The 71,855-nt window shown below is 43.1% G+C and overlaps 5 protein-coding genes across 7 annotated transcripts; 3 read left to right on the top strand and 2 right to left on the bottom strand.

Moving 5' to 3' along the window:
- Positions 4,888–11,948, top strand: LOC8074246 (disease resistance protein RPM1). Its single transcript, XM_021466280.1, has 2 exons — positions 4,888–6,068; positions 9,647–11,948. Exons 1-2 carry the CDS (start codon positions 5,266–5,268, stop codon positions 11,598–11,600), a joined length of 2,757 nt encoding a protein of 918 aa, XP_021321955.1. The 5' UTR covers positions 4,888–5,265; the 3' UTR covers positions 11,601–11,948.
- LOC110429627 lies at positions 37,311–38,917 on the top strand. The gene is made up of 2 exons (XM_021445836.1): positions 37,311–38,106; positions 38,254–38,917. Exons 1-2 carry the CDS (start codon positions 37,381–37,383, stop codon positions 38,275–38,277), a joined length of 750 nt encoding a protein of 249 aa, XP_021301511.1. The 5' UTR covers positions 37,311–37,380; the 3' UTR covers positions 38,278–38,917.
- LOC8068115 (scarecrow-like protein 34) lies at positions 44,513–47,468 on the bottom strand. The gene has a single exon (XM_002442323.2). It carries the CDS (start codon positions 47,241–47,243, stop codon positions 45,051–45,053), a length of 2,193 nt encoding a protein of 730 aa, XP_002442368.1. The 5' UTR covers positions 47,244–47,468; the 3' UTR covers positions 44,513–45,050.
- On the bottom strand, positions 56,636–63,051 carry LOC8074244. Of its 3 annotated transcripts, none has more exons than XM_002442322.2 (8): positions 62,911–63,051; positions 61,324–61,629; positions 61,145–61,238; positions 60,535–60,653; positions 60,360–60,464; positions 59,264–59,323; positions 58,704–58,788; positions 56,636–57,045 (listed from the first exon to the last, which is right to left on the bottom strand). In XM_002442322.2, the coding sequence occupies exons 2-7, from the start codon at positions 61,627–61,629 to the stop codon at positions 58,729–58,731; spliced, it is 744 nt and encodes a 247-aa protein (XP_002442367.1). In that variant the 5' UTR covers positions 62,911–63,051; the 3' UTR covers positions 56,636–57,045; positions 58,704–58,728. The 3 variants fall into 3 exon arrangements, with proteins under 3 accessions (XP_002442367.1, XP_021301258.1, XP_021301259.1); XM_021445583.1 differs by lacking the exon at positions 56,636–57,045 and adding an exon at positions 58,284–58,561; XM_021445584.1 differs by lacking the exons at positions 56,636–57,045; positions 58,704–58,788 and having other exon boundaries at positions 59,287–59,337.
- LOC8074243 lies at positions 64,292–65,656 on the top strand. Its single transcript, XM_021466109.1, has 3 exons — positions 64,292–64,533; positions 64,615–64,938; positions 65,152–65,656. Exons 1-3 carry the CDS (start codon positions 64,292–64,294, stop codon positions 65,654–65,656), a joined length of 1,071 nt encoding a protein of 356 aa, XP_021321784.1.

Below are 71,855 nucleotides of genomic sequence, written 5' to 3'. Positions count from 1 at the left end.
ACCAAAGTCATCTTCATAGTAGCATGAACAATATGAATAATATAAGAACGAATATATAAAATAGGAGAGATCGCAAGGATTTACCGAGCAATACTCTTAATAGATCAAGACATTGAGTAGATGCCCGCCTCCTTACCGGCTGGCTCAGTCCTTCGGAGGTGCTCATAGGGGTAGGATTTGCGTACATGTGTTTATAGGGGTGATTGTGGCTACGTTGTTATACTATACAATTCTAAAAAAAGTTTCTGCCAAACTTCAAAATGAATGCTTCAATTTCATGCTATACCATGTGATTTTGACAAAGATTGCTGCTGCATTGATCATGTTGTCATCTATTGACCGATCCACTCTTTTATCATAGTGGAGCAAGAGAACCAACATGTCATCTTTAGAAAAGGGAATATGTTAATATCCCAACTTCTATATCAACGATAAATATAGTTATTCCTTATTACACCACAACACTTCAAAACCATGCAAACTCAATTACAAGGCACACACACCATGGTTTTCGAACCTAGTTGCCCCATCAAAGATAAAAGTGCCACACACACATCCTTTAGCTGCTAGTCAAATCGAACGCCTCCTCATGTTGAAAATAGCCACCACAATACGAGATCGTCAGCCGCCATATATTACGCATGGATACCAATTTCGATAACTAGGTGACCTATGAATGTACAGGTCAGATGTTCTACTTTTGTGTGTGTGCGTTCTCTTAATCCTTATCGATTTTCATTTATAGCTTATATCCATAGTAACATTGCTATGATTCTCATTCGGCCTCTCATATAGCTACAAAATATGATTGATCAAGGACTAAAATCGTGAAAGTAAAAAGCTACTATAAAATTCTTGAAGTTCCCAGCTATATATAGAGTTGTACATGATCATCCAATGCTATTCTAGTTTTGGATTAGGGTTGTACCAAGTTTGTAAAGAATTTGGCTAAATGAATGAGACATGTTGTATCTAAATTTCTTTACATTTTGTCAATTACTAAAGTTAATTTACTAATATCCTAATCTTGTTCTTTTTGTTGAGTAGGTGAACAAATTTTGAGTGGTGGGAGGCTGAGCTCCCGTACTTTTTCTACTAACGAACAGGCTCAGAATCAAGCAAAGACACAGAAGAGATCATGATAGGATGTACTGCTAGGAAGCCTGCAAGTGTTGCATAGATGTTATGAAGTCTTGTGTTGCTGCAAGTTTTAAAAAGTTGTGAAATAATAAGTGAGCTATACACTGGTTTATGATTTTAGCTACTATATATTTGAATGGTTTGTCAATTCATTGAATGATTGATTATAATTAATGATGTTTTATTAAGCCATAAATCAAATACTACTAGGGTTGCAATACAAAAATGTGATCTATGGCAATGAATTCACTTGGGTGGCAATACGCATTATGGCAACAAATAAAATTGTGTGGGAAATGGTACTATTGCCATGGCCTAGTGGTCGTGGAAATAACACCTTTGGCAATTAAAATCTAGCGTGACAATAAATATTGCAACGATGTTGTTCATGACAAATGTCTCTATTGCTACGCTATCAATCATTGCATGTATCACCTCTCTTGCTACGAAGATGGGCGTGGCAAGTGCTTATATTGTCACGACCGTGAATGTTGCGATAACGTCCTATTGGCATGCTTGGGAACAGACAACTATGGTTGCAAGAAGCCCAAACAGTTGCAACACTAAATTAGCAATGGTGGTAATACCTTATTGTAATGTGACTTTTTGTAATTATTGGCAACGAACGCGATTTGGTTGTAGCATCATCTACCTTATGCTACCAAATTAGACCTATTGCAATGTTTTCTCGTCGTTGTGCAATGGTTAGAAGTTAATCTACGTACATATATGTACCTAAATTAACAAACAATGGATGAACATGCACACATGTGAGGCGCACTGTCTTGACATTGTAAACATCTCGAGTATCACTTAATTGATCCTGAGGATAAAATATATAGTACAAATCCTGATCCGTAGTAGGCAATTAGACAAATCGCACCACCTGTAATTAAATTAACAAACAGTGGTTGAACATGCACAAATGCATGTGAGACGCACTGTACTTTATTTGCGTAGTAGACGATAAAGGAAAAGCATACAGCGTGTCTCGAGTATATCACTTAATTAACCCACCGAGGATATAAATAATAAAATAAAGTAGAACAAACCTTGATCCACACTAGGCAATTAGACAAATCGCGCCACCTCTAGACAGCAAGAATCACGCCACGCAAGTAGAGGATTATGTTAGCACAAAAGAGCTGTACTGGTAACAGTATTATATTATTATGTCCAAGTGGTCATCCGTCTGGGCTGGAAGCAAATTGAAGCCGGGTGTGGGTCACTACTAGAAACTCGTATATTTCTGTGTATGCAAAAACCCACAAACCCGTCAGAAAAATACTTATTGTTCTGTGTGTACCAAAAAAATACACAAAAAAATCAGCAGACATAGAAGTATTCGAGTTTCCAATAGTGGGTGTGAAATGGTAAAAAATAAACAATTTTCAAGGGTACATTCCCCAGTGAATGAATTAATCTTAAATTATCCATGTGAACAATATCCTTGATGAGTCGACGCAGCTGGTCATCTACCAAACAAAAAAAAAAGGACAGTGCGTCTCACATGCAACCTTCCTACCAAATACCATGCAAGTGAACGCACTAGAGAGGAGGCAGCAGCACTGCAGTTGACTCCAGCTAGGTTTCCAAAGGGGGCCATTGCTAGTTTTGCTCCCCTCCCACTACTCTCCTCACTCAAATTGTAGGCGGGGCGGGTTGTTAATATAACCCGTCCGCTCGCCCCGCAAAATTTGGCTTCGTGGCTATTGCGGACGGGCTGTAATTTTTTCGTCGCCTAGTGACTCCAACCCGTTAAGCCTGTTGGGCGAACGATCAATCTCACAAGAACCCGCAAGAGTGAAGAGTAAATATATACGTTATGTCTTTATTTAGTAATAATAACTTTTGTCACAGGATATGTGTCCTTGTTTTTATATATGTATTTCTTGATGTTGTTATATTTGAGAATGTACAATATATAGATAGCCGGGATATGAAAATTAAAATGATTAGTGCAAAGTTGTATCATCTGTGCGTTGATTAACTGGATATAAATGTTTAACTTATAGATTCTAAATTCTTACAATATATAATGTAGAGAGAGACAGTATCCACATAGTCTCCATGTAATATAGCGGGTCTTGCGGGTTTAGCAGCCTAATCTGTTATGTCCGCGAAAAATTTACCCGCGAAGTTTATAGCTTAGCGGCTGACCGCAAGCCCGCAAATAAACTTTGCGGCAAGCGATGCGGGTTAGCGGACAGCAGCGAATGAGCCTGCCTGCAACCTGACTCCTCACTCCTCAGCCTCACCTTTAATTAAGTCCTCAGCCTCACCTTATCTCACACTACTCGCGAAGCATATTTGGAGTTTCGATTGGGTAAATTATTTATGAAAGGATCAAGATGCTCAATAAAGGTGCGGATTGGTTGAGCTAATCTAAAATTCTCACCGAAAAAATAAGCCTATCATTTAGCCCACTTCACCTATATAGATTTTGCACATAGTTCCAATCCCTATAACAGCTGGCAATTCTATGAATATAAATTACAAAAAAACAAATGTATCATGTCACTCGTAACGTACATACGTAGCTAAATTAACAAATAGTAGTTGAACATGCACACATGTGAGACACCCTGTGTCGACGTTGTAAACGACAAGGTATCTCATTTATAATTTACCCACGAATAAAGTAGTACAAACCTCATGGCTCAGTGTCGACGTTGCAACGCCCGGCTGACCAAGTTGGGCTCAGTGTCTCCCTCCGAGGTTGGTCGGAGTTCGAGTCTTGAGGGACTCACTCTCATGGCTTCGGCCATAGCGACTAAAAGGGAAAAAACTTCTTCGTCTAGTCTATCCCACATCCAAAGTACAAGTTTATAGTCATTTCATCTCACAGAGTTGCGGTGCCATGTAAGGCTAGGGTGGAGTAGAGGTTCAGGCAATTTACTCGATCTACATGAGAAGAGCTTCTTCTAAACTAGAACATCATGGGACCAGGTTGTTTTTTTAGTAGTACAAACTTGATCCACACTAGGCAATTAGACAAATAAATCCCATGTGAGACGAAGCATGGCATGCAAGTAGAGGATTATGTTACACACCTATAAGACCTCTTGTCTCGCACGTAGCTTCCTTTTCAACCCATATGTACACCACATATAACAAAGTCCTGGACGCTTTCCTTTTGAATTCACCCCTGGGGGTCTTTAGTCCTGGGTGGGATACCTTTAGTCCGGTTAGACTAAAAGGTGACCCTTTAAAGATTAGAGGACCTTTAGTTCAGGTTGGTGTTAAAGATTGGAGGAACTAAAGATTGGAGGATCTTTGGTCACCAACCGGGACTAAAGGGTAGCTTTATCCCCACCGGGATAAAAGGGCCTTTGGTGTGTGCCAAATTTAGACCCCAGGATTAAAAGAGCCTTTAGTCCTAAACCTAACACAACCGAGAATAAAGGTGCGAATTGAAAGTCTTTTCTTCGTATACTTCTCTACTACTAGTGTTGTATACTATGTGGGGAGTGTGGGTGTGAAATGCTAAAAAAATGTCAAGCGTTCCTCCAATGAATTAATCTTAAAAAAATAGCTCCTTCCGAGCTATCCTCAACTGAAGCCAGTAAGAGATTTGTTAGCTGCAATGCGTGGGCTAGTAGTTCAAGAGTAATTTCAGTCTGGAGCGCGAGTCGACGCAGCTGCTGGTCATCTACCAAACAAAAAAGAAGGACAGTGCGTCTCACATGCAACCTTCCTACCAAATACCATGCAAGTGAACGCACTAATAAACTAGAGAGGAGGCAACAGCACTGCAGCTGGCTCCAGCTAGGTTTTCAAAGGGGCCATCGCTATCTTGCTCCCCTTCCACGAAGCTCCTCACTTTCCTCAATCCTCACCTTCTCTCCCACTATCTCACACCGTACCAGATCCACCGCTGCCAGCAGGCCACGATTAGCTTCTCCTCTCTTTCCCTTCCCCATAGCCAGAATCATCGAGTCTTCTCCAGCCAGATCGAGCTCCTGTAGTTAGAGAACACGGAACATCATGCCTCTCCGTTGGCCGCTCCTAATGGAGGCGACCTGAACTTCGGGTATGTAGCTCTAGATCTGGAGGTGCGCGCGCGCACACACACACACACAAAGAGATAGAGAGAGAGAGAGAGAGAGAGAGAGAGAGAGCAATATGGCTGGTGCTATAGTGAGTGCTTCAACGGGTGTGATAAGTGCCCTGCTTCCCAAGCTCTCCATGTTCATAGAGCAGGAGTACAAGCTTCAGAAAGGAGTGAAGAGCAACATCGCCTTTCTAGTGGCTGAGCTGAGCAGCATGCACACCCTGCTTGTCAAGCTGGCCAGCAACGAGGAGAGGCTGGATGTGCAGCTCAAGGATTGGAGGAACAAGGTGCGTGAGCTCAGCTATGATATCGAAGACTGCATCGACCGCTTCATGCACAAGATGAGCAAAGAAGATGCTGGAGTCAACCTTCTAAAGAAGACAATAAGTATGATTGAAAAGATATGGGCACGCCACAAGATTGCTAACCTAATTGATGAACTCAAGGCTCGAGTTAAGGAAGAAGGTCATCGCCGCAAGAGGTACAAGTATGATGACCAGGCTGCTAATTTTAGCCAGGTCATTCAAATTGATCCTCGGCTGCCAGCACTGTATGTGGAAGCACGTAGACTTGTTGGGATTGATGGTCCAAGGGAGAAGATCATCGAGTTTATGGAGAATGATGACAATGGACATCAACTCAAAGTTGTATCTATCGTGGGTTTTGGAGGTCTTGGCAAGACAACTCTTGCGAACCAAGTTTACCACAAAACCAAAGGTCAATTTGATTGTTCATGTTTTGTACCGGTCTCACGGAATCCTAATGTTGCCAAGATACTGGCTAATATGCTCAAAGACCTAGAGAGTCCTTTCGACCCATCACATGATGAGCGCCAACTCATAGACAAGCTTAGAGCGTTCTTACAAGATAAGAGGTATGTGTAAAAAAATAACATTTTATATTTCTTTTGTCGTTTGCCCTTATTTGTGTATATTTATGTATATGCTTATGTTTAGTTGATCAAAAATTCTTTATGATATACTAGTAGTCACCATTTTTAAGACAGTAGAAATATATGTCTTGAGCTTATAAATCTTCCTATTCACACGTCAGTTTAGTCAGTTCATACAAGATAATAACATCCAGTACAACCTGGGGCTTGCATGCTACAATTTACTGTAGTAGTTCTTGTGTTTTTTAGGAGGGGTAATTCTAATACACTCTCTGGTCAATAGATATATGATATATGTCTTTACTTGTGTTTTTTCGAGACCTGATTTTTACCATAGTTTTTCAATAATATAACTATAATGTTATTATGTGATTTTTAAATAGTTGTTCAAGACAAATATATTCATATCATTTTTATGTCTCCAAACTAAATATTTTGAGAGGTATCAAGGCACTCCGAATGCTATTACTAGGATAATCTCCATGCCATTTTATATGGTGCCATGTAGGATATTTTGCTAGTGTGGCAACAACATTAAATAGAAGAGAAATGAAAGATGATTGGGGAGAGAGACAGAGAGGACAAATTAAGATGATCAGAGGAGTTTATTTTGTATCCATAATTAGACATTGTGCATCGGGGAGAGATGGCATATTTGAGGTATAGTTTGTTAGGTGGTCTAACAAGCATGGCACAGGGGTGCCTTGGGGGCGACGGCTATAATGGAACAAGGCGGCGGCGTGCTAAGGTAGGGGATGGGCGTTGACGGTGTGGGGAGGGAGAGGGGAAGGGGCGGTGGCACTTGAGAGAGAGAGAGAGAGAGAGAGAGAGAGCAGACCTTTCAACTATTCTATTCTTGATCTAAACGGTTACATTTCATCCTCCTGGTATTTATAGTCCCACGGAGACTGGGCCCCTAATCAATCTCAAGAGATCCTCATAGGATTTGGATTCCCCTTTCCTAACAATCTTAAACATGATTCCTTAACTAATCAACTCTTTATAAATTAGGGCTTGGGGTAAGGAGCGCTCGACACCTCTTGGGCCGTCGTTGGCCCATTTATTCCACCATGAGAATTAGCATGTGTTGGACGTGTAACATCACTATCCCTTCTCCGATCAGTATGTCCTCGCATTGAAACATTCGCCATGTGCTCGAGTTGGTCATCAGTTGTCTGGTGCCCTAGGGTATCTCCATTAGTTGGACAATTACTTGTCCAAGTGCACCGTAGTCCTGCCCACTGTCGTTGTGCTTGGTAGCAAAGATGAAGGAGTAGTGGCAGAAATCGAAGTAGCTCGAGATGATGTAGTCGTAAGTCGTTCCTGTCAAGGGCCATGTGCGTAGAATGCATCGGCCATGGCAGTGCGAGGTAGAAACTCTATGAAGTGAAGCGTTTGCATGACCCAAGGAGGTCGTGGAAATGAGTTTGCATATGCCACTTTAATAGTGCCTTGGAGACACCTACACACTGTAGTTGGCACTTGAGATGTCAGAATTGTGTCGTAGTTTCACATGGAACCAAAGAGTGTATCCCCTGTGGTGTCATATTCCAGAGATATGAGTGGGCAACCACTCTCCTAGTGTATGGTGATGTTGTCGTCATGGATGTGGAGATGAATAGCTAGCCATTGTTGTTAGAGAACACAACCATCACTAACGGTAAAGGATGTGTTGGCCATGTTTCCAGTAGCAGGATGCTTAATGTAAACACTTGTATTGTCGAGTCAAAGGTTGCTGAATGAAAGCCAATTGCAAGGAGGTTTGAAGTTATCATACCAAGGGACTCCTAGGCGTCCTAAAGTAGTGGTGATGAAGCCAAGACATAGAGGCAGTTGACTTAGTAGATGACGCCATCTCTAAGCTTCCAAGCTAGGTCTGCTACTTGACCCACGATGGTGCCATAGATGATCTGGAAGCTCACATTCGTCCCCACTAGCCATGTAGAGCTAAACGAGGATGTCGCTAATGTTGATGGAGTGTGGAGCATACTTGGATGTGCTTGTTGCCTTAGAGTGGGGAACTTGTGGACGGGTTGATGATGCTGGTTGGGTTTGTTGTATCCGACCATTCATGAGGTTGGCAAAGGAGGTGTAGCCGTGCTGGGGCATGTGTGCCTAAGGTGTGGTGTCAGTGTAGATTGAAGGGGTTTGGGTTCCCTTTCTTCCTAGATTTCTCGGTGGTGTTGCTGGGGTGGAACCAGAGTCAGTGTAGCGATAACGTGGATAACTACTATGTCATCTAGGCCATGGGCGAGGTCGATGGCTGTCTCTATAGAGCATGGGTGATAGCATGCCACTGCTTCCTATAGCTAGGGTTGTAGGCTGTGGATGAAGAGGCTGACTTGATGTTGTTTGCTATCGAGGTTGATGCTATGGACGAAGAGGCTGAATTGGTGTTGTTTTCTATCGAGGTTGGTGTGCGAACGTAGGAGATGAAGTTGTTGATGTAGTCATTCATGTGGCTGGTATGACAAGGTGGTGCTAAGTCACTGTCGATGTCACGGTTGGGGCTGAAGTTGCATGTGATGTTGTTAGTGAAACACGTGCATTCGGTCATGGGTGCCTCTGCTGTGACATGCATATACCAACGTTTTGCATTGCATGTCAAATGAAAAGCCATGAACCAAGTTTGTTGTTCTTCTGTTAGATGTCATAGGTTTGCAAGCTACTCCATGCATGCCAGCCATAGTGTTTGATACCCCAAGCTATGATATGTTGGAGCGGTGAGTCTAGTCATGACAGGGGGATGTTGTGTAGATGTCGGTGGTGCAGATGGAGGTACAAGTTGAATGGCGTGTGGAACCTGTCGCTAGGTGGTCGGTTGTTGTTGTAGTGGCGCCTCCAATGGTAGGGTAGCCATTGGTCCTGGTACCTCTAACGTGACCATCGGTGAACCTATAGGTGCAGGTCGGGTCACCTGTGATGTCCGTGAAGTCATTAGTGGAGTAGCAAAGTGAAGCTCCTGAGATGGGGATCCTTGCACCGGTTGTACGACCGTTGCCAGGAATAAGGTGTTGGCGGCCTTGTTTGTGATCTATGGAGTGTAGGGAGAGTTGGGTTCCTCGAGTTTGCTCTAGAGGTAGGATTTATTAGCGGCAATCATGGCACGCTTTGTCTTAGCAGCGAGCTCCTCCATGGCTGCCTCATGGTTGACCCGTGTCTGTTCATCGATGATGTTTGCTCTCTAGATCTGAACTTGTTCGATGTCATGGAGGCAGGTGTTAAGGTCAATGACCTATTGATAAATATCATCAAACTTGACATGGAGATTGGCGGAGAACTCCTCAAAGAACTTCTTCATGGTGATGTTGGTGGAGGCCATGGATTCCCGAAGGATCTAGTTTGTATTCGGATACTAGTGTAACAAGCGTGACACGGGGAGAGGGGTGGCAGCTATGGTGGAGGAAGGCAGCGGCGGCGTGCTAGGGTAGGGGCTGGGTGGTGGCGCAGTGAGGGAGAGGGGAAGGAGGAGCAGCACTAGAAGAGATAAGGGCCTTTTGGCTATTCTATTCTTGATATAAACGGTTACATCCTCCTAATATCTTCCAAAATATGTGTAGGTACTTTGTCGTCGTCGATGATATTTGGAGCACCCAAGCATGGGAACTTGTCAAATCTGCCCTACCTGAGAACAATCTAAACAGCAGAATAATTACAACCACAAGAATTACCGATGTCGCCACATCATGTTGCTCAAGTTTAGCAGGATATGTCCACAACATTCAACCTCTAAGCGACCAGCAATCCCAGCAACTATTTTCCAAGAGGGTTTTTGGCGATACATCTGAATGCCCTCCTTACTTGCAGGAAATTTCTCATAGAATCCTTGAGAAGTGCCATGGTTTGCCACTAGCTATTATCACTATTGCAAGCCTACTGGCTGGTAAATCCAACAAGGATCAGTGGGAGCAAGTGTACAATTCTATCAACTCTGCTTTTAGTCACCAAGGGATGAGAGACATACTTCTTCTTAGCTATTATGATCTCCCATGTAATCTGAAGACTTGCTTGCTATATCTTAGTATGTATCCAGAGGATCACAGGATTGATAGAGAGGAGCTAACATGGAGATGGATAGCTGAAGGGTTCATCACAGAAGTCAGGGGTCAATCAGTGGAGCAAACTGCTGAGAGTTACTTCAATGAGCTTGTAAACAGAAGCTTGATCCAACCAATAAACATTCAGTATGACGGAAAGGCTGAAGCTTGTCGAGTGCATGATATAGTACTTGAGCTTATCGTATCTCTGTCAGCCGAGGAGAATTTTGCCTGCATAGTGGAAGAGAAGAGCTATAGTGGTAGTGGTCACAAGATTCGTAGGCTCTCAGTACAAACCGAACATGTGGGAGATGAAGTGATGAAGAAGATTATGGATAAGTTATCTCAGGTTCGTTCGATTAGCTTTTATGGATTGCAAGAGCAGCCAATTTCTCATCTGCAAGAGTTGCATCATCTGAGAGTACTGTATTTTTATTATGATGTCGGCTGTAACCAACACATTAAATGTATAGGAAGCCTTTTCCAGCTAAAATGTTTGATCATCAGTTCTTACGATGTTACTGAGCTTCCAGAGGACATTGGAAACATGCGGAACCTGCAGACACTAGATATACGTGGCAGTGGTGTTGAAAAGTTGCCACCGTCCATAGGCCATTTGCAAAAATTGGTTCGTCTGCTTGTAGAACCTGAAGTAGAATTGCCCGATGAGATTGGAGATCTACTAGCCTTGCAGGAGTTGTTGTGTGCAGGTATTTTCTCCACAAATTTGTTGGAAGCGCTTAGACAATTGACTAAGCTGAAGACGCTTGACATGGACGTGCCTAACAGAGAACAACTCGGTCGTGATAGGGGAAGGTATGAGGAAGCTTTGAAGTTATCTGTCACTGTTATGGGTAATCATGGGCTCCAATCAGTAAAGATTTATGACTATAATGATTTGCTGAGAGAAGAACATGTTGATTTATTGTGCTCCACTTCTCCATGTCTCCGGAAGCTTGACGTAAAAGGAGACGGTATCGCTCGCTTTCCAAAGCAGGTGGGGTCTCTTGTTAATCTTACCTATCTTGAACTCAAGTTTCTCAGGATTCAACAGGAAGATCTCTGCATCATCGGGGGCATACCTGCTCTACTCATTTGCAAGTTATACGTACTGGATGCCCCTGATGAACGGCTTACCATCAGGAGTCAATTATTCCAGTGCCTTAAAGAGTTTGATTACATCAATATTTGTTACGGAGGTGGCCTGGAGATGCTGTTCTTACAGGAAGCGATGCCCAAGCTCCAAAGGTTATTTCTTAAATTTAGAGCGCAGGAAACAGGGTCCAATATGGGGTTTGAGTTCAGCTTCGAGCACCTTGCAAGCCTCGAGCACATCCAAGTAATAATCTGGCGTGAAGATGCCACCAGGAGCAGGGTGGAGGCTGCAGAAGCTGCCATCAGGGGCGCGGTCAGCAGTCACCCTGGACGTCCCACACTTAACCTGGGGTACGAGAGACAAGGACTAGAGGGACCATAGTAGACGCTCGACAGGTCTGAAATACAGAGTGGATGAGTTGGATTTTCTCACACCAGAATATTAAGTGCAGGAGTTGCAAGGTTTTTGCCATCTCTCATGGTTTGCTAATTTTGTGGCACACTAAATACAACAGTACCGCGATGGTGACAACATCAAGTTTTCCGGCTGGCTGCGTCTTTTTTTGAGTTGGCTATTTCGTCCCTGTTATCCATGGTAGAGTTTTTGTTGAACTTACCATACAAGTGTAATGTTTCTGGCCTGTATTTTCTTTATAAAATGGATTGACTTCTTTATCCTAGTTATTAAAAGGCGGAGTTCATGTCTGTCACTCATGAAACTCGTCCCAAAGGTCATTTGCAAGATCACTCTCTCCCTGTTTTGAAATGTTTTCACCCTGTATGAAGTTTATCAGGGATGGAAGAACTGAATGTGCCAACCCCACCCCACCCCACCCCTGTAAAGAATAGGCAATTATGCTAGAACGGGATAACCCTCTAGGCTCCCGATGCTTTCATTATATAGGGGTACAGGGTTACATCGTGTTACAATAGGAGACATACAACATCTACTCGTATTACAACTCCAACATCTACTCGTATACAACTCATATTCTAACATCCCCCCTCAATCTCAGCCACTAACAAGGTTGAGATTGAACCTAAATTCTTTAAGCTTGGCTGCTGAAATTGGCTTAGTAAAACCATCTGCTATTTGATCATTGGTACTGACAAACTGAATGTCAAGAAGTTTTTGAGCAACTCTCTCTCGAACAAAATGAAAATCAATCTCTATATGTTTCGTCCTTGCATGAAACACAGGATTGGCAGATAGATACTTAGCTCCAATGTTATCGCACCAAAGTCTCGCAACAGGAGAGTGAGGAACACCAATTTCTGTTAGCAGCCTTTGAATCCACATCATCTCTGCAGTAGCATTAGCTAATGACTTATATTCCGCCTCAGTACTAGAGCGAGAAACTGTGGGTTGTTTTCTGGCACTCCAAGACACAAGATTTGGTCCAAAGAAAACAGCAAAACCCCCAGTCGAACGTCTGTCACCAATGTAGACTGAGAACGCCTCAATTTCAAACCCATAGTCAATGTTCCTTTAACATACCGAAGGATCCGTTTTACCGCACTCCAATGAAGAGTTGTGGGCTTATGAAGGAACTGACAGACCTTATTTACAGCAAAAGAAATATCAGGTCTGGTGAGTGTCAAATATTGCAAAGCCCCAACAATACTGCGATACTTAGTAGAATCTTCTTCACCAAGACTAGCCCCTTCGGTGATGCTTAGCTTCTCAGTAACTGAGATGGGAGTATCAACGGCCTAGCAAGTCCACATATTTGCACGCTTAATAACATCAGCAGCATATCTTTGTTGAGAAATAACCAAACTATCAGGGTTGTGGGTGACTTCAATACCAAGAAAATAATGCAAATTGCCAAGATCTTTTAAAGCAAAATCAGACTCAAGATCACGCAGAAGCGCCTTGGTGGCATTAAGAGAGGAGCTAGCAACAATGATGTCGTCGACATAGACAAGAACAAACATAATGACTGAGCCCTTGCTGTAGAAGAACAAAGATGAGTCACCCTTGGATGGTTTGAAGCCAAGCTGAATGAGCTTCCCACAAAGCCGAGCATACCACGCACGAGGTGCTTGTTTAAGACCATAGAGAGCCTTATCCAGTCGACAAACGTAGTGAGGGTGTTGTGAATCTTCATAGCCAGGAGGTTGGCGCATATAGACTTCCTCCTCAAGTACACCATGGAGAAAAGCATTCTGAACATCAAGTTGTCGCAGTGACCATCCATTTGAGACTGCAATCGAAAGAATGAGACGAATCGTAGCGGCTTTAACTACTGGGCTGAAGGTGTCCTCATAATCAATGCCATATCGTTGCTTATATCCCTTAACAACAAGACGAGCCTTATATCTGTCAATCGTGCCATCAGCTCGTCGCTTGACTTTGTAAACCCATTTACTGCCAATGATCTTCTTACCACGAGGAGGAGGAACAAGGTGCCAAGTTTGATTCTTGAGCAAAGCGGTGTACTCGTTGTCCATGGCTGCAACCCAACGTGAATCACCAAGTGCAGCTTTAACAGTAGCAGGTTCAGCTGCATCAATAGTGCTGAGAAGACACCACCGAATTGTTCCATCGGTGTATTGCTTAGGCTTCACAATCCCTCGCTGAAGACGTGTGTCATGCCGGTGCGGAGGATCGGGGACCGGGGGCACATCGACAGACACAGAAGACCCAGGAGACAGATCCCCTGGTGGTGGCGTTGGCGTTCCCAAGTTGACAGCATCAGGTTCATGATCAGCTGCGGCGCGAGGAGAGGAAGGCGCTGCTGCAGCATCATGCGACGAAGTAGCAGCTGCGGGTGTTTGCGCAGATGATTCGGGCTCAGGTGTCGGCGCAGACGATCCGGGCGCAGCCGCAGAGGATCCAGCGCTCCCCGGTGGTGCAGTAGAAGCTGACATGGTGTCGGTGACGGGTGCAGAGGAGGAAGGATCCGGCACCGATCCCAGAGGAGATCCTGTCGCCGACGTAGTACGAGGAGCAGGCGAATCAACACCGATTCCTGCGCCGTTGTTGTCGTGTAGCGCAGAGCCGGAGGAACACATGAAATATGGCCTGTTCTGCGCAATTTCTGTACCATTTGGTGCCGTTTTTTTCCTGGAGACAAGGAACCACCAGAAGAACTCAAGGCAACATTAGCAGGGTCAGTATTAATCAAGCATTGATCATGTACAATAGCATCCCCAAAATCATGAGACAGATTCTTAAGAATATCATGAAGAAGATCAAGTTCCGCACGAAGACGGGCACCAGCATTTTGATGTAATTGCGCAAAGGGATAAACAGATTCATCAAACACAACATCACGAGACACATAGATGCGCTCTGTTTTGGGATCTAGACACTTAAACCCTTTATGAATATTGCTGTACCCTAGAAAAACACATCGTAAGGACCGAAACTGGAGCTTCTTTGTGTTGTAGGGCCTTAAGTTAGGCCAAACAGCACACCCAAAGGTGCGCAGATAGGAATAATCAGGGGAAGAACCTAAAAGTCGGTCATGAGGCGTGTCATCAGAAAGGACTTTAGAAGGGAGCCGGTTTATAAGAAAAACTGCTGTGAAAAAGGCTTGATCCCAATACTTGAGAGGCATGGATGCATGAGCTAAGAGAGAAAGACCGACTTCAACTATGTGACGATGTTTTCTTTCAGCGGATCCATTCTGTTGGTGAGCATGTGGACAGGAAACATGGTGAGAAATACCAAGACGCACAAAGAAGGAATTTAACGACTGGTACTCCCCTCCCCAATCAGATTGAACAGCTAGAATTTTATGATTGAATTGACGTTCAACCATATTCTGAAAATCACGAAAGCATTGGAATACCTCAGATTTATGCTTGAGTAAATAGATCCACGTGAATTTGCTAAAATCATCAATAAAACTCACATAGTAAGAGTACCGGCCTACAGAAGTTGGAGCCGGTCCCCAAACATCACTAAAAACAAGCTCAAAAGGTTTTGATGACACACTATTTGACTTAGGATAAGGTAACTGATGGCTCTTGCCCATCTGACACGCATCACAAACCACACTCGTACTGGACTCTTTAGAGAACAAAAGATTATGACGACTAAGAACTTTTTGGACAACAGGTGACGACGCATGACCTAGACGACTGTGCCATAGAGATGTAGATGGCTTGAGGACACCGAGGACTTGTTTAGCAGAGGCAGGCCGACGTGGATGAGGCTTCAAAGGATAAAGGCCTCCTTCACATCTACCTTCGAGGAGTGTCTTCTTCGTCACCTGTTCCTTAAGAGAGAAGTGTCGTGGGTGAAGTTCAAGAAAAGCATTATTATCTTTGACAAGACGATGGGCAGAAACAAGACTTTTAGTGGCACGAGGAACATGAAGAATATTGTTTAGATGAACATCACGAATTGGGGATATTAAAGTACTATGACCAATGTGATTAATATCCATACCTGCCCCGTTGGCCGTGAGAACTTGTTCTCCACCACGGTACTTGTCACGGAAGGAGAGCTTCTCCAAATCACCAGTTATGTGGTCGGTGGCGCCTGAATCAATGTACCAATTTGAATCTACCCCATAGGATGAGGTGTTAGCTGATGAAGCGCTCTTCTGCGGTGGTCCAGTGAAGTTGGGGTCGAAGCGCTTGAAGCAGCGCACCACGGGGTGCCCTTCCTTACCACAAAGTTGGCAGAAGACACCAGCTTGAAAGTTGCGGCCACCACCGCCTCCACCTTGAGCACTATTGCCACGGCCACCGCCATTGCCGCGACCGCCACTGCCACGACGAAAACCGTCACGGCCACCATCATTGCGCCCATCAGTGCGAGCACGGTTTTGATTTGAGGAACTCCCTCCACGACCGCCCTTGGCGGCCAGATTAGTAGAGGATGGAGATCCTCCACCATGGATCTCCCTGCGTTGCTCAAAAACAACAAGCTGAGCGTATAGCTCATTAACTGAAATTGGCTCCACCCGAGACGTCACGGCAGAGATGACAGATTCAAACTCTTCGCCGAGGCCGGTGATGATGAAGGTTACAAGCTCTTCATCCTCTAACTTGCGACCCGCCGAGGCCATATCATCGGCGAGCCCTTTCATCTTCACGAAGAACTCAGCCACTATCGTCGCCCTTGGTCGCCGTGGCTAGGGCAATGCGCGTGGACATAATACGCGCTCTGGACTGGGAAGCATGAAGCTCTTGGATGGCCTTCCACAGATCCTTGGCAGAGGTTTTAGTAGCAACCTGGCCAAAAATCTCCTTCAAAAGCGAGGAGAAAAGATAGCTCAGCACGATCTGATCTTCAGCAATCCACTTCTCATAAGCTGGATTTGGTACAGGATCGGTCTTCTTGCCATCTGGTGTGGTGACAGGATCCAAGAACTCCGCCGGTGGAGCAGCAGTGTCAAGGATATATCCGCCGAGACGAGCCCCCTTGAGAGCCGAAGCAACCGTGGCGTACCACATGTTATAATTGCCCCGAGTAAGTTTCTCAGAGACAACCGGAAGAAGCCCGAAGGCGAGCGGCATGGATGCAGAGGACGATGATTCCCCCATGGAAGTAGGAGGAGCAGCGCGCGAGTTGGTCGTGGGCTAACTTAGATTGGATCGAATTATGCCGGTAGGCGGACCAGGCTTTGATACCATGTAAAGAATAGGCAATTATGCTGGAACGGGATAACCCTCTAGGCTCCCGATGCTTTCATTATATAGGGGTATAGGGTTACATCGTGTTACAATAGGAGACATACAACTCCAACATCTACTCGTATACAACTCATATTCTAACACCCCCCCCCCCTCTCCCCAGTGCGACGTGATATCCTCATAGTCTGGTTCTGCATTTTCATCTATTGAGCCTATTTGTTTGTCTGAAAAGTTATTTGTGAAAGTACGATGATTCGTTGATCTATTATGAGAGAAAAACACTGCTAAATGGTTAGCATATTTGACAAATAAATTCAAGCGAACAGAGCTGTACTCAGCTACTCTTGTTATGGCTACAACTAAGAGAATTATTTTTGTCCTCTAGAAATGTATAATATTGTTATGTAGACATGTAGTATAACAAACCTGAGACCGGACTGCTTTGACGAATTCTTACTTGTGACCTGTACGTGCATGGCCAGCCCGATATTACAGTACACTGCTGCCAACAGACTTGTTTAGTTCGCACCACAACTCATGTGCGTAACCTGATGCCATGATCTGCACATCACAAAATCTCCTAAATAAATCTGAAAAAAAAGCTTGTGTGCTGGACAGTGAACATTGAAACATCTGCGAGTGTAGGGGACACGCACGATCTCAGCCACAGAAAATGGCAGCCTCCTATTTGCTGAACTCAGAACAGACGAAGACAATTGGGGTACATGATCAGTCCTAGATAGCCACAGAAAATGGCAATCTCCTATATCATAGACTAATTAGGCTTAAAAGATTCGTCTCATAAATTACATGTAAACTATGTAATTAGTTATTTTTTATCTATATTTAATACTTTATATATGTATCCAAACATTTAATGTGATAAAAGTTTTTAAAGTTTACCGATGCAAACCAAACAAGACCTTAATACGCAGAGCACATGCCCATCAGGGAAGAGCTACCATGCATGTATACAATACCATACACAGCGTACTTCATTGCCTCACCAACTTGAATTAGGCCAAGCTAGCTCTGTTAAGTGTCAACTTCTAGAACGCATAACTTTTGCATAACAAGCCTGGTTGAACCTATACCTATACTATACAAGTACAACCCCACAAAAGCCATTTATCCTCACCAGGTCAGGGTCTCCCGGGTGTAAAGTTGTCATATGGAGTGTTTGGATATTAATAGAAAACAAATTACAGAATCCGTTAGTAAAACACAAGATAAATTTATTAAGCCTAATTAATTTGTCATTAGCATATGTGTTACTAACTTACTATAGTATTTTATTGTCAAATTATGAACTAATTAGGCTTTCACAAAATAGCCGCAACATGTACAATTAGTTATTTCTTAGTCTATATTTAATACTCATATGTCCAAACACTCAATGAGATAGGACATAAAATTTTGAGGAAGGAACTAAGGCTTTGTTTAGTTCCCAGAAAATTTTTAGATTCCCCGTCATATCAAAATCTTACGCCACATGCACGGAGCACTAAATATAGATTTAAAAATAACTAATTGCATAATTTGTCTGTAATTTGTGAAACGAATCTTTTAAGCCTGGTTAGTCCATGATTGGACAATATTACCAAATACAAACGAAAGTGCTACAGTATCCAAAACCAAAAATTTTCACCAACTAAATAAAGCCTAAACAAGGAGGTTACTCTGACTGTCATCATATTCGTTTTGATCTCCAATTGTCAAATCGCCCAGGATCACTACCCCAGCTGCGTGAATTTGTCTTGCATGAACATTATTCGTCTTGCATGAAGATTCCATGTGTCGATATGTCCCTATTCACTTGAGCTTATTTGGTGGTGAATGGTTAGCAGATGCAGCAGTATTTTTCTCTTATAACAAATCAGCGAATAGTATTTTCAACTATGACTCTTTAGCAAAGCAAACAGGTTCAACATATTGGGCTCTAGTCAAACCACTAGTTTTTTCTTCCTGCCATTCTGCCACTATGGATCATTGACAGGTGCTCTGCCTTGTTTAGTTTGCAAAAGTAAAATTTTTTGTTGTCACATCGGATATGCGGACACACATTTAAAGTATTAAACGTAGACTAATCAAAAAAAATTACATAGCACCCTCAAGAACTGCGAGACGAAAATACTCCGCGTCATCGGATTATATTGCTTTCTTCTTTGGCATGTTTAGGATTTATCTTTTTCTAAGCACGTCTTATAAGGATTAACATGAAAATTTCTTTGAGCCTCTAATCTAATTAGTAATTGGAGCATTGACAAGAACTAATGTTGAGATTCAGGTAGTACCTCTGAATCTAGTAATAGTAATTCTGCCAAACTTCAAGTAGAATACTTTCATCACTGTTTTATGAGCAAGAGAAAGATTAGGGATGTTCATGTCACTCGTACGTAAATGAATATGTGACATGGTCTCAAAAACCATAAATACATATAATTATATATATGCCGACAGTTTTTAGTTCTCTAGTCTAGCAGAGTAATCTAGGTACGTACATATATGTACCTAAATTAACAAACAATGGATGAACATGCACAAATTGCACACATGTGAGGCGCACTGTCTTGACGTTATAAACGATAAATGAAAAGAATCCAGCATATCTCGGGTACCACTTAATTAACCCACAGAGGATAAAGTAGCACAAACTTTGATCCAGGCAATTAGACGACAAAACGCACCACCAGTAATCTACCTATGTAAATAAATTAATAAACAGTTGTTGAACATGCACACATGCATGTGAGACGCACTGTCTTTGACGTCGTAAACGATAAAGGTAAAGCATCCAGCTACCTCGAGTATCACTCAATTACTCTCCTAGGATAAAAGTAGTACAAATCTTGATCCACACTAGGCAATTAGACAAAATCGCACCACCGTACCTCTACACAGCAATATAAGCACGGCACGCAAGTGGAGGATTATGTTCCGCCAAAGAGCTGTACTGGTAGTCTGGCAACGGTATTAATATTTTGTGCAAACGGTCATCCATCTGGACTGGACTGGAATCAAAGCCCGGTGTGGGGAGTGTGGGTATGAAATGCTAAAAAAGTAAAGAATTTTCAAGGGTACGCTCCCCAGTGAATTAACCTTAAATAATTAGCTCCTGCTATCCATGTAATCGCTGTGTACCAAGAGGCTGACCCAGACCGAACCAGGCTCGGCTAAACATCGGGCATCGCCTGGAGAATTCCATCGCCCTAATCGTCGCCTCGTCAATCCACTCGCGTTCAGCGACGCAGCCGCCATACCTGCTAACCTTCGCGCCGGTGCCCTCTCCTACCGTGAGGCTCTGATGGCTGGTAATCACGGTCGCGCTCATGGCCGGATCTCCAGCCATGGTCGCGGCTCTCGGGGTCATCGAGGTCGGGGGCACCTACCTCCATCGAACCATCGGGGTGGACAGGGGGGTGGACAGGGACTCGGCCGCGGTAGGGGTGTTCAGCACCAGACTGCATCGTTGGAGTCCGCCCACACTCCCCCTCGACCGGGTGGCGCTGCTGGGAACGATCGAGGACGAGGCCACGCTCTTGAAGAACAAGGGGGTGCAGGGGCAGCAGGGGGCATGGCCAACGCCCCTGGTCGCTCGACTCCGGGGGGTGGTCGTGGGGCTGGCCGCAGCACCACCAACGACACCAAAGACGACTCTCTTGGCCACGGCTTGGAGGATCAACAGGGTAATCAGAAGAGGAAGGGCAAAGATCCATCTGTCAAGCGTGAATGTACCATCTGTACGGAGGAGCACTTCAATAACCAGTGTCCTCTACTACGTGGCCCGAAGCCTACCGTGGCCTATTGCGGTGCCGCTGAAGACGGGTTAGGTTTCTTTCAGATTCAAGCTGCAAGGAATAGTCAAATTGTCATGGCCGCTCAGTCATCGGCGGCAGCCCTTATTACTGTTGAGGCAGGGGAGGTCTCTGCTAACCTGCTTCGCTCCGAACTAGCCAGGATTATTCCAGTGCGTTGGGACTGGGAGGTGCAGGATCATGGTGCCAATTCTTATGTTGTTACTTTCCCCAGCACGGCAGAACTAGAACGGATGATCGCGATCCGGACTATCACTACAAAAAACAAGGAGGGCACAATTATTATAGAGGAATTTATTGATGATGTCCAACCCATCAAGATCCTGGAACAAATTTGGGTGACAGTTACTAGAGTACCTCGGGTGCTTCGCTCCTTCCTCCCTCTGTGGGCAGTGGGTTCTATAGTCGGGGCAACACAAAAGGTTGACATGGCTCATCTCCGAGCGACTGGTCAAGTCCACATCCTGGTGGCAGTACTTGATTCTAAGAAGATCCCTAAGAAGGCAGACGTTTGTGCTAATAGCAGTGTTTATAGGCTTTACTCTACCCCTGATGAAGTGGTACAGATGGAGGCCAATGATACAGAGGATGACGATCTGTTAAATGATGGTGACAAGAATGCTGATGGGAGCGACAAGGAGATGGAAGATGCGGAGCAAACTAATCCTAATGCTGAAAATAAGAATGATGCCAAATCTAACAAGGCACCTGCCTCAGAAGCAAGCGACATTGCTGGATAAGGCGCTGGACAGGGCTTGTGAACAGCTCATTAATGAGATTTCCATCAAGGTTATGTTGGAATCATATGACGGTACAGCAAGGAAGGAGTTCTCCCCTCTATCAGTGGAAGAACAGACAACTTATAATAATATTGTTAATAACTCTTCTCCTGTTGTTTTGCTTTCAACTCTGATATTGGATGACGTTACTCGCAGCTGCTGTTCGACAAACGACAAAGTTATATCCTTGTCTGGTTTGGTGGGCTCTACCCCGCCTCCTGCCTCCCAAACCGGTGCTCCCTCGGCTTCGACCTCGGCCGGAATTACAACGGCCTCGGCTGGGGAGAATGCCCCGGCTGTATGCTCAAGGGCGGGCATCAACTCACTGGCCGCCGATGATGGAGGCGTGCTGCTGCTTGCGCCCGGGGCAGACAAAGGGGACGTGCTGCTCCCAGCTGTCACGGCGGTGGAGGGCGGATCTCAGGGGGACACCAACTCGTTGCCCTTCGAGGATGGGGGCATGCCGCTGTTTGCGCCCGAGCCTGAGGAAAGGGGTGTGTTGCTCCCCATCACACCAGGGGACAACACCTCGCCCGACGGCACGGAGGTGTGCGCTGCTGCACCAACTGAGGCAGCGATCGGCTCGCCTACCGTGGAGGCCACGGTGGACTCCCAGCCGAAGGAGGACGACGGCGGGCCGCTTACTGCTGCAGTAGTGGTTCCCACGTCTCCACCGGCTACTGCTCCGACTTCGTCCCCGACCTCCACAACCTTTGCGGCGCCCTCTGCAATACCCGCTGCACCAAGCAAAGATCTACGCCGACGCAGCAGGATTGCGGCGATAGCTGATGTGCGCACTCTACACAAGGCCACGAAGCTGGCGGCAAAGAAAAACCTCGAATTCCCAGGTAATTCTTTTACTAGCTTTTCAGATTCAAAAGTTGTGTCAAACCTTGGTAGGGTAGGCATCAACCTAGGACCCTCGGATGTTCTTGTTTTAAAAAACATAGAGGTAGATAGGTTAGTCCTTTGTGCAAATCAAAAAAAGAAAATCCCTAAATCTAATTTTTCTAGCTTGCATAGTGTTGATGAACTTGATGACCAACTGGAGGCAGTTCTCAGCCACGATTGTGGAGATCCAAATGGGAACTTGCTTGACACGAAGAAAGATCAAATCATAGATCTCTCTCCTCTCCATCGAAAGAAAAAATATAATATTGCCAAAAATAGTGGCAAGAGCAGACTTCCCAAAAAGCCAAAGGCTCCCTCTAAAATTATCATAAAATGAAGGGAGTTTTCTGGAATAGCAGAGGTCTTGCAGACTTGGCTAAACATAGATATTTGGCGGATTTAGTTAAAGATGAGCAAATTAATTTTATTGCCCTCTCTGAGACTGGGCGAGATTTTTTCCCAGATCATGTCCTCAAAAATCTTTGTGGAGGAAATGATTTTCCTTGGCACACCATGGCACCACACGGCAGATCCGGGGGTATTCTGCTTGGTGTGGACTTGAATATGTTAGATATTGGAGCCATTGATGAGGGAGATTTTTATGTAAAATTCACCCTACGACTAAAATCGAATGACTTCAAATTTGTGCTATATGCGGTTTATGGACCAGCACAACTCCAAAATAAAAGTGCTTTCTTGGTAGAACTCGCCAACACATGCTCCAAAGAAACCCTGCCATATATAATAGGAGGGGATTTCAACATAATGCGAGGACCAGAAGATAAGAGTTCTGGGAACTTTGACCCTAAATGGCCTAATCTCTTTAATGCTGTCATAGAATCTCTGGATCTAAAGGAGATTGCTATGACGGGTCGACAATTCACTTGGGCAGGGCCAGGAGATAATCCAATTCTTGAGAAGTTAGATAGAGTTCTGGTTAGCACTGAATGGGAAATCATGTACCCATTGACAACAGTACAAACTAGGGATGGAAATATTTCAGACCACACTCCCCTAGTTTTAAACACTGGTGCTTCGACCCACCAAACCCAAAACCGCCCTTTCAAATTTGAGAGGGGATGGTTGATAAGAGATGGATTCTATGATATAGTTACAAACATCTGGCAATCTCCATGCTCTGGATCCACCCCTCTAGAACGTTGGCAGTCCAAAATCCGTAGACTACGACAATATCTAAGGGGTTGGGCGAGACACACTGCAGGGTCATATCGAAAAGAAAAAAAGACTCTACTAGCCCTTTTAGATAATCTTGACAAAAAGGCAGAGAACTCTCCCTTATCTGATCAAGAGATTAATCTGAAACACTATCTAAAGGAACGCTTAGTTAACCTTCTCAGGGAAGAAGAGTTAAAATGGTATGAGAGAGCCAAGGTTAAAACCCTATTAGAAGGGGATGCTAACACTAGGTTCTTTCATCTAGTTGCCAATGGGAAACATCGCAAGCAACATATCTATAGACTTGAAAATGATCAAGGTGTTGTGATCGGTGTTGACCAACTTAAAAGCCACATTACGAGTTATATAAAGACCTATTTGGCCAGCCAGAAAATTGTGATATCACCCTTAGGGAAGATCAAAACTTGGATATCCCACAGGTATCACTAGAAGAAAACGATATCCTTGTTAGCCCTTTCTCAGAATCCGAAGTGAGAGAGGCAGTCTTCCAAATGGAGCATAATAAAGCTCCAGGCCCTGATGGTTTTCCTGCGGAATTCTACCAGGTGTTTTGGGAAGTCATCAAGGAGGACCTTCTATCACTATTTGCTGAGCTGCATAGGGAAACACTAGATCTCTACAGCCTGAATTTTGGTATTATTACCTTAATCCTGAAAGTGAGTAATGCCATGAAAATTCAGCAGTATAGACCAATTTGTGTCCTTAATGTGAGTTTCAAAATATTCACTAAAGTGGGAACAAATAGGCTGAATATGGTAGCTAAAACTGTGGTCAGGCCAACACAGACTGCTTTTATACCGGGTAGGAACATTATGGAAGGAGTCGTTATCTTACACGAAACCATCCATGAGCTCCACACCAAAAAGAGAGACGGTGTCATTTTCAAAATTGACTTTGAAAAGGCATACGACAAAGTGAGGTGGTCCTTCCTACAACAAATGCTACGAATGAAAGGTTTCTCCCCCAAATGGTGTCGGTGGATTGAGACTATAGTTTCTGGCGGAAGTGTGGGAATCAAAGTCAATGATGACGTAGAACCTTACTTCCAAACCAAACAGGGACTTAGACAGGGGGATCCCATGTCACCGATCTTATTCAATATCGTGGCTGATATGCTAGCCCTGCTTATTAATAGAGCAAAAGACGATGGTCAGATAAGAGGTGTCGTTCCCCACCTTGTAGATGATGGTCTATCCATATTACAATATGCTGATGACACCATTATCTTTATTGATCATGACCCAGAACAAGCACAGAATCTGAAACTGTTGTTGTGTGCTTTCGAACAGCTATCTGGTCTGAAGATCAACTTCCACAAGAGCGAAATCTTCTGTTATGGTGCAACTAAAGAGATGGAATCATATTATACTAGTCTCTTTGGATGCAACGCAGGGGAATATCTCTTCAGATACTTAGGGATACCAATGCACCATAGACAACTCCTAAATTCTGAATGGAGAAAGGTGGAGGATCGCTTTAAACAGAAACTATCTTGTTGGAAAGCAAAATACCTATCATATGGGGGAAGACTAGTTCTGCTAAACTCGGTCTTAAGCAGCCTACCCATGTTCATGATGTCCTTCTTTGAGATCCCCAAAGGGGTCATTAAAAACTTGGACAATTACAGATCAAGTTTCTTCTGGCAAGGCTCGTCAGACAAACATAGATATCGACTTGCCAAATGGGACATACTTTGTCGTCCTAAAGACCAAGGGGGATTAGGTATCCTAAATTTACAATTGCAAAATAAATGCCTTCTAGCCAAATGGTTGGTTAACTTACTCAACACAGAAGGTATTTGGCAATCTCTTTTAAGGAATAAATACCTAAGATCCAAAACCCTAACTCAAGCGGCAGCCAAACCAAACGACTCTCATTTTTGGAGGGGCCTCATGCATATCAAAGATGAGGTGCTAGCTAATGGTTCTTTCCATATTAAGGATGGAACTAACACTAGGTTTTGGGACGATACATGGGTAGGAGATAAGCCACTCAAAGTGATTTATCCTTCCTTATATAATATAGTGAGGGATCCTCACGCAACTGTATCAAAAGTGTTGACTACTAACCCCCTAAACATCTCTTTTAGGAGGGCATTGGTGGGTAATAAACTCACAGAGTGGCTTAGCTTAGTAGCACAGATCTCAAATGTCGAATTGGTCGAAGGTTCGGATTATTTCAGATGGAGGCTAACCAAATCTGGTTTATTCTCTGTCCGCTCTTTGTATCTTTATGATATGGATACACAAACACCTTTTCACCATAAGAAGATCTGGAAGATGAAAATTCCTCTAAAAATTAAGATCTTTCTCTGGTTTTTACAAAGAGGTGTTGTTTTGACCAAAGATAACCTCGCCAAAAAAATTAGAAGGGCAGTCAGAAGTGCATTAGTTGTAATAGGAATTAAACTATCCAACACCTATTCCTAGACTGTGCCCTTACCAAGACGATTTGGAGGATAATCTTTTTTGCTACTAATTTAACCCAACCCAGATCAATCAGCCACATGTTTGGTGGTTGGCTTTCTAATCAAAATAAAAGGATGAGAAATCTGATCTGGGTTTGGGTGGCTGCCATGTACTGGGCAATCTGGAGATGCCGTAATGATGTTATTTTTAATCAAATGAAATCTAACTCCATTATGCAGGTAATTTTCAGAGGAGCGTACTGGTTACGAACTTGGGCCCCGTTGCAGCATGATGAGATAGCTGCGGACGCACTATCAACGTTGAGCGAGAAATTAGAAGTAATTGCTTTAGATTTATCCAATAAAGGCTGGAAACACTTTTATTGTTTGTACTAGCGTCCTGGTCGATCTATAAGACTAAGGCTTCTCTTTTTCCTTGAACTTTGTAATTTTTGGCTGTGTACATCCCAGGATGTAGAGGCCGGATTCTTCTATCCATTATCTAAAAAATGTACTAAGGGCTTGTTTAGTGCAAGTCCAGTTTAAAGATCTTTGAAACTGTATGCTTTATTAAGGGCTTGTTTAGTTTTAGGCTGTAAAATTTTTAGGTGTTATGTCGGATATTACATGGAGGTGTCGCATGAGGTGTTCGGACACTAATAAAAAAAAATTATAGAATTTGTCAGTAAATCAGGAGACAATTTTATTAAGCCTAATTAACTGTCATTAGCGTATGTGTTACTGTAGCAATTAGTATTTAAACATGGACTAATTCGGCTTAAAGATTCGTTCTGAAAAAATACTTGCAATCTGTCAAATTAATTATTTTTTATTTATATTTAATACTCCATACATGTGTCTAAATATTCGATGGGATAGGATGTAAAGTTTTAGCGTGGAAGCTAATTAAACAAGGCCTAAAAAGAATGCAGACGGTCATCAACCAAACAAAAAAAAGACAGATCGAGATGCAACCTACCCAACATGCAGGTAAGAAAGGGGCCATCTTTGCTAGCTTGCTAATCTCCCACGACGCTCCTCAGTCCTCAGACCCTCTCTCCCATAGTCTCACTAGCTGCACACCACATCCACCGCCGCCACCACCATTCATCAGCACCTCCTCTCTTTCCCTTCCCCATAACCTGAATCATAAGGCATCTACAGCCAGATCCGACCAGCAGTTATTGAACACTGAACCCAGCTAGCCATGCCTCTCGGTCAGCCACCCCTAATGGAGCCGACCTAAACCTCGGTTATCTCTAGATCTGGAGGTGCGCACACACACACACAAGAGAGAGAGAGAGAGAGAGAGAGAGAGAGAGCAATATGACTGGTGCTATAGTGAGTGCTTCAATGGGTGTGATAGGCACCCTGCTTCCCAAGCTCTTCATGTTGATACAAGGGGAGTACAAGCTTCAGAAAGGAGTGAAGACCAAGATCGCCTTTCTGACGAATGAGCTGAGCAGCATGGAGAGCCTGCTTGTGAAGCTTGCCAACAACGAGGAGAGGTTGGATGAGCAGCTCAAGGATTGGAGGAACAAGGTGCGGGAGCTCAGCTACGATATTGAAGACTGCGTCGACCTCTTCATAAACAAGATGAGCAAAGGTGGTGATACAGCTAACCTTGTCAAGAAGACGGCAAGTACGATTAAAAAGATATGGTCACGCCGCAAGATTGATAAACTTATCGATGAACTCAAGGCTCGTGTAGAGGAAGAAAGTGAGCGCCGCTTACGGTACAAGGTTGATGACCAGGCTATTAATTTCAGCAAGGTGGTTCATATCGATCCTCGGTTACCAGCACTGTATGTGGAAGCGGAGAAACTTGTTGGTATTGAAGGTCCAAGGGAGAAGATCATCGAGTTTTTTATGAAGAATGATGATGATGATGGACACCAACTCAAAGTTGTATCTATTGTGGGCTTTGGAGGTCTCGGCAAGACAACTCTTGCAAATCAAGTTTACCACAAAATCAAAGGTCAATTTAATTGCTCATGTTTTGTGCCTGTTTCACGAAATCCTAATATAACAAAGTTACTGGCTGATATGCTCAAAGAGCTGGGGAGCTGTGTTGACCCATCAGATGACGAAAGGCTACTCATAGAAAAGCTTAGAGCACTCTTGAAAGACAAGAGGTACGTATAAGAAAATGGCATTTTATTATTTCTTTTGGCATGTGCTTTATGTATGTTTATGTTTATGCTATGTTCAGCTGACGAGAAATTCTCTATGATATGATTATTTCTCAATTTTAAGGCAATACTCCCTCCAATCCAAATTCTAAGTGGCTTTAATAGATACATTATATTGCTTTTAGTATTGTATCTGGACATATATGCATAGAAAAAACTATATACCTATTTTGGAACAGAGGAGTAGAAATAAATATATCTCTATCCTCTAGATCTTGCGATGCACATCTAAATTTAGTCAGTTTATAAAATATAATAACATCCATTACAACCTTCTTCAAAAGCTGATTTGCATGCTGTAGTTTCTTATATATACAGCAACCGTGTGTTTTAAAGCATCTCACCACGCGATTTTATTCTATCCATTGGATAGGGAAAGGATGCTCCAAATTGCATCTAGTCCAATTCATCTTCTTCCTCATGACAGGTCCTCACCCCCACCGCCGACCACCACCCTGTCACAGGCCTAAGGTGCCGGTGCTCCGGCGAACCCTAGTGCCCTCGCCCCTGTTTCTTCCCCTTCCCCCCCCCCCCCCCACCATCTTCTCCAGCTCCATTGAGCTCGGCCGCCACAATCTTCTCTGACTCCGACGAGCCTCCTCTACCCTGACCTAGCCCAGCCACCGCTACCAATGCTAGCTCCCCAAAACTGTCTGATCACCATCCCCACTGTCTGGCCTGCCTGCCTCCCCTAGCTGGCCCCTTCTATACAAGCCAAAGTTGGAGAAGAAAGAGGGGAGAGGCTCGCTGGAACCCTAGCCACTACCGCCTTCATCTTTGTCTTCGGTGGTGGAGGGGGAGGAGTGGGAGACCAACCTCGTCAGCTCCTGCAAGCTCAGCCCCACCGTCGCTGCTGCTGCTAGAGGGGAGGGAGCAAGGAGCCACAGACATGTGTTGAGTGCAGACGTGGGCAGAAATCGAGAGCTGCACAGTAGTAAAATATGTGAGTGACATATAACATTTATCTTCTTATATTGAATGTGTTTGGTTGGGTGGCCAACCCTGGCTTTGGCTTTCTAGAGTCAATTTTTGTTTGTTTAGTTGCCTATAAAGGTGCTAGAGCCTGGTTTGGGCTGGCTAAAAGTAGCCTTTTAGACTGGCTCCAGGAGAACGACCAAATTGGTGATCAATCCTGACCAGGCCTGAGCTAGCCCCTCAGCTCGTTCCCCTCACCTCCTCCGTTGTTCTCTCACCTCTACTACTCCTTCCCGCCGGTTGCTCCTCCTCTTTCCCTGCCGGTTGCTTTCCCCTCCCCCACGGTTCCTTTCCTCCTCTCTGCAGCCATCGCAGAGTTCCCCTCACCTTCTTCGGCAACACTCACGACAACCTTGACGACGACGCACTTGGGTGGGTTCTCACATAGGTTGAGGAAGGTGGCATACCCATCCTAGTCGAGATGGCAGAGGTCGGCACCTCGCAGCAGAAGGAGATCGCCACCCTCTCCATCCTGCAGATCTGCAAGGACAACGTCGTCTACCACGCCATGGTCAACCATGAGGGCACCATCCCGCCCCTCATTGCCCTCTCCCAATCCTCCTCCGCCTGCCCAATCCAATCCCACCACCCCCACCTTGGTCGTGCATGCATCGAGGGTGCATCAGACTACTACCACCAGCGAGCTCCTCTGTGATGCCATTCCTCAATTGATTGCACCCACCGTCGGTTCATCTGCCACGGTAGGGCCAGCTACCGGTGGCTGGGCTTGGGTGCCACCGATTTCGTTGGAGCGATGTGCGGTGGAGATGACCGTAGTGGTGCTGCTGATTTGTGTGTTCACTGTATTATATATAAAATCCTCCTTACAGTATTCTACTTGTAGCGTGTGTAGAGATGCTAGATACAGTGCTAAAAATTTATAGATCTCATCAAGTACTATAAATTTTGTATAAAAAGTATCTTTTTCTAACACTATACAAGAAAAATTTTAATATTCTAAGGCGACGAGCCTTGCTATACGATCAATATTATGCCTAAAGTTTTTTTTTTCTGTCCATCTTAACAACCTCAAATGAAAAAAAAAATTATGAATTTGTAGATCTTATCGAGAGCTATAATTTTTATATACAAAGTATCCTTTTCTGACACCATGTAAGAAATATATGATTTCTTTCTAAGGCGGCAAGCTGGCCAGGTATGCGCTACGCCTAATATGCTGCTAAAAATTTATATTAGTTTTTGACCATCTTAACAATCTCAAATGACAAAATTTAAAATTTAGAATTTGTAGACCTCATTGAAACCTATAATTTTCATATACTAAGTATTTTTATTGGACACTAAAGAAGAAATGTATGATTTTTCTAAGGCGACGCCTTTCACTACAGGATTCGGGCAATTTGCCTGGTGCCTAAAACACCAGGCAAAGGTCAAAAAACACCCGGCAAAAAATTTGCCTGGTGCAACACCCGGCAAACAACACCCGGCAAAAAAATACCAGGCAAAGAAATATTTGTCGGGTGTTTTTTATCGCGCACCAGGCAAAACTTTTGCCTGGTGTTTTTGTCGGCACCAGGCAAAAAAAAGTTACCGTCACGGAGCCTCCGTTAGCTGTTTTTTTTGCCGGGTGCCAGCGTGGAGGCACCCGGCAAATATATATATTTATTTTTTCGACAACATCCTTTGCCGGGTGTCTTCTGAGGTTGGCACCCGGCAAATAAATTTGTAAAGGAAAAACTTAAAAGGATTTGCCTGGTGTTTTACAGGAAACACCCGGCAAATCTGGGAACCGAACTGGAAAATGTTCCCAGATTTGCCTGGTGTTTTCCTATAAAACACCAGGCAAAGGCTATATATATAATTTTTTATTTTTATTTTTTTTCTATGTTCACAAACAAATCACAGACAATATACATGACACATATTTGACATCACAAACACAATATGGCACATATATATCACATCAACCATAATATGTTCATCGAACATCGACATGTCCAAACATAACATGTCCATCAAACGAAACATGTCTCACACAAGCATAATATGTCCAATATACATGTCCATCAAGCGGCGAAAAGGGAAAGCAAACTAGAGGTTGACGGGAAACTAGTCGTCTGGTGAAGCAATTTGCCTGGCATGGCCTGGCGAAGGCGTAGATCGGTCGCCTGCTTGCAGTTGAGGTGGGTTATTCGAACCGACGGTTGACTGAGACTGCATAAAGGAGAAGAGGTTGCATGTGTTAGAGTAGTCATATAGTGAAAGCACTTGTCGAAGCCAACTTGGTTCATATGTACTCACAGGACTCGCATGAGGACTGAACAAAGCCCCCCCATTCTGACTCTGGAGGAACGCCTTAATTTCGGCCAGCTGCTTGGCATGGTTTGCTACCTCCTCATTGAGCCACTTGTTCTCGGCCTGCAACATTTGAATCGAATGTATCAGTAATGCAAAGGCAACTAAGTTATGTCAAGATCAATGTACGACGAGTGCCACGGGACTAACCTCGAGTGCCACAATCTTCTGCTGTGAAGGGGACGGCCGTTGGCGTATGGCCGGGCCTCCGCTCGGGGTTTCAGCTCGGATCTGGGAGAGGGAGGGAACCTGGGTGGAATCGAGAACGCCATCGCCAAGCCAGTACCGCCCATGCTTCTTGCCTTGTCCAACCCTCATGACCACCGTCCCATCAATGTCATCGGTGCTCGGATCCCAGTCTGACCGGACCGACCTAACCTCAGACGCATAGGTAGTAATGCGTGCGTGGATGCCCGGGTCGCTGTACGCCTCGGGCGGGTCATCCACGTTGAAGGTGACATCGGAAGACGCCTTTGCCTTGCGGGCCATTCCATATGCCTGGAACTTTGACAAAGTCCGGCCACCATGCGAAGACGACTGCGAGGAAGACAAGAAGATGATTAGAAGAAATTTGACATAGTCTATATACTACAAATGCATCGAATGTTGATAAAGTCCGTACCCATTTTTTTGGTACCCGCTGAGGCTGCTGCTTCCTTGATGGTGTGTGGGGCCTTGCTTCTGCTTAGCCCGGTCACGGTGGGAGTCGCGATCCTCGGCTGCTCCCGGCACAAACCAACTGTTCACAATCTTCTCCCAACAGTCGGCATATGACGCGCACCACCATGGAATCATCTACATGTGACAAACAACTTCAGATATAAGACGGCCAAACTAAAGCTACTTAATCTAAAAACAAATCAGTATCTTGCTTCTTCATTTACCTCCAGGAACTGTTCCTGGGTCAGAAGCGACTGTCTTGCCTCTGCCTTGGTGATCTTCTGACCAAGGTGCTCGGCGTAGTACTTGATGGTGAGAGTGATGCGCTCCTCGTAGTGCATGTTGGAGATTCTTGATTTGCATGTTTTCTCAATGTGCTTATCCGCCCTCTCCTCCTGTCCGTCTTCACACTTGAACCATTTCTACAGACAAACACAATGTATCAATTCGTTGTGTCAACAAAAAGGAAAATGAATGCGATGTATTGATCATAGTTGTGCGAACGTGACTTACCCAGAACTCGGCCTTGACCCGCTCCTGCTTGTCTCCGTAATCGGGGTCGGGGGCAGATTTGTAGTGGGCCCACGTCTTGGCCGGCCCCTCCTTGCTTTTGTGCGTGAAGGCCAGGGTAAAAGTGCCTGCAAATAAGCCCCAACATGTGGTTGGGGTTGCGTGAATTCCCAGGCGACAAAACCTCCCAGTGCCTACACAAGTGATTAACAAACATTATTAGTTTCTCTGGCAATTTTGAACAGGTTATATGAAGTAGCCGTGAAAAAAACTGAACTTAGTTACCTATCCCCCTGGGGGCGGATCACTGGGCGTAGGTGAGGAAGCGGAGGCGCACGGAGTTTTGAGGCACCTGGCAAGTAGGGCTTGGCCACAACTCCATCCTCGGCGCCCTCGTCTGCCTCGGCGCCCTCGTCTGCCTCGAGGCCCTCGTCTGCCTCATCGTCCGTCCCCAGGCCCTGCTGTGCCTCGTCGTCCGTCCCCAGGCCCTGCTGAGCCTCGTCCTGCAAGTAGCCCGAGGTACGCTCCTCGTCCTGCAAGTAGCTCGAGGTACGCTCCTCGTCCTGCAAGTAGCCCGAGGTACGCCGCTCCCCCTGGGACGCGTCACGCGTCCTGGCTAGAGGAGGTCGGCCCCTCCTCCTGGTGCCGCTGCCTCTCCTACCCCTGCCCCTCGTCCTGCTCCTGTCCTCGGCCTCCTCCTCTCCTGGTCGGGGCCTCATAAACACAGAGGCCTTCATTTTGATCAACATTGTACCGAGGGGGTGGATTATGCACATTGGGAAGGTTCTCCGTGTAGTATAGTTGTGTGAAGTTTGTCACCTCCTCCACAATGGTAGCCTCTGCAATAGAAGCCTCAATTTTGGCTTTATTTCTACATTTCTTACGAACCGCCTTCAGACATCTCTCGATTGGATCTCGAACCGGAGAACAATGGAGAGGTGATGTCAAAACTCTATCTCGAACCGGAGCGGAGCATGGAAACTAACCCATCCACACATCCGCGGGCTGTCCAAAAAACGTGGACAATCCGAAGGAGATACGGTCGCAAATATGCAGAGATCCGCATATCTCTGACTGTATCTCTTTCGGATGGAAGACACCTAACTGGGCTTCGCCGACCACATAAGGATACAGGGATTATACCTAGGTTGCCGATGACGTCCGGGAAGGGGGTCAGTGGAGAGCCGGTGCACTGGCGAGTCGTCGAGTCCCTCCCACAGGTCCTCCTGCAAAAAAAGGGACAAAAAAGGTTAGTGTCGACCAGAAATTTCTACAGTGCATTAATCTGAATTTTAGGTCAAATCTTATCCAAACATTACCCTTACACAAGCTAAAAGCAGTATAACATGGCAAAACATTTACTAGCAGACCAGTGTTGAAATGCTATCTAATGGCACTGAAACTAGGTACAAACTCAAAATTTCTGGAAAACAAACTACTATTGGTGCTGCAGACAACAAACACACAAAACCAAATCCCTAAACCATAAAGTCACAGATCTCATAGAGTCACAGATCTGGGACATATCAACAAATTTGTTCAATTCTTGGCTCACAGTCTCATAGAGTCACAGATCTGGGACAAAATCAAATACGTATTAGGGTCATTCGAAAAATGATATCCATGGTGTTTGGGGTATGTCGAGGCCTTATCCAGGAGCCCGCATGAAATTACCACCATCATGTCGTCGTGACATGAGGAGGTAATCGCGTAGAAAGAGTATTTAAATTATAAAAATTCCGAACGACGTCCGAAAATCACGAAACTTGTCGATGTGTCTTGGTATCCCATGTGGAGACTATGATAAAAATTTGAGGAAGTTTCGAGTAAGTACTGACGTCGGATGCTTAAAAGCCATCCTCCTCCACATGTGATCACAAAACTTTGACAAGTGGAGATGTCTGGGTTTTAAGCATCCGACGTTACTACTTGCTCGAAACTTTCTCAAATTTTTATCATAGTCTCTACACGGGATACTAAGACACATCGACAAGTTTCGTTATTTTTGGACGTCGTTTGGATTTTTTATAATTTAAATACTCTTTCTACGCGATTACCTCCTCATGTCACGATGGCATGATGGTGGTAATTTCATGCGAGCTTCTGGATACGGCGTCGACATACCCCAAACACTATGGATATCATTTTTCGAATGACCCTAATGCATTATTTCATGTACCTGTAGTTCAACTTCGGAGTCGTCCGAAAAATGCAACGAAAGAAAAAAATTAAACAAATATGCTTAGAAAAGTGAAAGTTGTCTGAAATTTTGATAGTGAGTTTGAATTACTGTACAAAGGTCACAAAAAAAACTAGGGCAAAAACAAACAAAAATATAAAATTAATTTGCCTGGTGTCTTTGAAGACACCAGGCAAATAAATGTTTGCCTGGTGCCAGGGAACAAGGCACCAGGTAAAGAATAACGGCAAATCGCGCCATCCGTTGCCCCCGTCACGGGCAGATTCTTTGCCGGGTGTTTTATTTTACCAGGTGTCGACACTGGGCAAATTTTATATATTTGGCGGGTGTCTTTTTTTGCCGGGTGTCGGTGTCTAGAAAACACCAGGCAAATCATATTTTGCCGGGTGTTTTTGTTTGCCGGGTTCTTCTGCGTAGGGCACTAGGCAAATATATTATTTGCCGGGTGCCCGATAAAAAGAACCAGGCAAATGATTTTACACCAGGCAAATCTCGCGTTTCCTGTAGTGTTTGGTATACGGTTAATAGGATGCTGAAACTTTATATTACTGTTTTGACAATCTTAGCGATCTCAAATGAAAAAAAAACTCAGAATTAGAAAGTTATGTATCTCATTAAGGCCTACAATTTTCATATAAGAATCACCTTCATCCGAATGAAGATAGAAATACAGATTTTCTAAAACTGAGTCTTGACCTATGTGAGTGCTATGTCTGCATGCCATGTGTATATGTCAGCTACCGGGTCGGTTAAATGTCCATTTGGACGTAGATGAGACCCGAACTAACTTCTAGATTTTGAGTCTTCAGGAACCTATATAACACCTACAGACAACTTAAAAACCTGAGGTAAATTTCACTCATTATTCTATGGATAAATTATCTACATATTCCATTACTTAGACCACCACCTAATGTGGGAGCCTCTGAATACGCCCAGTAGCCATTTAGAAATATTGCGTTTGCTTTTGTTTTCAACGTGCAGAAAAAACAATTATTTGCAAACAGTTAATTGATTAATTTTTTTACCTTATCTTTTAATTATTGCCAACTTGGTACTTTTTATTTGACTACCTTTATAACAGAGCGTCCCAACATCAATATGCAATGTTTAGAAAAGCATTTTGGTGCAATGTTGAAGTTGTGTATGCATGACTCTACCCTACATGGCTCAAATCCTGGTATCGCCATTACAAAAGCATGCTTGGTACAATGATGAATGCCTTTCACTCTTTATATTTTTGAAGTCAAGTTGTTAGGTTAGCGGCGGTGCTTCGTTTTGAGGTTGTGGGAGTGCAAGAGTGCAAGATCACAGTGCTAACGTTTTTCTTTTACAAATATGTGTAGATACTTCATCATTGTTGATGATATCTGGAACACACAAGCTTGGGAATTTATCAAGTCTGCTCTACCTGAGAACAATCTAAACAGCAGAGTAATTACAACGACAAGAATTAGCAATGTCGCAGCATCATGCTGCACTGGTTTAGCAGGATATGTCCACAACATTCAACCTCTAAGTGACCTGCAATCCCAGCAATTATTTTTCAAGAGGGTTTTTGGCGATATATCTGCATGCCCTCCTCACTTGGAAGAAGTTTCTCATAGAATCCTTGAAAAGTGCCATGGTTTGCCACTAGCTATTATCTCTATTGCAAGCCTACTGGCTGGTAAATCCAACAAGGATCAGTGGGAGCAAGTGTACAATTCTATCAATTCTGCTTTTAGTCACCAAGGAATGAGAGATATACTTCTTCTTAGCTATTATGATCTCCCATATAATCTGAAGACTTGCTTGCTATATCTTAGTATGTATCCAGAGGATTACAGGATTAAAAGAAAAGAGCTAACATGGAGATGGATAGCTGAAGGGTTCATCACAGAAGTCAGGGGTCAAACAATGGAGCAAATTGCTGAGAGTTACTTCAATGAGCTTGTAAACAGAAGCTTGATCCAACCAATAGACATCTGGTATGATGGTAAGGCTGGAGCTTGTCGAGTGCATGATATGGTGCTTGAGCTTATCGTATCTCTATCAGCTGAGGAGAATTTTGCCTGCATAGTGGAAGGGCAGAGCTATAGTGGCAGTGGTCACAAGATTCGCAGGCTCTCAGTACAATCTGAACATGTGGGAGATGAAGTGATGCAGAAGATTATGGATAAGTGGTCTCAGGTTCGTTCCATTAGTTTTTACGGATGTCAAGAGCAGGGAATTTGTCATCTGCACGAGCTGCATCATCTAAGAGTACTGGTTTTAGGTGATGTCAACAATCTTGGATACCAACATAAATACATAGATTCCATCAAAAAACACATTAAATACGTAGGAAGCTTTTTCCAGCTAAAATTTTTGACCATCAGTTCTTCGTGTGTTACTGAGCTTCCAGAGGACATTGGGAACCTACAGTACCTTCAGACACTAAATATAGATGGAACTAGTGTTAGAAAATTGCCACCATCCATAGGCCATTTGCAAAAATTAGTGCATCTACTTGTAGGCTCTTGTGTAGAATTGCCTGATGAGATTGGAGATCTACAAGCCTTGCAAGAGTTGTCGTAAGCAAGAATTTTCTCCATAAAGTTGGTGGAAGCGCTTCGACGTTTGACTAAGCTGAAGAGGCTTCACATGGATGTGCCTAGCAGAGAAAAACTTGGTTGCGATATCAGAAGGTACCAGGAAGCTTTGATGTCATCTGTCGCCGTTATCGGTAAAAATGGGCTTCAGTCAATACAAATCAATGACTTTAGTTGTTTGCTGACAGAAGAATTGATGGATATATTGTGCTCCAGTGCTCCATGTCTCCGAAACCTTGACATATACGGAAAAGGAATTGCTCATGTTCCGAAGCAGATAGCATGTCTTGTTAATGTCACCTATCTTATGCTCGGGGTTCTCAGGATTAAACAGCAAGATCTCTGCATCATCGGGGGCATACCTGCTCTGCTCTTTTGCGAGTTACAAATACTGCATGCCCCTGGTGAACGGCTTACCATCAGCAGCCAACTATTCCAGTGCCTTAAAGAGTTCAGGTACTACAATTGCTTTTACGGAGGTGGCCTGGAGATGCTGTTCTCACAGGGAGCGATGCCTGAGCTCCGAAGGTTATATTTTGAGTTTAGAGTGCAGGAAACAGAGTCCAAGATGGGGTTTGAGTTCAGCTTCGAGCACCTTGAAAGCCTAGAGGAAATCACTGTAATAATCAAGCCGGAGGATGCCACCAGGAGCAGGGTGGAGGCTGCGGAGGCTGCTCTCAGGAACGCTGTCAGCATCCACCCGGGACATCCTACACTTGAATTACATGGAGGCTCGGAAGAATATGATGAGTTACAGGCGTGGCTTCGGAGGACGCAGGTACTACGTAGGTCGCAAAATAGATAATGATAAATTTCACTTCTGAACTTCATCATCACTGTCGACGACTCATGTTTATATTGAATTATTCATTATGCTGTCTTGATATGATGGCACGTAACTGATCTATTGTTTTTTTTAATACAGGAAGCAGAAGCTGCTTATTTATAAAACGAGATCACCGTGAGCTCTAAAATGGAACGGCCCCTCTTGTCTTGATTGCGCTTCACTCATATTTACTGAATACCTGCAGCTTCAAGCATGAGTGATCACATCAATAATCTTATTCTTTTGGCTTCTCCAAGATGGATACATTTGATTTGACATTGCATCCTAGATTTTTTAGAAGGAAAACCAGTTAAGATCTGGCTGTATCGAAGTATTCAGATGGTGATGTCGTCTGCAGTCTGCTTTTGTATTTTGTATTCTCCATTCAAGTAGGCTTGAACAAGAACAGTTTTCTAAAAGGTATCTTTCTATTTCGCCGGTGCATTCTCCGAGATAGATATTTGATTTATGTCAGTTGGTGCTGTACATTCATGTTCACGCCGGTGCAGATCAGGGATGAAGCAACAGTAGTCCTGTACTCCTGTACAGAGCAGGCATCATGTGCCAATCTGGCGTAGGAAATGTAACACTACTTGGCTGCTAGCAGGAACCGCGGCCCAAAAGGCCATTTCATTTGAAAGCTCATGCTGGCAGAGAATTAGGTATTGGGCTGGTAACCAAATGTGTTTGAAAGCCCACCCACCGGGAAGAAACCTGTTTTTGGCAGGAATTGTGGTCCGAAAGCCCAATTCATTTAAAGTGTGCTGGCAAAGCAGGAAGGAAGAGACTGGCCTTGTTTACTTTCAAAAAATTTTGCAAAATAGGAATAATAATACTTTTGTTTATATTTGACAAATATTGTCTAATTATAAACTAACTAGACTCAAAAGATTCGTCTTGTCAATTCCGACCAAACTGTACAATTAGTTTTTATTTTCATCTATATTTAATACTCCACACATACGTCTAAAGATTCGATGTGACGGGGAATCTGAAAAATTTTGCAAAATTTTTTAGGAACTAAACAAGGCCTATACCGATACGATGGATTTTTATGCAATACAAGTATTTTTGTTCATATATATTCCCAACTATTTTCTTAAGATCAAAGTTTTATTATCAGCAAAGAAATCTAAGAACATAGTGTGGTTTCTCACGGTCTGCATAGTTAACCTGCACCTTACACTTCCAATTTATGAACCAATTCTTTTTCTAATCATTTTCCATCCAAAAACTCTATGGGCTTACCAGCTTTTATATCAGCAAAGAATCCACGGTCTTAATATCTTTTTAGAGGGCAAATAAACAGGTTAATTTGTCAACCTCTGTGCTCTACAAAGAAAAGCTCTCGCTTTCTTAGTTTTTTTGCACAGGTACTTTGTCTGAACCTACGCTGTATACAAACTGACAAAACCTCGTACCATATTCGTATTGATCTCTCCAATGATCCACAGCCCGGCAAATCACAGCCCTGTATGAAGGTCCGTCGATGTGGATGGACTCGTCGATCCATTTTTTGTCTTGTGTGCCATTCAGGTCAGATCAGGGACGGGCTCTGAATCTCTGCTCAATGTTTGGCAAATCTGAACTAGGATCGTCGCAGGCCTCCAGCTCAGTGCCATGTGTGAGTTGTGAGTTGTGCAGCATGGCCGTTATACTGATGCAAAGATCTATCTGCCCCACAACCCATGTGTCGAACCTGGTGCCAGGATTTGCAGTGCGATTATATGGCGGATACATGGGATGGGATCATCACAAATCTCCTAAATAAATCTGAGAAACCAGCTTATGTAGTTATGTTCCAGGACAGTCAACATTGAGACATCTGCGAGTGTCGCTCTCCCAGGATCTCAACCACAGAAAATGGCAGCCTCCTGTTTGGCTGAACTCACAACAGGAGGAGAGAATTGGGGTAGATGATCAGTCCTAAACAGCCAGAAGCAGACATGCATCATGTATGAATTCCCATGTATACAACATATAGACTAGACAAAAACACAGGCTTTTTCGCTTTATCATACACGGTGTAGCCAGCACCTTCGGACCCAGAGCTCCAATCATTCTATATAGCATATACTTCATTGGCTCACCAACTTGAATTAGCCCAAGCTAGCTCTGTCAAGTATCAACTTCTTCGTCTTTTTCTTTTCTTTTTTTTTTTGAAAATACTGGAGGGGCCGAGGCCCCTACAGAGGCTTTATTAAGGAAACAAATAAAGGAGTAACAAGTTGTAGCAGAATTACAAGATACAAGAGGGAGAACAGCAAGCAAGGGAAGGGGATCAGGATACAAAGAAGGAGACAGAGAAAATAAAGCTAAAAGAGAGGATTAGATCATTTCTAAGTAATGCACCCATTGATCAAATAAAAGTGATAGGCTTGACTTTTACACGCAGTCCAACTAGTTTTACTTCTTTGAGAAAGTGAATCCTGCAATCTTGTAAACCCATCTGATTGTTGTTGAAGATTATATCATTCCTTGCTTTCCAGATTGTCCAAGCCATTAGAATGAAGGCCACCATGAAGAATTGAGAATTTAACTGGATCTTAAAGGCAGCACAATTCTCTGCGATCCCAGCATTGTCAGAGACTATTAAGTTTATCATTCCCCAGCATTGCTGTGCAAAAGGGCAGTGAAGAAAGAGATGGTTAACTGACTCTTCAACCCCCTGCCCACAAAATTCACAGGCATAGGATTCCAAGGTCATATGTTTCCTTCTTAGAATGTTTCTTGTGCTAAGTCTGTCTTTAAGTAGTAGCCAGCAAAAGACCTTGTGTTTTGGTTGACAAAAACTTCTTCATAACCATCTGATTGTTTGGTCTGGCTGATGGTGACCAATCCTTCTTTTGTAGAATTTTGAGGGGATGAATCTTGTTGAGCCCCCAGAATATGTCCAGCTGTCACTACCATTCTGCAGTTGTATAGTCTCCATTATCTGTTGTATCTGTTGCATCTGATCAAAGGAAATTTGAGACACTGGGAGATCGAAAAGATCAGTAACACTTGCTGAACTCATTGCTCTGCTGACTGAGATATTCTTGTTTTTGGCAAATGAGTAACACTCAGGGAACTGAAGTTGTAACAGTTGATCTTGCTATTTATCCTTCCAAAACAAACAGGACTCCCCAAGTATCAACTTCTAGAACGCACAACTCTTGCATTATTGCACAACAAGACTGTCTGAACCTAGTTGTAGTACTCCATGTATGCCTCGTCTCCTCTCCTGTCGGACACTTGTTTCTGAATGCCACCGTCAGCCATTTCAATATCCTTACCGGTTCAGGGTCAGCCCATCTGCTCTCAGTCCCAGAAACCCAGATAGAATAATCTCTGACCGTTATCATATTCGTTTTGATCTCCAATTGTCAAATCGACAAAATCACACAGGATCACTACCTCAGGTGCTTGAATTTGTCTTGCATGAAGATTCCATGCATCCATGTAGATTAACCTGTGGATACTAAACTAGTAGTCAAACCACTAAGTTTTTTTTCCCTACCTGCCATTCAGGATCAGTGACAAGTTCTCTGAATGTCTCCTGCTGCTCATCTTGTGCAGATAACTTCTGCTCTGCTTTCAGGCCTCACCAGCTCGGTGCCATGTATGAGGAGATATTCCCATAATCTTGTCCTCTATTTTCAAGGATTTTGTGTTCAGGTTCTATTGCCTGTATAGTCTTCCTAATACTGTACTAGTATAACAAACCTGAAAACCCTGCCTGCATTTTTTTAAAACAAGAGAAAAAAAAAACAAGAACTGATGGATTCCATTTTCTGATGTGTGTATGGCCTATCTGAAGGTTCCGCCGATGCAGACTAACTGATGGGTCGTATTTGTCTTCAAGGATCAGTAACAGTAACAGTAACAGACATGTGCTCATGTTGCTTTGCATTACAAGACTATCCCATAATCCCATGGTCTTCTTTGAGCAGGTTTAGGTCTCACTAGCTGATTGCCATACTCCCATGTGCAAGGATCTTCAACGATATTCTCGCAACCCTATCCTATCCTGTATTTTCAACAGCCCTTGTCCAGCAGTTCCAAGAGCACTCTTGTTCTGCCCGTATCCGACACTAATGTATTGTATTTTCTTCCCAACATATTATATCTAATACTGACATATTTTATGTTACAACAAACCTGAACCCTGACTACTTTGACGAATTCTAACTTGCGGGCATCTGCATGGGCGTTGCATGTGCACCTGCACCTAATAATAAACTGCTGAAACAGAGCTGGGATGATGGGAGCACTGACGTCAAAAGATGAAGCCATCACAAATCTCCTGATTAGAGCTGGAACTTATTAACAATTCTGCATCGAGATCTCTCTGGGTGCAGGAGTAATGCGTATCGTTTAAGTGGGAGGAAGATAAACCGCACACTGCCTCTCAGGATTGCAAACATGCAGAAAGGTGGTGGCCCTTTGCTCCTGAGCTCAAAACAGGTGAACTGGTGACAAGTGAAAGCGATGGATGATGTGGTCAGTCCTGAGCATAATGACCATGGGAACACACCTGTTTGTGCAACAACAGATGATGGCATTCTGAATTCCTGATAATACGTGTTGCCTGATCACTGAACAACTAATGGCTTTACTCCATCAACATGATGGCCCAAAGACATTGGATTTATTGAACATGAACCATTTATTGATCATGCATACCATCTGGAAAGAGCTCACATACAGCTAACCATTCAGCAGTGTTTTTCTCTCACAACAAATCAGCGAACAGTACTTTCAGCCATGATTATCAGCCAAGCGAACCACACAAAGACAGACAGTACACCAAGAGATAATGGCGTCCATGCAATAACCGCCTAACAAGTGTAGCCTGATTACTGAACAATTCGAACAATTCATCAGCCACAGTTCATAAAATATCATAATAAACCAAAATGTAGGCTGAAAAGATGACAGGTGCTCTGAATATCTCATGCTGCTCATCTTGTGCAAGTAACTTTCGATCTGAACTTAGGCCGTCTCAGGCCTTACCAGCTCGGTGCCATGTGTGAGGAGATATTCCCATAATCTTGTCCTCCATTTTCAAGGATTTTGTGTCCAGATTCTCTTGCCTTTATAGTCTTCCTAATACTATATTAGTATAACAAACCTGACACCCTGCCTGCAAACTAAAAAAAAAGAGGAAAAACAAGAACTGATGGATTCCATGTTCATGTGTGTATGACCTCTCTGAAGGTTCCATCGATGCAGAGATATTTGCTCCTGAATGTTCCATCCTGCTCATTTTTTTTTCTTTTGGTATTACTATTCCTTGGTCTCCTTCGGGCAGGTTTAGGTCTCACTAGGACTAGGTCAGTGCCATACTGCCATGTGCAAGGATCTTCAACCTATCCTGTCCTGTATTTTCAACGGCCCTTATTCAGCAGTTCAAGGGCACTCCTGCTCTGTCCGTATCGAACACTAATATTGTATTTTATTCAGAACATATAGTATATCATATATCTAATACTGGTATACTTTTATGTTACAACAAACCTGAACCCTATCTACTTTGACGAATTCTAACTTGTGGGCACCTGCATGGACCTTGTTTACAAATTGCTACTCCGTAGAACGGAATTGGGATGATGGGAGCCCTGACATCACAAGATGAAGCCATCACAAATCTCCTGATTAGAGCTGGAAACTGCATGTCTTAGTCTTACTCAACAATTCTGCATCAAGATCTCTCAGGGTGCAGGAGTAACGCGTATCGTTTCAGTGTGAGGAAGACAAAACGGACACTGCCTCTCAGGATTGCAAACATGCAGAAAGGCTTGGCCTTTTCTTTCCTGAGCTCGAAACAGGTGAACTGGTGTGAACTGATAAGTGAGTGCAATGGATGGTTAGTCCTCAGCATGACAAAACACTTGTTTGTACAATAGATAACATGTCATGGCAATGGCATCAGATAAAGGTGTCGCCTGACCACTGAACAAATCCAAGAATTCGTTGTTCCGGGGAGTCTATCATCTAAACGCCTTCAGCCCTTCACTGCATCAACATGTTGGCCAAAAATCACTGGATTTATTGAACATGAACCATTTATAAAAATATAAAAAAGCATACCATCTGGAGTGGAAAGAGCTCCCATACAAGACATCATGGGCCACACAAATCCCCATATATAGCCTGAAAATGCAAAGACGGTACAGCAAGAGAGAATGGCATCGTGGCAATGACAGCCTAGTAAGTGTGCCCTGATTACTGAACAATTCCAACAATCCAACATCAGCCACAGTTCAGCAAATATCATAGTAATGCCCTTGCTGCGACAAACCAACATGTAGACTCAAATGAAGACTCACTTCATTGAACATGAATCATGTATATGAATAAACACATGCCATATAAATTGTGGAAAGAGTTCCCATGTGCAATAAAGTAGACAGATAAAACCCAGGCATCATCACTTCATAATAACCATGTTTGTCTGAAACAGTGCAGTAAGCACCAGAAACAGAGCAAGTGTCAATTACAGCCTGATCAACTGACTGGATTGATCACAGGGCACACGCACAGCAGATGCTACGGAGAACATTATCCAGACCAGGACCTAGAGCTAGATCATATTCAGCACTGTGCACCAACATGGCTGAGTGATAATAAGCATCTAATTCACATTACATCAAAGGACTGATTTCGGAATGCCTTCTGCCTTCTGATCCTCCATATCTTGTGTCACCCATGTTCCTCAGAAGCTGAATCTACCCTTGGAAAGAACAGGTGCATGTTGAATTCTCAATAGGGCACTAGGCATATCGCATACCTCGAGTCCAAGTAACCACTGAACCATGGCTACTAACTGGGCCATACAGAACACACTTGTCACTAGATATATCTAGATGACATACCTAAACCTAAATTTGTAGACAAGTGAGTCAAAAGAACAGCTAAAAGTAAGAGGGAGCATCATTTGCCACCCATGTCGAGATGGCATAGAGGATGCGGCCTTTCCACCCCTGCAAGAGCCAGTGGTGATCAACATCGATCACAAAGTCCTTGTGGTAGCAATCTTTGACCTTGTTCCGCACTATCTGCACGACATCAGGGTTCAGCGGCTGCTGCTTCAAGCCTGCTCGTTGATTCCGCACCTGCCATTGCTTGTACGTCTCAGGGCGTTCCACCCGATCTGTACCCTCACACGCAATGACATTCAGGGCAGCCCTCCCGAAGAGGTTCTCCTCAATCAGCATCCTCTGGTTGCTGTCTCTTGGGGTGGTTGCATCCAGAGCATCAAACAGTGCCGAGTAAAAGAACAGAGCCTCCCGGAACCTCGTCACAAAGAAGGGCGCACTGAAGGAACCGTTCACAATTGCATGTATGAATGTATGAGGCCGCATCTTTCTGATGTTGTTGAGCACAATGTCCCTTGGGCTTTCAATCACAACACTCTCATCCATCAAGTTCTTAAACTGATATAGGCAGTTCACGATGAGCACCTCCTCTGGATCGAGGTTCAGATCCTCCGCACGGATGGACTCCATCTTGGATGCTGCAATCGCCTGGTACTTGAATGGCACACCAAACTGCTGGGCATACTTGCTGAGACGTCGCCCTGTCTCCTCGATGCGCTGAGTAGGGCGGAATCCAGGCTGGGGCAGGTCAATGCCAGTAATCCTCACCTCCGGTGGCCCACCCTCCCTATCCGCTATCCACCGCAGGAAGCACGGCCACTGGAAGCCGTACTGTATCCCATACTCGACAATATGTATCTTCTTCTTGCCCAGCGCGGCATTGTAGATGGTGTGATTCGAGAACACAAAGACGACCTTCTTGAAGCAGATGGCAGCCATGTACAGCTGGTACGCCTGGAGTATGTCAGCTGCGGACGTGCGCTTGGCCATGAGCGACTGGTACACCATGCTGCCAGTGCCAGCAAGGCGGGCCTGGAGTCCCTCGGCGAAGCAGTGGGCGAGGCGCTGCGTGGCGTCCCCCTGCGGGCTGGCGTGCTGCTTGATCTGCCTGAGCAGCTCGGTGGCGCTGCGGCGGTCGTCAGAGGCGACGGCCTGCGCACAGTGGACAAGCAGCGTGCGCAGGTCCACCACATCCCTCCCACCGCGCCGGCCCTTGGCCTTGCCGTTCCCAGCGGCCGCCGCCGCTTTCTCCTGCTTGGCGGCCTCCTCCTGCATGGCGATCCGCAGCTTCTGCATCTGCTCCGTGCACATCTCGGGGGAGGTGAGGATGTACTTCTCGAAGACGTCCCGCTCGTCGCCGTCCCCCTGCAGCGCGCTCTGCTTGCTGCTCCGGTGCTGCAGCTCCGGGTCGTCGTCGTCGTCGAAGCGATTCCTCCGACCGCGGCCCAAGACGGCGCCGCTGCCAGGCGCGGCATCAGGCGCCGCGAAGATCACCTCCTCCTTCACGGCCACGGCCGCAGGGACGGTGGCCGCGTTGAATCCGGGCGCGAGCTTGTCCGCTGCGGGGGCCGGGGTGGGGGTGGGGAGGACGAACCTCTTGGGGTCGTCGGGCGGGTCGAGGTCGATGACGAGCTTATCCTGGGTGGGCAGGAACTTGTTGGCCTCCTCCATGCCCTTAAGGAAAGCGGAGCTCATGAGGTCGGAGTTGGCCCCGTTGCTGAAGAAGGCCGCGGGGTCGAGGTCGAAGCCGTCGAAGTGCGTGGCGGGGGCCGGTGCGGAGACGTAGGAGTCGACCGCGGCTGGGGTGAGCGGCGCGCTGGCGGATGCGTCGAAGGCGTCGGAGGAGCAGGAGGAGCAGTTGTGGTTGACGCTGGCGCTGGCGCCGCTGTGGGTGGTGGTGGTGGTGGTCGGGGAGGAGGCGTCGTCGGAGAGGATGTCGAGGAAGGACTGCTGCGCCTGGAGGAGAGCCGGGTTGTCCGGGTAGTCGTAGAAGAAGGTGTCGTCGATGTCGTCCTCCATGAGCATGCTGGAGATGTAGGGGAGCAGCATGTCCTGCTTGGGGCCCGTGGTGTTCCCCTGCGGTGTGGGCGGGAGGTCGAGGTAGGCGGATGGCGAGGTGGGCGGGAGGTCGAGGTAGGCGGAGGGCGAGGTGGGGCCGAGGTCGGAGAGGTAGAGGAAGAGCTCGTCGGCGCCCGGCGACGGGGATGGGTCGTAGTAGGAGGAGCCCATGGCGGCGGCGGCGGCGAGAGTCGGGAGCAGGAGCCGGGGAAGTGGATGAGGACGAGGAGGGTTTAGCTGGCTGGCTGGCTTTGTAGAGTAGGGTCACGGCAGGGGGGCGAGGACCGGGGAGCGGCAGCGGGCGACGAAGGTTCGAGGAAGGCGGCGGCGGCGGCAACGGCGGAAATGGGGATGGATTTGGGGAATTGATTGATGAAGAGGAGATGGTGGGAGGGAGTGGAAGGAGATGGATGGGGAACTGGGTGGCGTGGCACTGACTTGTGGGCCCGAGTTCTGTTCCGGCGGCGACCGGGCTCGATCGCTCCTTTTTTTTTTGGAAAAAGTCTACTTTAGGTCCCTCAACTTTCGCAAAAGTCTGATTTTCATCCCTGAACTCTAAAACCGGACAAAATACATCCCTCAACTTTTAAACCGTGCACATTACATCCTTGATCTGGTTTTGAAAGCAGTTTTACCTTTTTCTTTTTATTTATTTTGACTGAATTATTTTGAAAAATCACAGTAAATCACATAAAAATCATAAAATAAAAAACTCAATTTTGTTGGACTTCAGATCAGTAGACCTACACATTGAATATATATTATAGTATGTTTTAGTACAAATATTTTTGATGCATCTTTAGATTTATGTTTTTCTGTAATTAATTAGACTAATTATAGCTACATTTTCTATGGTCTAATTGTGATGAAATTTATATGGTGAGCTAATTATTCTATGTTTGAGTTATAGTAAAAATTTTATACTCATTGAATCATGTATTATTTAGTTATAGATTTATTTAGGTTTATGCTTGTTAAATTATAATAAATCTATAACTAAGTTATACATGATCTAATGAGTATGAATTTTTTACCATAGTTTAAACATATAATAATTAGTCTAACATAAAAAATTCACCACAATTGGACCATACAAACTATAGCTATGAATTATTCTAATTAATTATAGAAAAAACAGTTCTAAAGCTACAATAAAAATTTTGTACTAAAGCATACTATATTATATGTTCACTATATAGATCTACTTATCTAGAGTCCAACAAAATCAGATTTACTATTTTATGAATTTTATGTGATTTACTATAATTTTACAAATATTCAGCCAAAATAAATAAAAATGAAAAAGACAAAACTGCCTTCAAAACCGCTCATAACCATGTCAGGGACGTAATATGTATGGTTTCAAAAATTGAGGGATGTATTTTACCCAGTTTTGAAGTTCAGGGATGAAGAACAGACTTTTGCGAAAGTTGAGGGACCTATAGTGGACTTCTTCTTTTTTTTTTCTCTTCCGCCGTGGCAGAGAGAGAGAGAGCCATGACGACCCAAGCCCAGCCCAAAGGCCCAGGGGCGGCGGAAGGGCGTTGGTTGGAAGCAGTCCAAAAGAGAGGCCGCCGCTGGACGGCGGGCAACGGCGGCGTCAGCAGCAGCATGGACGAACCTCGATGACCGTGCACGCACGCCGCCGTTGAGGAATGGTATAGGCCTTGTTTAGTTCGCAAAATTTTTCAAGATTTCCCGTCACATCGAATCTTACGGCACATGCATGGAGCATTAAATATACATGAAAACAAAAACTATTTGCACACTGTAAACCGCGAGATGAATCTTTTGAGCCTAGTTACTCTATAATTGGACAATGTTTATCAAATAAAAACGAAAGTGCTATAGTGCCGTTTTTCACAAAGTTTTTGCGAACTGAACAAGGCCATAATGGAAGCGGCAGGGTAACGTGTCCGTGCAACAAAACAAAAGCAAGCTCGCCGCCGGCGCCTTTTCGCTTCGCCGGCTGCAGCCATTGCCTTGCCGGCCGCCGCCGGCGGCGTCATACTGTGCACTGCATGGATCGGACGAGTGGACTGGATATGGACTCGTGTACTACCACCCTAAAAAATATAAGTTATTTCAAGAATATAGTATCTATCAATTAAATATCATTAGGTTCTTTATTAATTATTTTTTTATAATATATATTTGATGTCATAAATCTTTCTAATTTTTTCTATAATATTGATTAAACTTAAGATACTCTCTAAGATTCTTAGAATATTTTATATGGAGAGAGTCCACACAAATACAAATGCAAATAAATGCTCACATATTACACGCACATAACACACACGACCTTTGTGAACACACATATTCACACCTTATCCCTATCACCCTATGAGATTTTTTGAGAGACATCGGCAAATCTTGGGATCAACGAAATTACGATAGGCATCTTGTTCGCGACAAATTCATCGCCTACCAGTGAAAGAATATTGTTGTTAAATCTTATAATAAACCTAGAAAATGTGAGCCACATTATATAAAACAAATCACATATATGTATATATTATTTTTATTTATCAAAGTGAGAATATTTTTCTTTGTTCAATGCAACATTTTTTTCTTTTATTTAGGAAGCCATACAATTGATCTCGTGACATAAGCAAAACAAAAATAAATGGTGAAACAAATCAAGGAGCAAATGCACACCTCACCGGAGATCATATAAAAACAGTGATCAACATACAAGCATAGACAAGATAACTAGAAATAGTATCTCTCTCTCTCTCTCTCTCTCTCTCTCTCGTAGAGATTAGAAGTTGATCGAACGTTCTATATATTTGTTGGAGAACAGCTATAATTGGGTGCGAAAGGAAAGACAGTACTATATATGATAGAAAAAAAAAAGCACGAATATGCTAGCCTCTTTCCTTCTCTGTTCCAAGTGGCTATTGGCGTGTCCATTTTACAGCCTAGAAGACGCAGTGCCTTCCAAATGACACGGTAGGGTCGAGAGATACGTCCACCTTTTCCAAGAAAAAGGGTCATACCGATGGCAACTCTTTTGTCCGTGGCCAAACCTTCGAGTGCAAACTTTTTTTCCTTGGATTGGACTTCGATTTTTATGAAAGTAAATATTTTAAGATTATTTAATAAGGTTGTGTTTGTAGTAGTAGTAAGCAACATTTGTATCGACAACGAGACATATATCGTGACTTTATTAATCTCGAGAATTTATCATCTTTAAACATTTCAGTAAAAGTAGAATCTATATACGTGAGTATATGTGTCCGTTACAGATATTTACTTTTTACTCTATAGTCGCAAAAACAAAAACAAAAATAAAAACAAAAACAAAATGAGCGCTGCAAACTTTAGGCGCCGAGTGCCGACACGAGAGGCGGCTGCTATGGCCACGTAAAATATCAGAGACTATATAAAAGATCGTTGTGATTGCGAGGTCGCACCAAAGAAATTAAATCCACATGACAGATTAGCTTTGCTCACTTGTAGATAATCCAAAGCTAGCTAGGTAGCCATGCCCAACTTTCGTCAGCACCGTAATGGTCACCGGCCGATTACCACGCTCCGCGCGTTAAAGACACCAGACCTTCCGTTGTAGCCTCTTTTTTTTTTGGAACGTAGAGATTTCACGGAATTCATATAACTTTATAAAAATCAATTTAATTTCATAGAAAAAAGCAAATGATATATAGCCGAATAAGAGTTTTATATGTCTAGAGTAGAAGTCCAATTGATGCCCTCAACCATGTTGTTTAAGTTCCCGGTGTGAGTATATAGGGTAAGTATCTTTTTAAAAGAAAAATATAGGATCAGAGCAGTAACGGAGTGTGAGGTAAATAAGGGTTTAGGTGGGCAATAATGGCAAATTGGCACCAGCAAATGCCATTATCACAGAGGCCGGCAACAATCAGGGTACAAATTAAGCGAGTGTGCAATTAAATCCAAGGTGTGAAGTTGTTTGTGTGATGTATATGAGTTTTTTTCCTCCTAGTTTCGTAGAAGAATATGGTATGGGAGAGCTAGGAGACAAGATGATGAGCATAGAGCTTGCCAACTTTGTTGCTATTGGATCAATCATTCGTCCCCTTAGGGATTGGAGGCCGTTGAATCCAAATTAGCCCTAAAAGAATCATAGATCCTCAGGCATCGAACAATCTTTCAAATGAAGGGCGAAAGTACCCACTATCGCCTCCATTATATATATTAGCCATTGTCCTTATGTCGTTACAGCCTCGTTGTATCAATACAAGTTTAGATTATATGCAATAAAAAATACAAGAGTACATTGGTCCACATCACATCAAATATTGCGGCACATACATGAAGCATTAAATACAAACTAAAAAATAACTAATTATACAATTTACCTATAATTTACGAGATGTATCTTTTGAGTTTAGTTAACCCATAATTGAACAATATTTGTCAAATATAAACAAAAAGTGCTACAGTGTCCATTTTGAAAAAAAATGGAACTAAACAAGGCCTGTGTAGTCTTGGTTATAGTTGTAATTTCATGGGGCCGCGTATCTCCAATTTTTTATACTAACTAACGCACCTGACTTAAATGTCCTCACAGTATTTCCATCGCACTATCGCCACTCAATTTCCATCATTCGTGATAGACCGGCAAAGGATCATGTGCTCTCTTCGAAATGGAGGAATTGTTTATGCTTAGTATGTTTTTCTGTGAAATGAACTAATTTAGTTTCAAAAAAACTATATATAAAATTTCTATGTTCCATTGAGTCCTTAGGGCGTCCGCAATGGTTCTAGCTAATAATGTGGAGGTGAGAGATAAAAGTAAATATATTTACATATTTATTTTTCTATATACTATTGGACCCACATGCTACTCTCTCATATTCTTGGATTACATAAAATAGATAGGTTATTTGCTCGTCGCTAGTGACTACTCTCTCTTCTACTTTTTTCCTTTACATGTCACAATAACTAATGGAATAGCTACTAGTTGTTAGAGACGCCCTTAAAATCGAGCCATAATATAGTGATTTAGGTATAACCTATGGCCAGTACCACACAATAAAACAAGCTTTGATGATCAACAAATCTAGGGGGGAGCGATTACCCAGGTGGTCCATGACGACCTTATGAGGCTTTGACATGGACAGCAATGTGAAAAAAGTAGTGGGAAAAAACCATTTCACTTGAAAGACTCGAGACAAAGATGGCGCCATTCGATCGGTTGGTTGCTCGAAGCCGCCTGCTCATTCAACAAAATGTTTTGTACACTGTGTGTAGCGGTGCTCTCTCTCCTCCGAAAGTGACTACCGCAGATAGATCAAGCTTAACCACTATTGACTATTTTTTACCCAAAATCCTGCCTAACATGATTTGAAACTACTATACAGTACGTAACAGCGAGTAATTAATGCCATTGTTTACATTTTACGAAAAATTATTGTTAATTAGTGCACTGTGAACCTCTAGTGTTTTTTTTTTGCGAGCAAAAAAACCTCTAATGTTATATGCGGCCACCCTAGATACCTTTTTTTTTTACTAGCATAGTAGTAGGCGAAAAAACAATAAGCTTGGTTTACTTATTATATTTTTCATGTGATGACGTGGTGTGTTGTGCCACCATCCATACTCCGGCCTAAGCACTTTTTTATGCTTGTGTGTCAACCACGAGATTGATAGATGGCCCGGGCGCCGGTTCCGAATTCCGAAGCTTATCCAAGAACAACGTTGAATTCGCCAATTGCTGTTGCGGCACATGCATGAAAGCTGTGAAGATGGCGATAGGCTCTCCCGGGCCGGTCAGTAGGCATAGGTCAACCGGCCCGCACGTATCTCAATGTAGAGTGTCATGCACATTAAATAATAAGGTGTTATATAAGTAAAATTGTTGATTTAGCAAGGTTATTAGGCTAGGCCAGTCTCAATGAAACCTTGCTAAATCAACAATTTTAAATAGGCCTAATGCATGTTTCATGAGAGTGTCATGCACATTAAATAGGGTGCCACATAAACAAAATTGCTGACTTTGCAGAGTTATTAAATGAAGAAGTTTCATCAAATTAGAGAGGAGTTTCGTCCCCATGAAACTCATATGGCTCGGTTACCTAGTTTATAGTCTTGGTAAATGTGTTATGAAAATATGCATTGAGACTAACCTTAGGGAAAATGATTAATATGCCCGGCTGGAGTATGAGCTATGAAGAAGTTGGTACGAGATACATTTATAATATATAATTAGTATTATTAGATAAATTTTTAAATCTATTTTCATAATAAAGTTAATTAAAAATATAAATGATGTTAATATTTATTTATAAATATAGTTAAATTTTAAAAAAAAATCAGCATGGGTCTCAAATGGCTTTATTTTTAGAGGACAAAGGGAGTACAATAGAGCAAACACCTAAGGGCGTCCTTAACGGTAATTAAATAGTTAGTCTAGAAGGAATTCTATTGGTTATAAGGACATCTTTAATGACAATTTATAAATAGCTAGCTAGATGAGTTATAGAAATAATAAAAAAATAACACTTCCATTGGTTATTAAAGAGAGAGACCAAAAAGTTAGCGACTCCCAAATAGATAGCGACTTTCAAATAGATAATCTAGCACGATCTTCTAAAAATATCTCTCTCACATGACTCTTCACGATAGTGTTTTTTTCTTATTTATATGCCTCATCTCACTAGCTATTTACAAATTGTTATTGATAGCTAATAAAATTTCTTCTAAATTAGTTAATTGGGAACCATTAGGCCCACTAAAGCTATGTTTGTGGGAGAAGGGAAAATATCTGGTGGCAAAGGTGATTCTGATGATGGAAACGCCGAAACGGATAGCAAAGAATTGATTAATAAATTACGCTGCTGCAGTGCACTAGGGCCGGATGCCCACTACCATACAAGACAGGCAAGGAAAAAAAAAAGGGGTGGATCCCGTCCCGTTCTCAGCAACAGTGTCTACGCGACCCAAAAATGTTTGTTCGTACTCCGTGTGAAAATTCGTCGCAGGGGCCTGCTGTCAGTGTCAGTGTCACCATCCGCAATAGCAACGGATCCATGTGGTCGGTCAGCAGGAGCATCCAATACGTTCTGTAGCAACTAGGAGTACTGTACGAGGTAAATTTGTGGTGGTGAGCTTTAAATTTTAATCAATCGGTCAGAGCACGAAACTGAAATCGCTACTCAACTCCTGCCCAATCATGAACATGGCCTAGCGTACACACATCGTGATCTCACGAGTACAGCAGAGGAGTTGTAGCGTAGATTAATCTCTGTAATTCTTGTAGAACAATCCAGAGCCTACGACTACGACTACGACTAGTAAAAACAACACGATGTCAAATATAATGCAAGTTGCCAACATATATATTATATACGAAAAGGTCAAGAGGCAACAACGTCTTGCGTTAGACAGCGGCACCTAGGTCAACACAACTTGAGCATGTTCTACGTGCTCCCTCCACTCAAAAGAAGGAAAAATATAACTATAAGATTCATGTGAGTCAAACCAACTTTAGTATAACCAAATTTAATATTTATGTCCACAGCAAAAATACATTCCATATTATTTTGTTTTATAAGTGTTGTCGTGTTGATATTTTTTTGGTGTAACTTTGGTCAAACTCTAAACCTTTTGATTCCTTGAAAGGTGACATTAAAGATTCAGTGAAGACAGTGGCACCAATATTTTTTTTTGAAACGAAAAAAAATGAAAAGGAGACACCAATAATGTCATTGGCTCTTGTCAAAACTGCTGCAAGCTATTTCATTGTAAAAAAAAAAAGGCTGCTAGTATTTGTGTGCATGAGCCACTATCTGCCCACGGGATATATATGAAAAAAGGGGTGCAGACGTCTGGCGACTCTCGTCAGTCATGGTCCATGGCCGCCTAAGATCAACGGCGACGGGAGCAAGAAAGCTACAGTTTTGACTTGCGGCTGGTTGGTACCTGTATGCAAATCAGTGAACATAAACACTGCGTTTGAATTGGTCCCGTATCAGAAATTAAGGCACAATTTGCTCGAATAAACAGCATTTAAAAAAATCTTATAAGCGCAGTACTTGATCTTGCAGAACAACTCAAATATATTTTTGGCTGATAAGTCATGGCAGGAAGTAATGTTGCCGATTTGTTATAAGAGAAAAACACTGCTGAATTACTAACAGATTCGGCTGATAAGCTCAAGCGAACAATATTTGTTCGGTGGAATAGAATTCCAACTGTTTATTCTATATAGATACTCTCTTGTAATCTCTCCGTTCTGAATTCTTCTTCCTCTGTTTATATTTGGTTGCGTAATTGTAACATACCAAGTATTTGACTACGAGTCGTTGAGACAAAATTTATACGGCCTACAATTTGAAATGGAGGAAGGAAGCTAGTACGATTCTTAAAAAAAATTGTAATAGTCATAATAGACGTGGGGAACCATATGTCATCATTGAATAATCATACAGAAATGCCCAAGTTATAGTCAGTAAAAAAACTTATCAGCATACCAAGGATCTACGGCAGCAAATCTTGCACGATAATGACTTGATTCCACTTATTCTATCTGATCATCAAGCTAATCTTTTTAAGTTCCATTCAGACGAGTCTTCCCTTTCAACTATATATCAGTGCTAACTTAGTGGTACCTCCGTCTCAGAATAAATCAGTTCCTACAATCATCAATCTAAAGTCAAACTATTTTAAATTTGACTAATTTAACTAATTTTAGAAGAATTGTCTATGACACAAAATAAGTATTAATATGTTTCACGGCCATAAGTATTAGTGTTATTTTCTGTAAATTTAGCCCAACTTAATAAAGTTTAACTTAGCATAATTCTAGACTTTTATTTATTTAAAGATAGAAGGAGTATAGTTCAAGGAAATATACTCTTTTCCTGCCCAACCGTATCATGATTCCAGGACACTAATATATCACGAGTACAATAAGTCCTCTAGTACTCCTATCCTTCTCTGATTCTTAGAGAACAATCCATCTATCCAGAGCCTGCTAAGAACAAAGTGTCAAATGAAAGCGCTAGCAGAGGTAATGCCGGAAAAGAAACGTCCATCTCAATCCATGCATGTTGCTAGTCAAGTCAATACGCATATAAAACATTGTGGTACGTACTCTACACAAGTCCATCATCCGAGGTTCAGTCAAGAGGAAACCAATAATCATCGAGTCAAAGGGATAATCAGCCACTTTATCGTCGTCGACAGCGTGCACCTGCCCACAGGATAGCCTAGAAAAATGGGAAGGCATTTAGTGACCCTCGTCATGGTCCATGGTTGCCAGGATCAACGGCAACAGAAAGGCTAAAGATTTGATTGCTGCTGGTCACGGTTTATAAAATTTGGTCAGAATAACCAAATGCTACTTGGGTGTATAGAATGCTAGGTATCAGTGTCAAAACACAACTAGGCAAGGAAAAGAGAGAGAAAAAAAAGATGTCAATTGTTCAGGCTATCTGATTCACTGAAGTAACTTTTTTTTTTTGAAAAGAAGAAGTGTTGTTAAATGCCAAAAATAAGCTTTTAGAAGCAAACAGAAAGGTCGCTATATTGGCAATGAAGATACAGGATCCCCATGGCAAACAGTAAAGGTCTTATATCATTTATCAATGCACGATATTGACATCATCAGTTGCAAGGTAGTGACTTGGTTTCACTAATTAATCTGATCACCAAGTGGATCTTTCTCAAATTACAATATGAATGATTGCTCCCTCTCAACTATACACGACTTTATGTGCAGAAAGTGAAGTTCCCTGCACGATTTACAGAAAAAGCTGCATATAATAGCAAGCCATCACCATCCGTATTGGACAATAATATACAGGACGGAGCATATGACAATAACAAAGTTACAACAAGCACCATTAGCTATTCATACAGCCACTGCAAAAATGTTTGCACGAGCCGAACTGCTATCAACAGCAGCCACGATGATAAATCCATGATACTGATAGCCACCAGAGCAAAGAGGGGTCGATCAGCACCAGTCACATCTTGTTCGATCCTAAAACCACAAACAATAGAGAGAAAATTTGTCATCGTCTGCTCCAAGTAATAATCCAAGCTACATGTAGCTAATGATAGTGATCGTGGGTGCCTGGAAAACCATCTGATTTCCAGTGACCATCCTAGCCTAGGTCACTATCACAAAGACAATTACAAATAAGTGCCTTCTGATGGCACTGGAGACCACACCGGTGGCTGCTAGAACTTGTTAATTTGATATTGAACTCTGATTGTGGTGCCATGTGACGGGGAACAAACCAAAAGGTAACAACACAATGACAGGGAAGTGGGGGAACAAACCAAAAGGTAACAACATAATTCATGAAGCACTATGTGCTTAAACCATGCTTGATAGGACATAAAGCAATGCAGCCATAACCACCGAATCAATAAACTAGCTTATATGGCCTGGCCTTTCTACTCATACATCAGGACAAGGACCCCCAAAAGATTGCATGCATGGCATGATATGTTATCATGTAGCCAGGGGAATATGAGATTAATATTTGGGAGCGGTCCTCTAACTTAAATAAAGAAAAAAAAAGGGAAATAACCTAGAGTGTGAACAGAGGATGGAGAAAAAGGGACAAAAGTCAAGCAGTCAGCCTTCACGAGAAGCAGATACCACCTTTTTTTCGCCTGGCAACAGGTAGCAGCTAGTCTTTTGTTTGTTTGCATAAATAATTTTTTCCACCTTCTTGTGGTTAGAAGAAACGACTAGATACTTACGAGGTTCAATGAACCACATGTTGGAAATAAAGTTCATCAGAGTACGACAAACGAAAGGAACACCTGTTACACTAACCACTGAAACATTTGACCAAGCAGTGAACTCTACTAAGCGCAATAACACGCCTGTTGAAAAGGGGCCTACCATATTGTCTGCCTCAAAATCAATGCTAAGAGGGGGCATCTTGCTTTTACTTTTTTATTTACTTCAAATACTTTTTTTTGAAAATATAGCGTGGCCATGTTTTAATTTAATAAAAGTAATGGCATGATATGAACTCTGTATAATGCATTTTTTACTGTGGAACTAGCATCTGGGTAAAGAAAAGCACCACCAATCACCAAAGCAATCACCAACTTGGGAACGACATAGTTTTTCAGGCAGCAACACAGGTCTTGGTAACTGAAGTTGAGGTTTGGCTGATATTTACTGAACAAGTGGAAGGTATGTGCTGATTATTACGTGCTTCAACAGATTCTTTTGCAGTTGCAGTTGTTTTGTTATTCATTAGAAGTAAAAACCAAAAGTCATTAACTTCATAATCTGATGATGACTTCTGCACAAATGGGACTCCTCTAGTAAAATTCAAAACATGATAGAGAATGCTTTTCAGTACTATGCCGGTACATTGTGGAACAGTGGAAACCAATTACCGTCAGGAAAAGTGGTTTATCTAGCACATGCAAAAGATCCCACTTGGATAGTTTTGGTAAATGGTCTGATATCATGGAAATCCAACAAATTTTATGCAGACAGGGCTGAGCTATGGAGTCAGCTGCAGTACCTATGATGGAATGCAACACGCAAGAGAAAGTAACATTGAGAGTTTGAGACTTGAGAGCCAAGAACCACACAAACCAACGACACTAGTAGTCCTCGATACTCGCATATCATTTCACAGGATCGTGACTGGATTAGAAGCATACCTGTGAAATGTCAACATACATTGAGTCAACTGGATGTGGTCTTAATCTTTGAAGTTTCAGCCCCCTGCAGCAGTGCTTGCATTTTCTGAGTCAAAAGAAAATTCCTGTTACAGGCTGAGGAGAACCAACACTAGCAAAAATGAACCCCTGAAACCTATTGTATCAAACATGTACATGAAAGCAAGCATACAAGTAACCAAGCCCCCAGAAAAACAATGATAGATAGATGTACACATCATTACAGCAATAAATGCTACTAGAATTTTGGTGAATAGCTTCAATTCTGAGCTCAAGGTCTCAAGCTCTGAATACTAGAAGTCCATTAAAGGACCTACATTGATCAACTCTGAGACAGTAAGTCATGTATGCAGCTACAATTTGGTGGCAGAACAAGCTCTTAAACATTAAGTTATGGATCTAAAGTTCCTGAAGCTTTTATATTTCCTTTACAGCCACTGGCACCACCTACCGTCACTACCTTTGTTGGTTGTGTAATTGTATCAATTCAAAGAGAACGTTGAAAGAATCAAAGCAATGCAAAGCATTTCTGCAACTGTCACCTTTACAGAGATTTCAACTTCATCAAGCTTCTCTAGCATCAAATCTCCAAGAGGAGCCTCCTGAAAAGATCAATCTATGTACTTTCAAACTTCGTATAGCAGAGTGAAGCACAAAGAGCTTATCAAAATTTTCTAGAAAACATTACATTAGATATACAACATATTCAATTTCAAGCTATTTGTCAGAAAATGACAGTTTTCAAAAGTTCAAACCAACAAGAAATTCAAAATACAGGACTGTTATTTATAACTGGAAAATATAGAGACCATCACATTATTGGATCTTGACATTTGAAATATACAGTAGTACAGTTACTTTCTGTCATGGCTTATCAGCCAAATGAACAAGCTGCCCAACTTGGGGGCTGGGATGGCTGGCGGGTGACAATCAAGACTCAGTAGTTCAGTGCAACCATTTCCAGTGAGTGAAATAAAGTAACAAACTTATATTCCAAGTCCAATGGTTGATCGAATGTAACATCCAACTGTCATGAGAGCTGCGTGTTGTTAGGTCCACAATTGTCGCATGCAAAAAAGCGGGATCCTTTGCATAAACACTACCAGTGTAGTCAATGAAAATAATAGATATTGCAGGATTATGGTAGAAACAAGCAACCTAACCTAAATGTTTCCTAGTTACCTATTTCTATCTTTGAGATAATAAATTCCCTTAATTTTACAGATTATTTCTTAAGTGCCAATTGAGTCACCCCTAACAAAAACAGCATTTGTATCCTGGTCTTATGAGGCAAAAATGAATCAGGAGTTTTCAACTGAATTGCTTCATCTCCATTGCATGCAAATTTTGCTCTAAGCCCAATACTTTCAAAATATCACAGTCAGTATCTCTCTATGGTGTTTACCCACATTGTGTACAAACTTACATCAGAACAATGCAATATCATAGTAAGATTTTTTAGTACAATTCACAAACATTTTGGAAACAATGTTTAGTAGCTGATATGGGTGACATAGATTCGGAAAAAATGATGTCGGTATCTCACAGCTCCAATAAGACCATAGCTGTGCTGAAACAACGAAATGTACAATTTTCAGCTCTAAAAGAGCAAATGAGGCAACTTAACAGAAGACATACCGAAGAACTAGCTGTAGAACTCAAACTTCTGCTCTGTTGGTCATGCGATGAAGCTTTTTGACTGAACTTCAGCTTCCTAGTGTTCAAAAGATGGACTAGAACAGCCTGAATAAGTAGATCCAAAACTTAGTTTCAACAAAAGCTAGAGATCAAGTGAGACAATAAATCGAAGTACCTTCCTGAAATCATGTGGATGAGCAACCCCAGTAATTTTTACATCATAACTACGAGGCTTTCTGACACCGATATTCTCAATCCTGATCGAATATACCCCAAAAACGGACTGGAGCTTATCTACAGAAATCATGTGAACATCTGATAAATACTTGAATTGTTGGAAAAACATTGTTCTCACTTGCAATTATGATGAACAAACTAATTGGTGCAAATGTGGGTTTTTTTCCTGTAAAGATGGTAGATGAAATTGAGAAAATATCATAGACATATATATATGAAAAAAGGACAGATTCTGCTGTGACCAAGTTTTAGTAAAAAGCACTTGATTAGTGTAGTGTAGTTTATCCCAACCCAAGTCTAGATCGTACAGTATAGACTATAAAGCTTTATATCCTCTTAATTTTTTAGAAAGTTATACATACACACGAACATTAATAGTGGTGGAGAATTGGAAATAAACTTAAAACATTTAACTCATGCCATCCTTCACTCCAAAACACCAAAAAAATAGAAGCAATAGGATCATTCATTTTTATAAGTGGTTTCCAGCATCCAATTCATGCAATATGTGAGTTGAAGAAGATGAGATTTTTCATCATTGGGCTTACCTTGCTCAACAACAACATCAGAAATTGAAGGGAGGATACAATGTTTCTCCTTCTTGAAAACCCCAAAACAAGGAAAAGCAAAAGGCTTGTTTACCTGGATTATGATCAGGGAGTAAAATAAAAAACCAATAACATGAGCATAAAACCAAATACCGGTTTACCATTCCACATTCAAATACCTTGTAAATAACAGCATGTGGTGTCAAGTATAGCTTCCTCGAGCGAAAGTCGCTTCGACATACATATGCTCGAATAGGTATGTAAAGTAGCATGAGCAGTCCTACTCCCCAAGCTATGATTAGTAATAGAGATAATAAAGTCCACTGAGCAATTTGATACTTGACAAAATTATCTTCCATTTCTGCAAATGATGCATCATAGAGGACCTCATCCTCAAAACTTCCATTATAGTCGTTTGAAGATAAACCAGTTAGTAAGTGTCTCTCCAGTGCATCTACTTGTACTCTTTCATCTGGGAATCCCATCTGTAATTCACAAGCACTGCTGAATAAAAATGTATCTGAAGTTGCTAGCCATTATCAAGAACAAAGATTTTTTTTTATTGGGGGACCATCAGAATAAAGCTAATAGATCTAAGGAAATAATTTGAATGTAAAATCTGAATGCATCAGATGACAGATACATTGAATGATGCAGAAGTGCAGCAGTACGTTGCTTTCTGGAAAGTTTACAGTAATTAAATTTCAAGAACGGTCAAATTAAAAACCTTATATCACATTTTTAGTAACTAAAGTATATCAAACACATTTTGTTGCATGATTGTACTTTGCAAATTTATTTGTAGAAAGCAACACCTTGTTGGCATAAACGAGCCATGTGTCCATACAGTTGCTGAATACATTAACTTTTAGCGACAGTTATACTGTTTGAGAAACCCTTAAATCTCTGCCATGTAAATTTGTGGAAAACAAACACCAGACTATTCAAGCTCAAGCATATCAGCAAGCAAAAGTTGTAAAGTTGTAATATGTGGACATAATTGACCATGGTAGCAGACCAATGATCCATGAGTACCTGCGGTCTGCAACTAAAGCCATGTTTCAAGTACTAAAACAGGACTTAAGTTTACATCTTCAGCATATGTATTTTTGGATGTAACACCATATTAGTTGAAGCAAAAGTTCACATTGAAACAAACTGTAACCTAATGACATCTCACACTGCAGTACAAACAAATAAGCTGCAGATAAACCAGTTTACTAGATCAGAAATCTGCTAAATTCCAGCCCTACATAGACCTCATATAGTGCACTCATGGGATTACTCCTAGGAAGCAGAGTTGAAAAAAAAAATAATTAAAAGAACTCCCAATATGAACCACTGAGACAGTGAAGCCAACAGCCCAACAGTACATTTCGTTTAATTTTAAACAAAATCTGGACCAAAGTAAAAATTGAATTCAAGCATCAATACAAGACAATACAACAGCTCCAAAATAATTACACGAGTACTAGCAGCAAATTTCCAAGAGATACTAGAGCTAGTACAGTATAGTAATAAGATTCTAACTGCACACTCCACACGCGCCGCTCATAGCATCTAAATCCCTCCCACGCGAGACGCGAGGACCGCGTCGAATCGGGACGGAGGCGAGGCCAAATTTGCAGGCGACTTGACTGAGCACGGCCGCACGCAAGTGTTAGGCGGCTACTTGCCTGTGCCCGCCACCTCGCGGATCAGAAATCAAGTGGGGCCCGGGCTTGATAGGGCTGCAGCGGGAGCAGCGGAGCGAGGGCGGAGCTTACCGTGTTTTGGCCTATGGCGACGTCGTGCCGGAATTCGGCGCGGTGGTCGGCTGACGCCGAGAACTTCCAGGCCGGGTCCGGGTGGAGGAGGGACGCGAGCAAGCGCTATACGCGTTCCAATTGCGTAAGCGTATTATGGTAGTCTACGTGTTTATCCCTCCATCTTATAAGTCATTTTAAAAATTTTGAAGAGTCAAAACATAAATTTTAATTAAAATTATAAAAAAATATAAAAATTTATGACATCATATAGATATGCTAATAAAAAAATATATTTAACAAAGAATATAATAATAATTTAGTTGGTATCATAAATATTATTATCTTATCATATAAAAGATTTCTAAAATAATTCATAATTTAGGACGGAGCAAATAGTATTCTTCCTGAAAGGACAGGCGTGCATAGTTCACAGGACAGTAAATCTAGAAGGTACCTAAATCAGATCTGTAAAATTTAAGATAATATTCAAGAAAGTAGAATCAGTATCGTTCTACTTTAGTACTCCTTTCATCTATTTATCGAAATCATCTTATCGAAAAAAATAATCTTCAAGAATCGAACTCATCTAAGTTAGGGACTACTATTTTCACCTTTTTCTTAGCACATGCGGCTCTTCTCATTGGTCTAATTAATTCAACCGTCTATATGCAGCTTCTAATTTATCCTTGGTTACTGCGCACTGCGCGAAAAATGACTTTGTTAAATTGATGGAAGGAGTATCGTATAAGATTTTAGTATGCAATTAATTTTTTAGGGATTGACACCAACTTATATTATTTCTACTTTTTTTTTCTTATTGTCATTGACATGTGTAAGAGCATCTCCAAGAGTTTGCCAAAACTCACTTGCCAAATCTTGTGATTTGGCAAGTTGCTAAAACATATGGCAAATGTAATTTTGTAGTTTCTCCAATAGTTTGCCATATGGGCTTGGTATAATTAAAAAATAGGCCCACTTCCAAACCTCCATCAACTAATTTTCCAGCGCGTCTCTTCTTCGCGACTCGCGAGTCCGCGCGTCTCTTGGCCTGGTCGCGCGCCGCCGCAGTTCGCCAGGCCGCGACTTCCCTTGCAGCCGCTGCCATCGATCTTCAGCACGGAAGATTGGCTGACCAAGCACGCAACGGGAGAGATCTTGCTTCTGTTGCGATCGGTCCTGTCTGCAAGTCGCTGCCATCTAGTCCAAGAACAACCTCTCGTGGGCGCTGCCATCGTTCTTCTAGCCGGCGATCAAGAAACCAGCATCTGTTGCGGCCATCTAATCCAAGAACTAGGTACTGTTGACTTTTTTACAATATTTTATTTAGTTCGTTGCAAGTTGCTAAGGAAAATTCCCATCCAATGATCTAGGTTATACGTATTCCAGTAACCTAGAGATCATGCCTAGGAAGAGAGCCCTTTCTCGAAGTCAATTGGATGATTCAACATCCGATGATGATGATTTTGACATGTTATCGGCTGCTGTAATTGTGGACTCCTTTGCCAATGCCGAAAAGAAACACGGTGGCTCTGTCGCAGGCCATAGAGTTCTTCACCGTGATAGAGAAGCCGGCCACGAGAGGTTGTTTCAAGATTATTTGGCGGAGAATCCAACATATGGCCCTGAAATATTTCGACGAAGGTTCTTATTTCAATAACGTTGATTTGTTGTATGTGATTAAATACTATTGGTGTTCTTAAAAATTTGTTTTGTTTTCTTCAGGTACAGGATGTCTAAAGAGCTTTTCGTACGGATAATGAATGCGGTTGAAGCACATGATGATTACTTTGTGCAGAAAAGGAACGCAGCTAATGTACTTGGTTTGAGTTGCCTGCAAAAAGTCACTGCAGCAATACGTATGCTCACGTATGGTGTTCCCGCCGATGCGACCGATGAGTACGTTCGCATTGGCGAAAGTACTGCACTAGAGAGCTTGCGGAGGTTTGTTACTGCAATTAATGAAATATTTGGAGAAGAATATCTCAGATATCCCAATGAGGCGGATACGGCACGCTTACTTGCAATGGGCGAGCAACAAGGCTTTCCAGGGATGCTAGGGTCCATAGATTGCATGCATTGGGCGTGGAAGAATTGCCCGTATGATAAACAGGGTCAGTACAAGGGGAAAGAGGAGAAGCCCACTATAGTTTTGGAGGCTGTTGCTTCGAACGATCTTTGGATATGGCATGCCTTTTTTGGAATGCCCGGCTCTCATAATGATATAAATGTTCTTCATAGGTCTCCGTTGTTTGATAACTTGGCAGAAGGAAAAGCTCCGGAAGTCAAATTTTCTGTTAATGGTCATGATTATACAATGGGTTATTATCTTGCAGATGGAATATACCCCACATGGGCTACTTTAGTCAAGTCGATCACCAAACCTATGGGGAACAAGAGACAATATTTTGCTAAAGCGCAAGAAGCAGCCAGAAAGATGGTCGAGAGAGCTTTTGGGGTTCTACAGTCAAGGTTTGCAATTGTTCGAGGGTCAGCTCGCTTTTGGGACATAGAAACATTAACAAAGATTATGAGAGCTTGTGTCATCATGCATAACATGATTGTGGAAGATGAAGGCTTCATCGTTGACCCAAATGAACGTTTTGATTATGGTGGTGACAATGTTGAAGCCGAGCATGACAAGCCTACCCGTACACTTGAAGAGTACATTGAAGCTCATAGAAAGATCCGGGAGAAGCAAACACATGTTCAATTGAAAGAAGATCTCATCGAGCACCTCTGGAACAAGCACCCAGATTTATATTAGCTAATCTCTGGAACACATTTCAGTTTTATTTGTCATCACTTTATATGACAATGCTTTTGTTTTGCGGCCAAGAACCAGTACGTCGTACTTGGCACTGTTGGAGATTCGGCACTGTTGCCGGTCACATCTGTACGTGCATGGTGCATGGCCACTGTTTGCCGGCCAGCGCAGTTGGAGATTCGCCGGCCTGGACATCAGCGCAGTTGAGACAGCAGCAGAACCTGGAGAGCAGCAGTTGGGACAGCAGCAGAACCTGGAGATGTCCAATCTCTGTAGATTTGCCGGCCACTTCTTTGGTGTATGCAGCAGCAACGTACACGAACATGAAATCATAAAAGCATTGACACTTCAACTAATATGATAACTTAAACTCAACTAATATGCAAAAATTTGTCATACCTGGATAAAATCGTTCAACAGTACTACGTAACTAGAAACAGTGATGGATATAATAACTCAATTACATTAAACAATAACTTCAACTAATTGATAACTTAAACTCAATTGCTAGATAACTTGAACTAATTGATAACTTAAACTCAATTGCTAGATAACTTGAACTAATTGTCCTCCATCTTCTCCAAAATCATCTTCTGCTTCTTCTCAAGCCATGCGCTGGGTCGGGTTGAGGGACGACATGTCCGCTAACATAATATCTTTTTCTTCTTTTAGTAGCTTTGCTTCTGCTTTTTTTTCCTCACTTGCAACCCGTTTCTTCTCTAGCTCGAGAGCAGCCTTCTCTACCTCTAGTGACGCCATGAACCTCTCCTCTTTGGCCTTGTCCAAAACCTCCCTCTTTGCCATCATCTTGTCCAAAGCTTGCATGCAAGCATCGCCACCAGCACGTTTTAGATTTAGTTTTACCTTCTTTATCCCATCCGACCTTTTCCTTGGTTCGGTTTGTTCAGCTTCAGTTTCAGCTTGTATGCGAGCATCCTCATGTGTGACTCCTTCATCCCTCGGCCTTGAACTCTTTTGTTTTTTCTTGCTTGCTTGCTTCTCTTTCTCCAACTCGACAAGTTCAATCATCTTCGATTTCCACTTGTCCTCCTCTTTCAAAATTTTCCAACAGTGTAGAAGACCAAAACTTTTGTCCTCCTTGTCCCATTCCACATACAATTTTTTGGCTTTAATAATCTGTAGCACATCCGGTAGGGATATTGTCAATGATATATCATTTAATAACAATCAAAAAAAGTTGAAGTAAAACAACACGTTGCGTGCATACCTTGTCATCAATAGTTAACCCACTTTCATTCCTACGTAGAATGGCCTCGTAGCATGAACAAAACTTGTTCACTTGCAGTTGAATTGTCAGCCACCTATGCATAAGACTGCTTTCTGTCCTCACCTCACTAGTCTCCTTGTGTTCCTCAAAAAAAGCATGAACTCGTCCCCAAAAAGATGAACGAGTTTGATTGGCACCAAGAAGAGGATCTTTGCTTACATTCAACCAGGCCGAGCATATAACTTCATCTTCCTTCCAATGGAAATTCTTTTTCCTCTGGGCAGTACCCTTCTTTGCACTGCGGCTCACTTGCACTTCATGATCATGACATTGAGTGTCTTGAGTTAATCCAAAGTCCAGGTCATCTAAACCAGCAACAGCACCACCTTGTCCAAGAATGTCCGACAAGAAAGAAGGGTCATCTGGTTGTGTCTCCATTCCTATTAGAAAAAAAACAACCAACACAGATCAACTCTACCAGAAAAAATATAAACCATAGGGCGCAACAAAGAATAAGGAGCAATGCATCTGAACCCTAGGGCGCAATGCATTCTGATTGCATCATCCATTCTGATTATACATAGTACAAAAAAAAGGAGCAATGCATCTGAACCTAGGGCGCCACAAAGATAAACTCTAGCAGAACATAATAGCAGATCCAATCAAGGCATCTGAACCCTAGGGCGCAACAAAGATCACATCTACCAGAACATATAGCAAATCCAATCAAGGTATAGAATGGAATCAAATCAAGACATGGATGCAGTCTGAGTCTGAGATTAGATCAAAGACCGGGGTACATACCTCCTGGAACGGGAGAGATCTTGAATGTGGCGATGGGATCTTCGACTCCTTGACGAACTTGGTGAACTCGGCCACCGTGCGGCTGTGTCTTCGCGATCTGGGCAAGGGGATCACCAACGTCGACGCTGGGGACTCTCCAAGTCGGCCCGGTATATGAATACGAACCGGTCTGGCGTGGGATACGAAGGGTACGGTGAAATTTCCCTACGCGCGCGGGAGAGGAGAGGAGGGCGGCAATTCTCGCGATGCCAAGTCGGAGAACGCTCGCAAATATGCGCGTGATGGACCGAAGGATAGCAAGTTGTCAAAATTTGCCAAGCCATATGCCAAACTGTTGGACCATTCATTTTTCTAATTTTGCCAAAAACAAAGGATAGCAAGTGGTTTTGGCAAACTCTTGGAGATGCTCTAAGGTTTTCCTTTCATTTACCAGAAGGTAGAGTAAAAGCTGGTAGGTATGAAATGTGATTTGTTGTATTTTGTTATTACCTAAAGTTTTCTTTAGTTTGCTCTTTATTTGTAACCGAGGACGAATATGTTTGAATCTGTCATGAAATAAGACAGAGCGAAGGAGATCGGGAAGAATAGAGAACATGTGGAAGACCTAGTAAACGTTAAAGTGAAGTGCCTAAATCAGAACTGTTTATAATTTGAAATAGAGGAAGTATATTCAAGGAGAACAAAAGTGACAACATGGGAAGGGCTACAACAGGAAACGCAGAAATTCAGAAAAAGGACAAAGAGGCGTGATGGATTCAAGATTCAAACACAAGGTCCAGAGGCGATGACACCGCATTCTCTTAAGAGCACACGAAACATCAGGAGAACCCATGTTTTACTCTCGAGATATAAAAGGAAAACACTAGAAAACTCCTCAAATAAATTAAAATTTTTGAAACTTATAAAAGTCTAGGTGGCTAAGTACCCACAAGGTTACATGAATTTAGCTAAAATTTATAAATAAAAGGGATAATCTTGCATGAAATTCTAGGAAATCCCCTCCAACTATGGCCTTGTTTAGATACGAAATTTTTTGATTTCGCTACTGTAGCATTTTCGTTTGTTTGTGGCAAATATTATCCAATTATGGACTAATTAGGATCAAAAGATTCGTCTCGTGGTTTACAGCTAAACTGTGCAATTTGTTTTTGTTTTTCTCTATATTTAATGCTTTATGCATGTGCCGCAAGATTCGATGTGACGGATAATCTTGAATTTTTTTGATTTTTTGAATGAACTAAACAAGGCCTATTACGGAAAAAAAAATCTAAACCCTCCCAAGAATTAAAATAACTCTGGGCCTTATCTTCTTGTTTCTCTAGATGCAGGCCATCCCATAGCTCCCATATACCTTCTCGTTTTTCCTGGCGGGCTGAGCCTTTTTTTTCCCCTCTCCATTTCTCCCTTGGCATGGCCCAGGCCCAGTCTGCAAAGGCCCGCGTCCCTCCGACATCGCCGCCGCGCACCGCTCTCTCGATCGCACCGCTTGCTGCGCGCTAGGTCACGGGCAAAGGAACCGGTCTCACTCTCGCCTCGCGTCGGCGCGTCCTCTCCCTCGGTCGTCCTTATCCTCGATCTGCTGCCGTCGCCGACCGCGAAGGGCTTCAGAGCCCACGCCAAGAACGGCGACGTCGCGGCGCTGGCGGCGGGAACGCGCGTCCATCTCGCTCCACCACCAACTACGGTCAGCTAACTGCCTCGCCAGCGCCCGACTTCCCCGGCGTCTAAAAAGCAACCGTTTCTTTCATGCTAACAGAAAATAAAAACCATCCGGCGATCTATCGGAGGTCCGTTGCAACACCTCGCCCGCCGAAACATTATATATTAGCTCGGATACAATCTCCCCGATCGACGCCATAGATCAATTCGAGATCGAGATCGAGATCGAGATCGAAAACAATGGCCGATAAGCCGCCGCAGCTTCGACCATGGGGCGGCCGAAAAAAAGGACGACACGCGGGACTCATTCTGACCGTGCTCGTCGTCATCACGTTCTTGATCGCGGCGGCGCTAGTCATCGGCATCAATTTCCTGGCCACCTACCTCGACCTCCGGTTCCCGCACACCGTGTTCACGGTGGCCATCACGGGGGTCACCGGCCTGGACCGCCCGGCGCGGGACGTCGTCGACCCACCGACCTCGCCGACGACGGCGGCGGCGGCGGCGATCTCCCCGGTGTTCAACCTCACGTTCCAGACGGACAACAAGGAGAGCTGGGGCTTCGACGCGTGCGTCCCGGGCCTCTCGACGGCGGACGTCTCGTACCGGGGCGTCTTCCTGGCCACCGGCTCCGTGCCGCCCCTGTGCACCGGGGAGAATCGCCGGAGCGACCCCGTGGCGGCCAGGGCGTCGGGCGAGAACGTCACGGTGCCGAAGCTGGTCAGCGACCAGCTCGCCGCCGAGCTCGCCGCGGGCGACGCGTCGGTGGACGTCAAGGTCACCATGCCGACCTACTGTCAGTACCAATCGTGCGGCGGCGCTGTGCTCTCCTGCAAGCCCAAGATCATCGGAGGCGGGAGTGGGACGACGTCTCCGGCCGCCTGTCGTCTAGAGCAGGGCTGGTCTAGATGGCCCAAGTTCTTTCGGTCTTTTCTCTAAGCTTTTTTATTTTTTTGCAACTAGTCTTTTCTGTAAGTTATTATAGGTTGACACTACAACAGCTATTTGTGTTCTAGCTAGCTAGTCCTTGGATTTGAATCGATTACACTATTTACACCTTATAGATATCATATTCATCTCTGCCTTTTCTTTTAATAAAATAAAATGTTATGTGCCTAGATTATGATATGATTCCGGCAGTCTTCTAATCCCGGCCCATCCTCCGGTAAAGAAAAACATGTTTTGTAAAGGAATAGGAGATTTATCTTAGGGTGAGATTCGCAATTTGCTAGCTAAAAGGAGTGACCTTTTGAATGCTGAAAAGGTTTTTTTAAAGCTCCCAGTAACTATTTTTATGGTGTGAAGTATTCTCCATCTCTGCTATAGGTACTCTTATATACTTACCCAACTCCAAATATAGTTCCATTTGGACTTTGGCATAAGAAATTAATGAAAGAGATAAAAGGTGTAGAGAAGCAAGCTAGGCAGGTATTGACATCTTGTGGGCGTGCTTGTCGAGTAATGTTTTGGAAAACAAACCTTAGTAGTGGCATTATTTTAGGCCGTTGATGCGTGTTGAGGCCATGGCCCTCCACCATGGCAACCACCAGTAGACCTCCACTCTAATCGGGTAGAAATCAGCTCTTTAGGCTAGTTTTAGTGGGAGTTTTCTGAGAGTTTTATGGCATTAAATAGGCTGACATTGCATGTAATAGATGGGGAGAAAAATGATAAAAGTTTCATGGCATGAACTGCATTGTTTTCAACATATAGAGTCTTGAAAACTGGAAGATGAAACCCTCCACCGAGAGTAGCCTAACTACTTGCGACGTCGCTAGCGCCTAACGGTTTACACGCGTGCAGTCGCCAAAGGCCACCGCCCGCCGCGTGCGGTCATGTTCGTCGGCTTCGAAGGCATGCCCTTAAGGGCATGTGCTCTTAGCATATGGACCACTGGATTTGTATTGAGAAGTGTACGTACATATGTTTCGGTGCAAACTCAGAGGTTCATGCTAAGGCCACATTTTACTTTCCCCATTGACTTCTCGCTTTGCCCACCGGCCACCATATGCGTCAGGCATGGCGGTTACACTCATCGGTCAATCCTAGCCCTCCCTGCCCCTAGCCTCATCGACCTCATCGACGACATGCTCAAGGACTCTTCCCATCAGGACTAGGATGAGCGACAGTTACGCCTCACTTGTCATCTTTGACTTCGCTGAGCGTGGCTAGGCGTGATGGCGTGGCACGGTGGGGCCCATGCAGCCAGTGGCCGCTGCAAGGTGGGAGGGGTACGTAGGGGTGGCCGCACAAGAGGATGAGTTTTTTTTTACAACAAATAGCTTTATTTCAGCAGCAAGTAAAGGACATGGAGATACATTATCATAGTTTGAATAGGACGAAAGAGATATTCAGAGTGTAGTATGACTCTAATTCAATAATTGTCTGTCTAGCAAGTATATCTGTTTTTTGGTTTTGGTTCCTTGGAATCTTGTAAGGGCAGCTCCAGTGTGAGCAGCGAACTGAACATGCAAATTCTGCAATATGTCAGAAGGTTTGAGACCTGTA

Source organism: Sorghum bicolor, chromosome 8, assembly GCF_000003195.3.
Source record: "Sorghum bicolor cultivar BTx623 chromosome 8, Sorghum_bicolor_NCBIv3, whole genome shotgun sequence".
NCBI lineage: Eukaryota > Viridiplantae > Streptophyta > Magnoliopsida > Poales > Poaceae > Sorghum > Sorghum bicolor.
Note: the sequence above shows the minus strand (reverse complement) of the source record. Positions and strands in the feature narration are given on the sequence as shown.

Excerpts from the sequence above, each read along its gene's own strand:
- LOC8068115 (XM_002442323.2), bottom strand. The coding sequence starts at position 47,243 with ATGGGCTCCTCCTACTACGACCCATCCCCGTCGCCGGGCGCCGACGAG.
- LOC8074244 (XM_002442322.2), bottom strand. The coding sequence starts at position 61,629 with ATGGGATTCCCAGATGAAAGAGTACAAGTAGATGCACTGGAGAGACAC. Across the intron at positions 61,239-61,323 it reads CACATGCTGTTATTTACAAG|GTAAACAAGCCTTTTGCTTT; the intron begins GTATTTGAATGT and ends ATCATAATCCAG. Across the intron at positions 60,465-60,534 it reads ATCCACATGATTTCAGGAAG|GCTGTTCTAGTCCATCTTTT; the intron begins GTACTTCGATTT and ends CTACTTATTCAG.
- LOC8074243 (XM_021466109.1), top strand. The coding sequence starts at position 64,292 with ATGCCTAGGAAGAGAGCCCTTTCTCGAAGTCAATTGGATGATTCAACA. Across the intron at positions 64,534-64,614 it reads CCTGAAATATTTCGACGAAG|GTACAGGATGTCTAAAGAGC; the intron begins GTTCTTATTTCA and ends TGTTTTCTTCAG. Across the intron at positions 64,939-65,151 it reads GGCGAGCAACAAGGCTTTCC|GGCAGAAGGAAAAGCTCCGG; the intron begins AGGGATGCTAGG and ends GTTTGATAACTT.
- LOC110429627 (XM_021445836.1), top strand. The coding sequence starts at position 37,381 with ATGGATGTGCCTAGCAGAGAAAAACTTGGTTGCGATATCAGAAGGTAC. Across the intron at positions 38,107-38,253 it reads CGTGGCTTCGGAGGACGCAG|GAAGCAGAAGCTGCTTATTT; the intron begins GTACTACGTAGG and ends TTTTTAATACAG.
- LOC8074246 (XM_021466280.1), top strand. The coding sequence starts at position 5,266 with ATGGCTGGTGCTATAGTGAGTGCTTCAACGGGTGTGATAAGTGCCCTG. Across the intron at positions 6,069-9,646 it reads GCGTTCTTACAAGATAAGAG|GTACTTTGTCGTCGTCGATG; the intron begins GTATGTGTAAAA and ends AAATATGTGTAG.